This window comes from Manis javanica, chromosome 10 (assembly GCF_040802235.1).
Source record: "Manis javanica isolate MJ-LG chromosome 10, MJ_LKY, whole genome shotgun sequence".
NCBI classification, from domain to species: Eukaryota; Metazoa; Chordata; class Mammalia; order Pholidota; family Manidae; genus Manis; species Manis javanica.
The window spans coordinates 82,133,043-82,202,945 of record NC_133165.1 but is presented as its reverse complement, the minus strand read 5'-3'; the positions used below and the strand labels follow the sequence as shown (position 1 = coordinate 82,202,945).

The window sequence follows — 69,903 nt, the reverse complement described above, 5'->3', positions numbered from 1 at the left end:
GAGCACAGAAGGAAATACAGTCTACTACTGAAAGAAGAGGCTCAAAGGGCCCCATGAGGGTATTGAGGACCCAGATGTAGATTGATTTGGTAAAGGTGGGGGAAGTGAAAGAAAAATGTGATGGACTGCCCAATAGATTCTTGCTAAAGTTGTGGCATCAATTAAAGCTGGAGCAGCAGTTCCAGCCACTGAAGTCCAAGATACAGAAGCTGGAGGCAAAGTCCTATGTCAAGCCTGTGTGTCTGCAGGACTTTCTGTGGAGAGTACTCAGACCCCATCTGGGTTCCTACTCCAATAGGAAGGTATTTGGCATTGCACTTTGATTGAGTGGGGTTCAAGGCCCCCACCTTGGGGGATATGGTGGGGACTGGAGGCAATATGTAGAATTAAGACATTCATTGGTTCCCAATGAATGCACATGTTCTGGCACTGGTGGACACAGGAGATGAATGCTGTCTGACTATGGCAACCCTGGGTGGTTTCCTAGGACCACATCTGTGAGAGATGGCTGTGGGGTTAAGGAAATTAGAGTGAAGAACAACAAAATCCCATTGAGAATAGGGTATTTACCCCAAAAAGGGTATGCTGTGTATGTTTTTGCATCCCTGATTATATTTCGGGGGTGGGTATCCTAGACTGCTGCAACATCTACAGAAGAAAGGATGGGCTGTGAACAGCACCAAGGTTCAGGGACCTGGTTTGTCAGTAAAGTTCTTAGGGGTTGTCTGGTCAGGTAAAACTAAAGTTATCCTGGAAACAGTCATAGATAAACTCCAAGATTTCCCTCTGCATACAACTGTGGCTGATTTGTAATAGTTTTTGGGTTTGGGGCTACTGGAGAGTGTTTATCCCACACTTGGCACAAATTCTGAGGTGCTAATACCAGTTGGTATGAAAGGGCATCAGGTGGGACTTAGATGAAACATGTGCATCTGCCTTTACCACTGATAAGAAATCAGTCAAGGCTGTACAGGCCTTGAGTGTAATGGACCCATCAAGGCTAGATGTTCATGTAACCAAAGGTGATTATGGATGGGGCCTGTGGCAGCAGCTTGAATGGACCTGACAATATATTAGATTCTGGCTGCAACTCTGGAAAGGCACTGAGGTCTGGTGCTCATTGATATAGAAGCAACTGGCTTCTGTGTATCACGCCTTGCTGGCTCTGGAGCCCATCACTGGAACAGCTTCACCCAAAGTAATAACCATCTATCTCACTGCACTTTGGGTGTGAACCTGAACCCAAAATCTATGGAGTGGCGTGGCACAGACACCCATATTGGCTAAATAGGGCACATATTTACATCAATGTAACACCCCCTCTACTAGCCCCTTATGTGGCAAACTCCAGCACTTATTGGTGCCAGTGACATACACCAGTGAAAAGCAGTAAGAACTTGCTTTGGATCCATTGGTAACAAAGAGCCCCTGTCAGTATGAAAGGGACCCTATAATTGAAGATGCTTGGTATACCTCTGCTCCAAGCATAGGCAGCCCCCAAAGTGGAGGTCTGTGTCTTTCCATCCTAAGACTGAGACAATAACAATATGGATGGAGGATGGGGAAAAGGGCAGCCAATGGGCTGAATTGTGCTCAGTATGGCTCATGATCACCCAGGAGCCCTCCCCAATAGTTGTCTGCACTGACAGCTGGGCAGTCTGTTGGGGCTTGACTCTGTGACTACCAACATGGTATGATGTCAACTGGATGGTTGGTCCCCGGCCCCCTTGGGGCCAAGAGTGATGGCAAGATTTAAACAGTTACCATAAATCATGTGACTGGATATTTGCCTTTGGCACCCCCAGGGAATGAGGAAGCAGACACATTGGCCCAGGTGTGTTGGCCAGAAGGAAAGCCTGCCTCTGATGCAGCCCAGTGGTTACGTCAGCATATGTTCCACACAGGACAAAAGACAGTGTGGGCTGGAGCCCATCGGTGGGGCTTGCCGTTGACCTTTGAAGAAGTCAGCAGAGCCCAGAGGAGTGCCTTGTGTCTCTAAGAGGGACTTACATTGACTCCCAAAGCAACATGGGACAATAGTAAAGTGGCCAATGCCCCTTGTCAGGTGGCAGATAGACTATCTTGGGCCTCTGCACATATCAGAAGGATAGCAGTATGCAATGACTTGTGTGGACACAGCTACTCAACTATTGGTTGCTCTCCTGGAGATCAGCAAACCACCAACAGGAGCCTAGACAATCTCTTTGCAGTCTATGGCCAGCCACAGGTGATTGAGAGCAATCAAGGCACCCACTTTACTGGACATGTGTTACAAGAATGGGTGCAGTAATTAGGAATAAAGTGGAAGTTTCATGTACCATATAACCCTACCTGGGCAGGCATGATAGAGAGGTACAATGGTTTGTTGAAATCTGTTCTGAAGTTGAACACCAAAAGTCTGTGGGGCTGGTGAGATCATTTATGGACAGTGCTATGGTGTTTGAATGAGAAGGCCTGCAAAGGAGCCTTGAGCCCTTTGGACATGCTAACACACATTGCTGCCTCTCCTATACAAGTGTATGTGGAAACCAAAGAGGAGTTATTGAACCCAGGATATGGCTAACAGAGCAATATTCTGCTACCAACCCCAACTGCATTAAACACTGGAGACTTTGTTACATGGATGTGGCCCTGGATATTTTGACACATGTATCAGCGATTGCTGGCCCTCTGGCACCTTGAGGAAAAGGCCTGGAAGCTGGCCTCCTGTGTATTCCTGGAATGAAGCAGAGTGGCCGCCAACGATCACAGGAGTATATCTAAAATATCCAGGAGGTAAGAGCATCTTACAGGGATGTTTTGTTTGTATTTATGGTCAGTGCATGTACGTCCTGTAGCTCTATATATTGCCCCATCTGTAAATCGCCTGGAGGGGGTGAAAGTCTGGTATACTAGACCAGTTGCATTGCTTATTAAAGACACAAGCTCAAAAACAAAAAATAGAAATAGTAAACTATCCATTTATTCACGATTCAGAGGCCAACAGTAGCAGTACTAACAGGCATCCCTAAGACTAACATCAGAAAATCTATGGAGTCAAAAATAATTTTTATTAATTATCATTGCCTGTATTGATACTTCAGATTAGTTCACAAAGGTTTCTACAATTTGTCCCTGGTTTATCACCATGTACAAACTATTTCCAAAATAACACTACATTTTGTGTCACTTTCAACATTCTAAAGATATCCTTCCCACTCTGGCTTTAAAAATGTCCTCAATTTTGGAATTATTAGCCATAGCAACTCTGTTAATGCATTTCTCAAAATTGTGTAAACATACAATCATCTCTATCAAGTTTCTGTAGATATCATCAATTAAGAGACACTTTTCTTCCTCATTTGTTATTGAGGGTTTTTTTGCGTCTTTCAAATATTGATACCTATCTGTCACTTACTTTTTCTATTTATGAGTATGTCATCAGTTATAACAAACTCGAAACTTGAACAACTGGGAATATTCTCTTTTAATTTAAATTCTGAAACATATTCACAACTATACTAATACACATTTAAATGATAATAATAATTACTATTTATTGATAGCTCATTATGTTATGTGCTGAAATGACTTTGTTCCCACTTTCTAGAAATTTAAGATGTCTTGTAGGTTTTATAAATGAGGAATTATTCACTCAGAGGACACAGAAACCTCAGATTTTCAACCATTTTTCTTCTTTAGCACCCAAATTTTAAATCTGTAAGGAGGAAATGAAGTTTCCTGTCTTCCATCTAACATTTTGAATTCATTTCAATTTTCTGATACTTCTTTCTCAATAAATGTTGTGCCAAGTCTCCCAGTTGGAGATATTGCAGGAGGATCAGTAAGAATTTGGCCCTACTAATCAAATTAATTTATTTCCTATTACTGCAAATTATAGTTGATGAAATTTAGGATATTTTTTAGTATCATAAATCCTTGCTTCAACTTTTGACTTCATGAGACAATACACAAACACATATACTGCCAAAACATTTAGATATTTCATGTGCTAGATGGACTGGATAAAACAGAAATTTTCACCAAAAAATTCATAGTTCCATATATTTTGGAAAATTTTTGCTTTGTAGTGAACTACTTATTTTCTATGAAGCTTAACCTGAAATGATTTTGTTCAGGTATAAAATAATTGCTATTTTCAAAGTAGTCTAAACCTTCAGAATTTGATAGACAGAAAATAGTTTATTTTCTGCCCAATTACAGAAAAAGAATTTATCTGAAATGTCTAACATACACCTACCTCTTCACTATTCTATGATAACATTTATGTATGTATACATACAGGTATATATTCATTCATGTACGCATATATGCTATCTATTTGTCTACATATATGTCGTCTATCAGCTATCTTGATGAGTTGATTACACTCAAGGCCTGTACAGCCTTGACTGCTCACTTAGCACCAGTAAAAGCAGCGGCACATGCATCATCCCAGTCCCACCTGATGCCCTTTCATACATAGTGATACAAGGGCTTCAGAATTTGTGCCAAGTGTGGGATAAACACTCTCCAGTAGCCCAAAAGGCCCCAAATCTCTTGTAAAACTGCCACAGTGGTAGGAGTAGGGAAAGCCTGGATCTGGTCTATGACTGCTTTTGGGAAAACTTTACTTTGCCAGGTTGGGCAGAAACCCACCAAGAATTTACTGACAAACCAGGTGCTTGAACCTTGGTGATGCTCGCAGTCCATCCTTTCTCATCTAGATGATGCAGCAGTCTAGGTACCGGCAATTCGAAATCTGCAAAAAAATCAGACATGAGCATGATATCATCACTGTACTGATATAGCTGCACCATTTGCAGTTTCTTCCATGTGGCCAAGTCCTGGGCTACAAGTCAGTGACAACTGATGAGACTGTGGAGTTATCCCTGTGGAAGGACAGTGAATGTGCACTGCCAGCCTTCCCCCATGAAGGCAACCTGTTCCTGACTTTCCTGTGCTATGTCAATAGAGAAGAAAGCATTAACAAGCTCCACAACATAATGGTATGTCCCTAGATCATGACTGAGGGTGTCCATAAGGGCTGCTACAGAGGGACAGCACTGTGCAAGGGGGATGTGACTTTTTCAGTTCCCTGTATTCCATGGTCATATGCCAAGAATCATCAGGCTTTTGCACTGGCCACACTGGGGAATTAAAAAGACTATGAGTGGGCTTTTTGATGCCCACCTTTTCCAACCTATAGAGTTTCTCCAATTTCCTTGTTTCACCAGGCAATTTATAATGCTCAGTATTTGTCACCTGGTAAGGTACAGTCAGAGCTACAGGTGGGTGTTGAGCATGTCCCCTCAGAACTGCCTTTACCACATGTTTTTCAGTCTGAACTCACCTGTAATGGTTTGTAACCGCAGGCCCTGCAGGATATCTACCCTCAAAATATATTCAGGGATGGGAGAAATGTACACAGTGTATTCCTTGTGGATTTTACACTATTCCCAATGGGATTTGGGCTTTCTTCACTCTAACTGCCTTACCCCTATAGCCATCTATCACAGCAAGGGTCTCAGGAAAATGCTCAGGGTTGTCATAAATCAGAGAATATTCAGCTCCTGTGTCCACCAGTGCCAGGACACATTATACATTCACAGTGGACCAATGAATTGCTAATTCTCCAGGTGGCCTCCAGTCCCCACCATGTCCCCAAAGTGGGGGCCTTGACCCACCCTCAGTAAAACTGTGATGCCCGATCATCCTCCTGTGGATGTTAGATCCCAGGCAGAGCCTGAGTACTATCCCCCAGGAAGTCTTGCAGGGACACAGGTCGGACATGGGGTTTTGCTCTCTGGTTCTGTGTCCTGGACCTCAGTGGCTCGAACTGCTGCTCTGGCTTTAATTGATGCCACAGTTCAAACAAGATCCTATTGGGCTGCTCATCAAGTGTTTCTTTTACTACCACAGTCTTTATCAAATCAACCCACATCTGGGTCCTCAAGACCTTCATGGGGCCCTTTGCACCTCTCTTTTCAGTTGTAGCCTGTACTTCCTTCCAAGCTCTTATTGTTTCAAACTCCCCAGATCTGCTAAACTACAAGTAGCCTCACCTATGGGTTGCCCTATGTGAGGGACAAGAATAGTCACTAGGGGCCCAAAGATAGATGAGGGAGATGTATGGAGCACCAGAAATCTCATTTCTTCAGTGAACAACTCCTCACTGGGGCATTCTGGTCCATATTATAGATGATATTCTTTATGCCCAACTCTCAAAACACCTGCTGGAGCTCGGCATACATTTTTCAACTAGCGGATACGTATAGTAAATCACCCTGATTAGGCCAAACAGCCCTGATGGGCTGTCAGCCAATGCAGAAGAGCTTGATTCCCTGAAGTGTGATGGGCACTTTGCAACCACTGCCACAGGGAAGAGTGAGTCATAAGGGAAACCAGTCTACCCATTTCAGAACACAACATAACAATCTTTTCCATCCCCATATCCCAAAGATACAAAAGCCACGTAGGCAGACGTTCTAAAGACTTCTGCAAACCTGGATGCCTATGGACACCAGCTTCCCCTGGTTATAGGGGTGGAGCATGGAGTGCTCTTCCGCCGAAGGAGCCCATGGTCTTTGCATTTTTATTTTCTTAATTACAACAGGGCAGGCCTTTAACATGGGAGAGGCTGGTTCCTTGGGTGGTGGCCTTAGCAACATATTCACCCTCAGCCCTATATCCTCATCCTCTCCCGACATCTCCTCCACCATCTCCAGGATTGAAGGCACCGCTCTTTCCTCGCCCTCCCCTAGGCCTCTTGCTGGCTCCTCCCTTGCTGCTAATGTATCTCCCAAGATCATGACCTCTCTTCTCTATAACTGTCTGTCTTTCTTAAGGCCATCCCATAGGTCATCTCCCAGCTCCTCCAAGTGACACTAAGTGTGTCTCTTCTTGATAACTCCTTCCACTATCTCGATTAACAGACATCCCACAATCCTGGTTGCTATGCAGTCACTCAGTACCTCTAAGCAACCTTCTATCTCCCAAGGGGCTAATTCCACAGCTTCTGCTCTACCCCTCTAGGAGGTGCTTTACACTAGACCAATTCCCCTCTAGGGGCTCCCAAGTTGGAAGCCCCACAGAAAGGGAGCTCCCTGGTGACCCTGCACCCTCCACCACTGCAGCCACCAGGGCCACCCCACCATCCACAGTGGGTTTTCCAGGTATCTCCCCACCCTTTCTAGGGTCAGCCCACCCAAGGGTTGCTTGCACCCATGAAGACAGATTTGAGGTTCAGAGGTCCCACCGACTATCACCAGATGTAACTCCAGGGAAAAATATTTTCCCAGCCAGGAGCAGAATACCTTTGAAACCAAAATCAGTTAAAGGGAGAAATAAAGTGGGAGACATCTGTTTATTGTATACAAGCACTTGTCCACTTCAGCTCAACTGTGTCTCTAAACCCAGCTGCAAAAAGGGGACCCACCCAATCTCTCTGGTCCATATATGCCTTTGTTCCCTCATGTAATCAATCACCTTTTGGTATGGAAATGGACTACTTCTCTCCACCCCTTGAAAACACCTATTGATATGGAAATGAATTAAGGGTAGGTAAGAGATTCTGGAAATTTTGCAGTATTACCCACAATAGATTTCCTGGATTTGGACATTCATATTGGCCAGAAAATCCAATAGTATCCTATTGAATGGGAAGAAATTGAACAAGAATTCATAAAACATATCTCCTCTTGAAATGTGGGATTCACATACAAATCAAGTATAAAAATCAAACGAATATTCATATTTGACCTGATTGTTTATAGTTCATAATGCGTGATCAAAACCAAAAGTTTCTGTGATGACTACCCTTGTACTGTTCATCATGTAAGAACTTATTCACTATGTAAGAATTTGTACACCATCTAAGAATTTGTTCGTTGTGCTTCAGAAGATCTTAGATTGATGAGAATTAGGCTTGGGGTGGATTAATGATTGTGCATTGAGTCCCCTGTACAGAATTTTATTGTTGTTAACTGTTAATAACCATTTGATCAATAAATATGAGAGATGCCCTCTCAAAAAAAAAAAAAAAAGAAAAAAAGCAAAGAGTTGATGATGAGGAAACTGTCTTTAAACTATTAAATTCTTTGAGTTTTCATAAGTAAAAAATAAAACAAAACATATCTCCTCTTGCCTATCCTGCCTTCAACATTGGTAACATTTTTTGGGCAGAGCCACTGAGAGAGCCAGTAATTTGCAACTCCTGAGACTATGACTTTGGTTATAATCAAAGAATCTGCTTTAAATTGTCTGTTACCAATTCGGCATCACATATGACCTTTTCTTTTTTCTCTTAAGTGCACAGGAAAAACTGGGATCCCGTTTCCCAGAGTGCCCTCTTCCTCACATGGTTTTAATTTACAATTTGCTGGTAAGATGACCTTGTTCAAAATTTGGAAATCAGAATAGAATCAGAGGCTAATATTCTCCAGAGGTGTGTTTAGTCAGATTTGTGAACACGGTAAGATCCACAGTGGCCTCTCAATAAATGAGACTCACCAGCTTTACTGCCAAGGCAACTGGAAGAACTGTTCTCAGGAACTACAGAGGGTCACTGCCATTTAGCAGTAAAAGCGTTCCTGTGTTTCACAGTGAAATCTCAATGTAAGTCTCTTCAGCGTTCTGTCCCGTATTCACACTTCTCCTCAACTTCCATCATAACCTTCTACCCAAACTTCGGATTCTGCTGTCCTGAACTTCTACTACCCCAGCTCTTGCAACATTCTTAGAAGCTGTAGTAGTGTAGAGCAGAGAACTATTCCCTTCTTCCCTTTTAGGGGCTGGTCCAGTAATTAAATTAACATAAGACAGATTACCAGGAAAAAATTAATTTATTTCCTACAGATGGAGCCACATAAAAATGTGAGATTCAAAGAGCTAAACAAAAAACCCAGCTTTTATACCTTTAGACAAAGAAACAATGGATTTGTGAAGAATTGACATACATGAATGAAATTTAGAATGAGGAAAATCATAGCTAAACACATCTAAGTTAATAAAATCACAGCACAGCAGGCAAAGAATGACAAAATTTGCATTAAATATTAATATAGTTTTCTAATACACTTTCCTTTCAATTTTTTACTGTATTGTTTCATGATATCTCAATAGTTTTCCCTTTTTAATTAGCTTTTTTATACTGCGTAGTTCAATGCCATGTAGTACATGGACCACATTTGCCACTAACACCTATATTTTTCCAAAACATATAATCACTTCAAAAAAAAAAAAAAACCCATGCCCATTAAACAGTAATTCCCTATCTCCCCTTAGCTTCTAGGAAACACGAGTCTGCTTTCTGTTTCCATGGAGTTACCAATTTTGGGTTCCCTATGTAAGTGGAATCACACAGCATGTGAGATTTTGTGTCTGACTTATTCACACACAAATGATGTTATTGAAGTTTGTACATGATGCATGTATCAGTAATCCAATTTTTCTCTGGATAAATAATATCCCATTGTATGTAACTGTCACAATTTTTTCATCCATTAATTCACTGATGGACGTTTGGATTGTTTCCACATTTTGGCTATTGTGAATAAGGTGACTAATAACAATAGTGTACAAATATTTGAGTATCTTTTTTCAGTTATTTGGATAAAAACTGAGGAATGGAGTTACTGGGCATATGGGAATTTTATGTTCATTTTCCTTAAAATCACTGTCAAACTGTTTTCCATAGTGACTCCACAATTTTTTATATTCCTACCAAGAATATATGAGGGTTCCAATCACTCTAAATCCACATTTTTAAAATAAGTATAGCCATCTTAGTGGGTTTGAAGTGGTTTTGATTTGCATTTCCATAATGGCTAGTGAAGCATGTGTTTGTTGGCCATTTCAAGAAATGTTGCACATTTTTAATTGGATTATTTGTTTATGTTTTTGTTATTGCTGATGTGTAATAGTTTTGGATTTTCTCTTTCAAGTCAGTAGTAATTGGTGGGATTCTACAAATTTGGGCTTTTGACTATGCCATCTGCTTTGTTGGTACAAAATTCTTCATAGCATACATTTATATTCCTTTCTATTTCTATAAGGTCATTTAGTAGTAAATTGAGTTTCATTTCTGATCTAAGTAATGTTGAGCCTTCTGTCTTCAGTTCTTGGTCATTGCAGCTAAAGTTAAATTTGCCGATCTTTTCAAAGCTACATCGTTTGGCCTTTTAATTAAACACATACAGGCTTCTGCGGTTTATTCTTACGTGAATATTGACAAAATATGTCTCTCAAGGATTGTCCATTTCATCTAGGTTATCAAATTTGTGGTTATAGACTCATTCATGGTGTTAGTTAATTTTTCTTTAATCCATATTCTTTAATCCATATTCTATGTTGGAAATTTAGATTATCAATTATTAAGCTTTCTTCTTTTCCAATGGATGCATTCAATACTATGAATTTCCCTGTAGGCACTACTTTCACTGCATCCCATAAATTTTAATAAGTCATTTAATCTTCATTCATTTCAAAAATGTTCAATTTCTCTTGAGATTTCTTTGATACATGTGTTTTTTAAATATCCACATAATTTAAGGTTTTTCAGTGTTTTCTTTTCATTTATTTCTAGTTTAATACCATTGTTGTCTGAGAGCAGATATTGCATGATTTATATGCTTCAAAAATTTTTTAATGTGTTTTATGGCCCAGAATGTGTTATATCTTGGTGAGTTTGAGAAGAATGTGTTTATAGCTATTGCTGGTTGACATATTCTACAGATGTCTCAATTATATCCATTGATGTTGTTATTTAATTCAAAGAACTGTCCTCATTGATTTTGTTTTGGCCAGATCTGTTTTGGACAGAGTTGTTGAACTTTCAACTATGACAGTAGGTTCATCTATTTCTCTTTGAAATTGTATTATTTTTTCCTCAAATTGTTTGTTACTCTATTGGTAGGTATGTGAATGTTACGAATTCAAACAATGTGCTTTCTAATGGTACCTGTGCAAGGAATTTTTTGAAATAAATCCCACTTGGTCATGGTATACTATCATTTTTACGTATTATTGGATTGAATGTTTTATATATTCTTTATAATTTCTGTATCTGTTATTCATAAGGAATGTTTTATGAAGTTTGCTTTCTTCTAATGTCTTGCCCTTTTTAGTGTCATAATACTGATGACTTAAAACTGAATTGAGAGGTATTGCCTTCTCTTCTGTTTTTTTTTGGAAGGATGTGTAAAATTGGTAGACTTTTAACCATTCTTTTTTTAAAAAACTACAGAGTTAGTAGTTTTTTAAAAAGAATGGGCAAGTTCACAATTAAAGCTATCTAGACCCTGATATTTTTCTGTGGGAAAATTTCTAACTACAAATCATTTACTTTAACAGTTACAGGATATTCAGCTTATACATTTCTTCTGCATGTTTCAGAAGTTTATATTTTACAAGCATTTTGTCTGTTTTATATAAATCACTTATTTTTGGCACAAACTTTTTCATAATATCTCATTATTCTTCTAATATCTCCAGGATCTATAGTGAGATCACTACTCAATCAGTAATGTGTGCCTTGTCATTTTCCACTGATGATTCTAACTAGAGATATCTCAATTGTATTTATCTTCTAAAAACTGCCTTTGGTCTTTCCTGGGTTTTGCTATTTTCCATTTTCTGTCTCATAGAGATCTTCTCTGGTGATCCAGTAGATCTAACATAATATTCAGCCACTACTGCTGAAACATTTTGATATCTAAATACCATTAAATGAACTTTTATCTGTTCCTCAACTGTATTAGAAGATTAGTCTAGCTACCCAATTCCCATGAGTTGAGTACAAGTCGGTACAAGATAGTAGCATATTTTACCATGCATCATAGAGGTGATTAAGTGGTTTCTATATTACAACACAGTAGTCATAGGACATAGGAACATAACACGCTCCCAAAAAGATGAAACAAAAGTTAAGTTGTACCAATGCTACAGGAAAATGTTTAGTTTTTAGTCATTGAGGTTATCATGAATTTAGGAATAGGAATATAGACCAGCGTTAATGGGATTTCTAAGAAGGAGAATTTTTAGAGGAAAAAAACCCATGAAAATTTTTAGAAAGGGACTCAGCAGGGTAAGGAGGATAAGTTCTCCATCATGTTCAACATTGCATTTGAGAAACAGACACCAGAAAATGACAATTTGCAGCAAAGATTCACTTTTCAGTCCAAGTCAAATGAACTCTATCTCCACTGATTTATTCTTATTTCCCTTTTATGAATCTTATCAAAACTACATTATAAAATGGTTAAACTATAATAACACATTGAGGTTTTTTTCAGTTTTTAAAAATGTTGAAAACCAAGGAAGGAAAGACACCTTTGTAGAATTCTATCCATGAACACATATTTTTTTCTGTATTAGTTGTTATGTGATAGTTAAAATCATGTAACAGATCAAATTAGACTTATCGTATCCTGACAAATATCTCCTCTTTATGGACTTGAATAGTTTCTATTTGGCAAAATGCAATTTACCTGATTGTTTTCAATCTGACTCCTTACTACATGAATGCTTTAAAGAATCAGGGCATTGTAAGTTATTTGAATTACACTGTCTATTGAAAGCGAAGAAAAATTCTAAATATCAGTGTTAATTATAACCCACGTTCCAAAAGCTTCTCCTCAGTAGTGGCTTTTAAGTCCACATTATGTCTACCAATACTATACTTTTCACATTTCATTTTCATTCAGTTTCTGAATTTAATTTATAACCTCTGAATATTATTGCATACTTTATTTGTCACAGAAAAACCTCAGCTTTTATCATTATCCTAATTTTTGCTGTATTTATCAATTTACTTACTTATCCTTTGATATTATGTCTAAGAAATGGGTTGATGCTTTCCTGCATCTATGTGACATATGGAACAAAACATAAATACAGGAAAGTGAAATAAAAGCAATAAAAAATGCTTTCCTTAACTTCATTTTCCTTAATGATACATGAAGAGATATGTATCATTTCTAATTTAAAATTTCTTGAATCATTTGTTGTACAAACCGTAAGAAGTTGATCTATATAACTGAGTGGTTTTTCCAAACCAGGATTCAGTACTTGGTGCAGTCACCATGCTAGTCCATTCCTCAGGAGGCAATAGTCTTCCGCAGTTTCTTGTGATCCTCACCATATTATTTTTACAAACATCTTCATTACTTTGAACTCTTTCAGTTCTGCGTTTTCTTTACACTCAAATATTTATTTTACCATTTACAAATTGGCTGGGTTTACACAGACAAATGATTTTAGTACATCCTAACAAAATTGTATTGGAAGTTAAAATTGTTGAAAACTGTTTAACTTATCCATTTTATTCTCCATATTATTATGTAACTCTTCCTATTCTACTACAGGTACTTTATACCAAGCATTTCTATGATGTACTTATTCAATTGCTTTATCTAAATTCACAATTTAAGCATCTGTTAGGAAGATCATTAATTTTATTAATTACTGCATTTTTCTTGATCGGTGTTCATGTATTATTTTCCTCCTCTTTTACAAATCATTACTACTAGTAATCTTTCACTAATCATTATATAATTCATTACTCCTTAGTTGGAGTAATGAAAGATAAATCTACCTGAGTTTAAATTTTTATGATCTATTTTTTTTACTCTTTGGTTTTCAAAATGATTTTGTACTGAGCAATCTTTTGCTCCTATGCATAACGCTAATAGTAATCATTATATCTTATCACATATCCAGAATTACATATAAAATACTCAACAGGCATGCAATCCAGTAGAAATTTTGTTTTTATATCATATTTGTTGTTCAGCTTTTCTCAAGGAAAGAAATGTTGAAAGAATTTTAAAGTGAATATTTTAGCCTTTCTGGTGGAGGTTCCCTTAAGAAACAAGTTGTACCTCTATTTTAAGAGTTGTGTTACTTTTTCAAGACCATATTTTAAAAATACAGCACTATTAAGCTAACTGGGAATTCAGAACTCAGAGGCCAGTGATAGTGGTTCCATTAGACTTAATGAGATGATAATGTCAGAGACTGACTGAAGTAAAGAGAAGCCAGGTGATGCATCTTTAACAGGCCTGCAAGTGGGAAGTGGTGAGAATGGGGAGTCTTAGCTTGGAAGAGCTTGACCCTTACAAGGAGTTGCAGAAATCTCTATGGTAAATAACTAGTAGATGACAGACATTTGAAAGTATATAAACAAAGCATTTCAGAAAAGCTCAATGACAAAAAGGTGGTTTAACTTGGGCAGTTTAAGCAAAGTAATTCTGGATGACACATTGCTACATTTATCAGTCTTCCTACTTATAATCTGATACACAGTCTATGAAATGGGTTGATGCTTTCCTACATCTATATGATGTATGGAATGAAACAAATATCGGAAAGTGAAGTAAAAGCAATAAAAAATGCTTTCCTTAACCTCATCTTCCTTAATGATACATAAAGGGATATGTATGATTTCTAATTTAAAACTTCTTAAATCATTTGTTGTACAAACCGTAAGAAGTTGATAATATAAATCTTGTCATTTTTTCTGAAATGCTTTATTTATATACTTTCAAATACCTGTTATTTACTAGTTATTTACCACAGATAGCAGAATACAAACTAAAGAGAATATTGAAAGACCCTTAACTTTTGGTTTTATTATATTGCCTCATTATATTATATGTATTTTTTTCATTTTCTATGCTCTTAAAATTTCTGAAAGTTAGATAATGCTATGGGATAACTAGATCAATTTTCTTAAAATGGAAAATGCATGCATATAAATGATTAAGGGACAATATAATCAATTGTTTAAATAACCACTATTCCTGAAATTGTATTTATGACTCACATGTCTTTTTAAGATCTAGTTTATTAACAAGTTATACAAAAACATAAAATACTTCCCAGTCCATTACACGTTATATAGATTTTTTTTCCCTGGATGTGTTTTATTGTTTTATTATGCTTTTCTAGATGGTATTTTCAAAATACATTTTCTTCAAATCAAGGTCAAAAGTTAAAAAGGAAATGAAATTGCCTAATTCATAAACTTTTCTGGAAAAGAAATCATGTACCATGATGTGTTTCTGTGAAAACATTCTTTATTATATTTAATATCTTAAAATTCTGGTCATGACAAAGAAGTCGAGTCCCTGAAATTCCAGATTATTACTGGGAATTCAAAAATCCTAAAGAAAAAGTTTAGTTTATTCTGCTATTTTGCTGTCACTGGTAGAAAGTTGCTGGGAGCGAGCCTATGGACTTTTAAGCAATACTAGTTATGTAAGTCTTAAGACAACAGCAATCATTTCTGCAGTAAGGCAGAGCTGCTTTCCTAGCCAAATCAATATAGATCTTGCAGTCAGATTGCTAAGCAATGTTTCCTCCTCTGTTCTTTCCACTGGCCTTCTAACCCTGCCAAACTCCTGCTTCTCAAGAACACCCGCTGCCCCAGGGGAAAGCCCCACCCTTAAACCTCCCTCCCAACGGCCCCCACCCACAAGGTGGCGAACTTCCTGCTTCTCTTCTGGGTCCTCGGTTCCCGCTGGCGACACCTGAAGCCCAATCACCTCTCTACACGTTCCCGCTGGTGCCAACTGAAGACCACAATCACCTCTTTACATATATTTTCACCACAACCTATATAAATTGAGCCTGAGAAAAATAAAATTGGTCAGCTTGATCAGACATCCTGTCTTGCTGTCCGTTCTTTGTGTCTCTTGCCCCTTCATTCTCTCCTCCAGGTCGTCGACCCCCGTTGATAGTCCTGCGGGTCGGGACAGAAAGTATAGCTATAAATGTATATATGTGTATCAGTGACAAATGGAAAGAATAAATACACTGAGATAGCATTGTCCTCCTTATTTATCAGTCATTTATAAGCAGTTTCCAGATAGCTTCAGAAGTATCCCGAGTTTTCAAAGGGAGTTTTTTGAGAATGGAAACACCTAATAAGCATGGTATTTCATTGTTATTTTTTTAAGTACGGTAGTAAGAAAAACCATTTTTCATCTACAATTGAAATACTGCTAAATGTTAACAATGCAGTAATAGAAAACAACCAGATTCTTTGGATGTATTTTAACACAATGATCTTTTGTTTTTAATAGACAAACACTTTCTAAGTTGAACATCAACACTAATGGTTAACTCGGCCACAATTTTCTTTTTATTCATTCAGTACAGTACACACAAAAATTGGTAGTATTTAAAAAATATAAATGAATATTATTTTATGTAGGTTGCAATTAAGTGTAAGTAAACAATGATAATAACCTTTACATGGCATGCTACACTCAATATATTTTAATTAAATATATTTATATTCTTGACTAACTAGAATTCAAATATAAAAGAGACAGGCTGAAGAACTTGGCTCAGTTTTTCCAGATATCAACAGGAAAAGAAGTAAAGTGAAAATAATCTATACTGAAGACTATAAAGAAAATAAAATTCTTTGAAACCAAGCTTTTTGAAAATACAACTTGAAATGAGGTAAAGATAAATAACAAAGCAAAGAAACCAAAATAAATGAGGAACTATGTGTTGGAAGCTACTATTGGATACACTGGTATTGCCAGGGTCCTTTTGTTTGTTTCTTTACATGTGATGCAATAGGATATTCATTTGTTTGGGAGAGAAATAACCCTGTGTATCATATTAATGAAGGCTTGTTTCACCTGTTGGTTCCATAAGGTTTAGATGAAAGGGTTCAAAAATGGTGCAACAGAGGTATTGGGCACAACAATTCCGTTGGAAAAAGATACTTTTTGTTTCACTGGAGGTTTAACATATATGAAGATGCAGCTGCCATAAGAAAGGGAGATCACAATCATGTGAGAAGAACGTGTTGAAAAAGCTTTTTTCCTCTGGTTAGCGGAAGGGAGTTTTAGAATTGTTAATGCAATGTACGTATATGATATTATCGCCATTTTTTCATTGAAAGCTACTATTGGATGTGGGGGCCCGGCCTACGGCTGTGGCTGAGCCCCACTCTAGCTGGACAATGCCCTAAAGATGGCGCCTGCTTCCTAGACACCACCCTTCCTGGCCCTACAGCTCAGCGCATAAGGAAGTCTCCATGATTGGCTTGTCCCCATTTCCTTGCTCATGCTCATAGCATGCTTTTCACATGTTTCCAATAAGACTGAACCTGGCGTGTGATCAGTCAGCTGATTGGCTGGGATATGCTATATAAGCTGCTGTCCTGGAGGAGGTGGTTGTGGTTGTTGTTTTTTGCTTTTGCCTTTCACTAGATGGATACTCGGATGCCCATAATAAAGATTCCTAACGAACCAGGCCTTCGGTGATCGTTCTCCTGCCGTTGTCCTAGGTGGCGGGACATGATAGCTGGTGCCGAAACCCGGGACCAAAACCTGGCGTCCGAGGACGGAGTGGAACTTCTCACCCTGCGGCGATTGGAGTGGACACCCTTTGGAAGAGTTACACGAGTGACTGACATTTTAGAGAGTGGTGAGTATGGTCAGGGACAAAGTGAAAGCAACATCAGGTCATGCGAATGCAAGCAATTATGGTGTGTGTGTTTAGCCTTTGTGTTCCTTGTCTTTTTCTGTCTTAGTCTGTATATGTTTCTGCGTTTCCTTACGAAAGAATAAGAGCACTGTGGAAAGTTCGCAGGTAAAGCGACATAGACTAAAGTTCGCGGGAAGCGATGAAAACCAGTTAGCGAGGACTCTCAAGCTGTAAGGAGACTCAATTCAGGGGTACGAGGGCGGGCGCATGTAACCTCAACTTAGAATAGAGTCAACCTCCTTTCCTCCGCACTATGGGTTCAGAGGTGTCTAGGATGCGGGCGGAGGAACCACTCTGGGCACTCCTAAGGGCTAATGGAACTCCATTAAAGGCTAAAACCGCGAGGGCTTTCTTACATACTGTTGAGAAGCATGTGCAGTGGTTTTTGGATGAGGGAAGGATCACTGCCCCCTTGTGGGAAAGACTAGGGAACGACCTGCGCAAAGCAGATCAAGTGGAACCGCTCCCGGTAGGGATGATTCCTATATGGAGTCTAGTCAGGGGGTGCCTTAAGGAGGATAAGCCAAGCTGCAGAGAGGCTATAAGAGAGGGGGACGAAGTCTTGGAAGATGTCCGGGAGGAAAGATCCTCCGCTAGGACCTCAGAGAGGGGGTCCGAGTGAGGAGGATCTACAGATGAGGAATGGGAGCTATCGGAGGAGGAATTAGAAAAGCATATAAGGAGACTTAGAATCGCCCAGAGGAAGGAACACCCTATCCCCTGCAGTTATCCCTCCCTAACGCAGCTGAGGCAACAGAAAGAGGAAGAGGAATCAGAGGACACCCCCCTCTCAACAACCCTGAAACCGTCCTTGAAAATGGTGCCCGTCAGCGCCCCCCCTTCCTCTGGCTTCATTTGCAGAACCACCCCCATATCATGTACAGCCCTGTCGTTGTACCTGTGATTGCAATCAAGGACTAGAAAGAGGGGGGTGGAGGGAGTGGCTGAGAGAACAAGGAAGTGTCGCTTTCCCTGTATTTGAAGACCCTAATACACAACAGAGGTATCATCAAGCCCTAGATTTCAAGGTCATTAAAAGTCTGAAGGAAGCATCCACAACGTATGGCCCCCAGGCAGCTTTCACTGTTTCTTTAGTGGAGTCAGTAGCTTCTCTTAACCTGATGCCAGATGATTGGGCCAATGTAGCAAGAGCAGCCCTCTCTGGAGGTCAGTACCTGACATTTAAGACAGCCTGGCAAGAATTTTCACAGGACACGGCTCGGCGTAATGCCTCAGCAGGTAATCATCAATGGAACTTAGACATGTTGATGGGCACGGGTCCATATTTGGGTCAACAGAATCAGGTAGGATTCCCCCCAGCGGTATATATGCAAATAGCCGTGGCAGCAGTGAGGGCCTGGAAGACGCTGCAAGGCACAGGTGACCTACAGGGTCAGCTGTCAAAGGTGTTGCAAGGATCTAATGAGCCATATGCAGACTTTCTAGCCAGACTGATGCAAACAGCTGGTTGCATATTTGGTGATGTTGATACTGCTATGCCCCTTGTGAAGCAACTGGCCTATGAGCAGGCCAACAAATGGTGTAGGGAGGCCATAAGACCCTGGAAGAACAAAGATCTGAGTACTTATATTAAGGTTTGTAGGGACATTAATGACAGTGTGGTGCAAGGACAGGTTATGGCTGCAGCCATAACTCAGGGATTGAGAGATGCTCGTGGCAGGTCAACCCCTCCTGGGGCCTGTTTCTACTGCAAACAAATGGGTCATTTGAAAAGAGATTGTCCCAAGTTGAAGGAAGCCAATGAACCTGCTAGCAGGCCAAACCAAGATTAAGCCCGAGATGTAGAAAAGGAAATCACTGGGCCAGTGAGTGTAGGTCAGTGGTGGATGTGGAAGGCGGACCGCTGCCCCCTCAAGAGCCAAAAAACGGGAGGAGGGGCCCTCCACCTCAGGTCCCGCAAATGTATGGGGTGGTTCAACAGATACCCAGAACTCACCACCCTCTGGCAGATCAGGGAGTTCACCCAGCACCGAGAGATCACGGAGAGCAACAGCAGGAAGTGCAGGAGTGGACATCTGTGCCGCCACCAGACTCGTATTGACCCCCGAGATGGGAGTTCAAGTTGTAGAGTCAGATTTTAAGGGACCTTTGGCAAAAGGAGTAGTGGGTCTCTTATTGGAATAGTTAAAATTATGGTCTCCTCCCCACGAGGAATCATGGCTATTAGCCCAGGAGATCGCATTGCTCAAATTCTTATGCTTCCTAGCAAACATGATTTGTATGCTCATAAAAATGCGTTCGAGGACAGCAAGGGTTTGGGTCTTCTGGGGCTCCGCTGGCTTGTCTTACATTGGATTTGGGAACCAGGCCCATGCACACCTTAGAGATCAGAGGTAGGCATTTCTCAGGATTGCTGGACACAGGAGCAGACCGTAGTATCATAAAGGAAGATGAATGGCCGAAGGAATGGCCTTTAAATCAAGCTACACAAACCTTAAGAGGACTCGGGATAGCCCAAGTGCCCCTATGAAGTGCTGCTTCACTGTCTTGGATGACCAAGAAGGGCACAAGGGGATAATTCAACCCTTCATGCTAAACATACCCGTGTCCCTCTGGGAAAGAGATGTACTAGATGAAAAGACAGGGCTACCCCAGGACAGGTGGACTTGGGAAGAACTTGTCGGGTCAAGAAAAGCCCATTCCTTTGTCTAACATTACGCCCAGTCGATTTGGAGGGCCCGGGCTGGGTTTTTCCTTGGGGCCACTGAAGGAGAACAGCAAATAAAGATTCAGTGGCGATCTGAGAATCCTGTGTGGGTTCCTCAGTGGCCCCTTACTAAAGAGAAGAGGGAAGCAGCCCACACTTTAGTACAGGAGCAGCTTGCTGCCAAGCATATTCAGGCCTCTACCTCCCCCTGGAACACACCTATTTTTGTGATAAGAAAGAAAACAGGGAAGTGGAGGCTTTTACATGACCTTAGAGCTGTAAATAAGCAGATGGTGCTTATGGGCTCAATACAACTGGGTTTGCCACTGCCCATGGCCCTGCCTAAGGATTGGGAAATGATAGTTGTGGATATCAAAGACTGTTTCTTTTCTATCCCCCTTCACCCTGAAGATTGTGCCAAATTTGCCTTTACCATACCTGCCATTAACCATGACCGCCCAGATGAGCGCTATGAATGGAGAGTATTACCGCAGGGAATGGCCAATAGCCCCACTATGTGTCAACTATATGTGAGTAAGGCTTTGTCAGTTGTCAGAGGAAAGTTTCCTAACATGATCATCTATCATTATATGGATGACATCCTTTTGTGTCATGAGAGCAGCAGGGAGCTAGAGCAAGGTCTCTGTTTCTTGCAGTCGCACTTCCAAAAATGGGGCCTGGCTATAGCCCCAGAAAAAATCCAGAAGACTAGTGCCAAGAGTTATTTAGGAATGAGATTAGAAAGCACCCTGGCCAGACCCTTGAAAATAGTTATAAGGACAGATCACCTAAAAAATCTTAATGATTTCCAGAAACTGCTTGGTGATATAAATTGGGTGTGACCCTACCTAAAGCTTACTGATGAAGAGCTCCGACCTCTCTATGCTATACTGAGAGGTGACCCAGATCTAACATCACCCCGCTAACTCACTGATCAGGCAATAAGGGCATTGGAACTCATCCAATCCCGTTTAGAACTTGCTCAAGTGGATAGAATAAATTATCAGAAACCTCTTTCCTTTATTACGCTTCCCAGCAATCATAGCCCCACAGGCATGCTCTGGCAAGAGGGACCCCTTCTGTGGGTGTATTTAGCTCATTCACCAGGAAAGACGTTGATTTGGTACCCACAGTCTATAGCGGACTTAATCCTCAAGGGAATCAAGGCGGCAGTCAAAACCTTTGGAATAGCGCCCTCTATTATCATAACTCCATACTCAGTGACACAGTTAGAGTGCCTTGCCTCTTGTTGTGACACATGGGCCATTGTACACACCGTCTCTCAAGCCTCCTTTGCCCGAGAAACACCAGACATAAACCCATACCTAAAGTAAGAGTACTGTTCACTGATGGTTCTAAAACTGGCATTGTGGCCATAGTCACTGATGGTGGCTCGTGGACCTTCAAGTTCGCGACTACCTTTGCCCAACAGACAGAACTATTAGCAGTGATGCAAGCATTTGAGCTCTTTCCAAAGGAACCCTTTAACCTTCTATCAGACAGCCAGTATGTAGTGAATGCCATCTCTGCAATAGAGTGCGCAGGTCACATTAACCCCTCCTCATCCATCTTAAATATTCTTAGATGCCTACAGCAGATAATTTGGGACCGTTCAGACCCCTTCTTCATTGGACATATAAGAGCTCATACCTCCCTTCCGGGGCCCCTCGCCGAGGGAAACCATCGCGCAGATTCCCTGACTAGGGAATCTACTATGTTTGTGGTAACAGACCCTGCGGAACAGGCCAATCTATTTCACAAGAAATTTCACGCTAATGCCACCACCCTCTGCCTGAAGTTCCAGATCACTAGAGAACAGGCGAGAGCCATAGTGGTCAGCAGCAAAGTGGTGTGTATCGCTTCTTCCCCCTACCCCCATAGGGGTTAACCCAAAAGGATTGCTTCCCAACCACATTTGGCAAATGGATGTCACTCACATCCCCAAATTTGGCAGGATGAAATATGTTCATGTGTCTGTGGACACCTGCTCAGGTGTTATCTTTGCATCCTGCCACACGGGAGAGAAATCTTGGGATGTCATTTCCCATTGTTTGCAAGCATTTTCGGCCTGGGGAAAGCCCAAGCATCTGAAAACGGACAATGGGCCAGCGTATTCATCCAAACCATTCCTTACCTTTGTCAAAACTCTAGACATCAAACATACTACTGGCATTCCCTAATCCTCAGGGTCAGGGTATGGTGGAACGCACCCACCTCACCCTCAAGAATGCCTTATATAAACAAAAAGGGGGAGTAGGAGAAGACTTTAGATCCCCCAGAGACAAATTAAACATCATATTATTCATTTTAAACTTTTTAACACTGGACAAAAATGGCCGCAGTGCAGCAGAGCGGCACGTCCAACAATCCAATCCAAAACACATGCCTAAAGTTTTGTGGAAGGATGTGTTGGAAGGAACATGGAAAGGCCCGGACCCAGTGATAATCTGGACCCGAGGCTTGGTTTGTGTTTTTCCACAGGACCAGCAGAACCCCGTATGGGTGCCTGAACGTCTGATACACAGAGTGGAAAACCCCGGAGCGGAGGTACAAGATGATCGCACTGCTTCTGCTCCTGCCGTGGATCCTACAGCAGGCAATGGTGGAGCCGAGAATGCTGTGGGGAGTGGTGAAGGCGTGGCCTCTGCCACTCCCGGTACAAGAGAGACTTTGGCATCTCTGCAGCCATTGCCTTGGCCATTGCCACCTCGGTGGCCGCTGCAGCTGCATCCACCGCCGCTGCGCTATCACCATTCCTACGGCAGAGATGCTGAATGGTCTGTCCCAGGCCACTGCCTCTGCAATGACAACGCAGAATGTCATCAATGGCCATTTTAAGAATGGGATGGCCTTGGTCAACCAATGCATGAACCTTCTTCAAGAACAATTGGACCTCTTGGGGGAGGTTTTGTCTGTGGGCTGCATCCATTCTTATACGGGGGTGTATTACTGGTATTCCTTTTCATAATTATTCTAAAGCTGCCAACTTGTCCAGACACTTAGGCAAGATGTTAACCACAAATTGGTCCAGTGAACTTGATGAGCTCACCACTCAGCTACAGTTAGAAATTTTGAATGTTAGCTCCAAGAAGGTAGAGATGCTCTCCATAGCTCAAATAGCTGAAGCTGTGTTAAATGCCACCAAAGCCTGGTCAGGTGTAGGTGTCATAGGAATATTGGCAATTGTGGGCCTCCTCCTGCTTGGGAGGAAAGTCTGTTCCATACAAAAACAGCAACAGGGAGAACGGAAGGTCCTGTTGCAGGCCATGCCAGTGCTAGAGGAAGGCATCTCCCCTAGAGTATGGCTTAATATGCTGGATCAGTAGTCAAGGACGGGTAAGATCGGGAGCTGCGCATATCAACCTAAGACAGGGCGCAGACCTAAGTTGTCTGTTGCCTGAGGATGGGTAAGAATGCCGCAGACTCCAGACGACCTAAGACAGGCATGATCCCGACAGCCCTTTGGTTATAAAACAATAAATGGGGAGATGTGGAGGCCCGGCCTATGGCCGAGGCTGAGCCCCACTCTAGCAGGACAACGCCCTAAAGATGGCACCTGCTTCCTAGACACCACCCTTCCTGGCCCTACAGCTCAGTGCATAAGGAAGTCTCCATGACTGGCTTGTCCCCATTTCCATGCTTGTGCTCATAGCATGCTTTTCACATGTTTCCAATAAGACTGAACCTGGAGTGTGATCAGTCAGCTGATTGGCTGGGATATGCTATATAAGCTGCTGCCCTGGAGGAGGTGGTTGTGGTTGTTGTTTTTGCTTTTGCCTTTCGCTAGATGGATGCTCGGACGCCCATAATAAAGGTTCCTAATGAACCAGGCCTTCGGTGATCGTTCTCCTGCTATCGCCCTAGGTGGCGGGACGCGATAATTGGATACACTGGTATTGCCAGGATCCCTTTGTTTGTTTCTTTACATGTGATGCAATAGGATATTCATTTGTTTGGGAGAGAAACAACCCTGTGTATCATATTAATGAAGGCGTGTTTCACCTTTTGGTTCCATAAGGTGTAGATAAAAGGGTTCAAAAATGGTGCAACAGAGGTATTGAGAACTGCAATTCCCTTGGAAAAAGATACTTTTTGTTTCACTGGAGGTTTAACATATATGAAGATGCAGTTGCCATAAGAAAGGGAGATCAAAATCATGTGAGAAGAACATGTTGAAAAAGCTTTTTTCCTCTGGTTAGCGGAAGGGAGTTTTAGAATTGTTAATACAATATACGTATATGATATTATCACCATTACCAGGGTGAACAGGAGTGCCATCACAGCAGAAATGAAACCCATTGTCTCGGTGAGCTTTGTGTCTGAGCAGGAGATCTGCAGGAGGGAAGTTGAGTCACAGTAGAAATGATCAACAATGTTGGAGTCACAGAAATCAAGGTTTAGGCCCAAGAGGAGAGGTATAAAGATGGTAAAGAACCCAGCAAGCCAACAACAGGAGACAAGCTGTGTGCAGATTTTGGTGCTCATGATGGCTGTGTAACACAGGGGCTTACAGATGGCAACATAGCGGTCATAGGACATGGCTGCCAGCAGGTAAAATTCACATGCTGCAAGAAGGAAGGCAAAAAACACTTGAGCTGCACAACTGTTATAGGAAATGGTTTTGTCCCGGTTGCCATCATCACCAGCAATTTAGGGATGCATGTAGTTGTGAAGGAAATTTCTAGGAAGGAAAAATTCCAAAGGAAGAAGTACATGGGGGTCTTGAGGTGAGGATCCAGCAGGGTGAGTGTGATGATGATCAGATTGCCGGTGATGCTGAGCAGGTAGGTGAGCAGCAGGAAGGTAAACAACACCGCCTCCAGCTGTGGATCATCAGTCAGCCCTGCTAGGATGAGCACGGTCACTCTCGTGTGGTTCCCCGTTACTGTCCTCTACTTGTCCAGGTCTAAATGAAAAAGAAAAAAAAGAATAAGAAAATGACGATCCCAAAGGGAAAGTTACATGATAATAGTGGTTACGGTGATGTTTCAGCTGGAGCAACACAAGTCTCATTCATGTTCTAGAGATGGTCATGGCAGGAAGAACAGTAGTTTGCCTTTCGAGGGTATCGGGACAGAGTTCAATCTTTAGTTTGTGACAGAGAATAACCAATGTGATGGCAGTAAAATTTCTCCATTTTTATTTGAATAAATTATAGGGAAATTAAAGGGACTTCTAAAACATAGAATGAAATTTTCTTCTCTCTTGCATTTATGCAAGAGTTTGGGATGGAGCTATTTCTGTTTAATATAAGAAGTTTGCATATTAGGAGACAATCTATACCTGTTATTATAAGTATTTTAGCGCATGTTTGCATTTACCTCATCCACTTCACCTGCCCACACACATACACACACATTTCACTTATCTCTGTTATGATCACTACCCTACCTACATTGTACCCTGAGAATATCAGTAACCACAGTGGTAATTTCAGTTTTCTAATGCATGTTGTGGAGATGAGAATATACCAGTTAAAATGAAGTGAAAAATGAGAGGAAGGATATAGAAGCAGATAGAAATATAAAACTATGTGTTCAGGACATTGTATTAGGTGTGAGAGGAAAAGAAAAATAAGATAAAAACAAAACTTGTGGAAACCTAGAGAAGTAAGAAGGGTTTTTTAGAGATAGGAGAGTGAGTCTGATGAAAAATTCAAAATAATATTAAAAATATGTTAATGAGTGAGTAAAATTTTGAAAAATTTAAAAAATGTAAATTAGTAAGTAAATCTGTAACTTAGTAAGTTAAAATTTTGTAAGTAAATATTTATAAGAAGAAAATATTTACCAATGATATTTCCCTCCACCTATTTCTTTTCTTTGTGTTTATTTTATTTTGTTCTTTGTATTAAGCATGGCCTAAAAGAGATGAAGAATGAGTGTTTGGTAACTATTGAACACATAATATCAGAATAGTGGTGACACAACTTTTTGGGGTGACACAAACTTTTCCCTATGATAGGATATTCAAATGTTTGGCTAACACATACTTAAAATGTTCATTATAGAATACTGTTCTCAATGCCAGGTACATATTGAGACAGTTGTATTGTTTGGTTTGCACAGCTAGTGAATTGAAGTTCAGGATTAATTCGAAAGAGTGTGTTTTCCAAGTGTCCTTTCAAGAGTACATTTTCTGTAAATAATTGTAGGACAGATTTTAGTGTGTTTCTTTAAAAAAAGGATTAATAATATCTCTAAAGAAAATTGTATTCCTTGGTATCTAAATCATCAAACACAGAAAAAGGTTAAAGTTTAGTGATGGACCCTAGATAACATAATGTTTTCTGTCTTGACAATATCAAGGTCATTGTTTCCAACCTATAAGCATGCATTAATTTAGAAAAGGCCATACATAAAATAAACATACAAGGTAAAATAAAAGTTTTTTCCTGTATCATCTAGAGGAGTTCATAGGAGGATACTAAGATACAAAAAATGAGAACTTCTCTCAAAGTTATGTTAATCGTGTACACAGTTTGGATGAGAAGGGATGAGGGTCATTTTTCCCTTTACATTCACACTCCTTGTACATTCACGTAACTGTGAAGCAATTACTACACATCTTCCCTCATTTACACAAATCACACCTATGGCAATATTGCAGGAATGCATATATCTAAAACACTTAATTAGAATTGTTCTATGTCAATTATAGAAACTACTACTAAAACACACTGTAAAAATTAACAAAGGTCACATAAGCAAAGCATTAGGAGGCAGGCCTGTGAATACGATACATTTAGTTGTGTTGCATATTGTGACTATCAGATAAATTAAAAGGAACAGTTTTTCAATACTAAATTATCACTGTATTCCATTTGTCTTCTTTCACCATTTTCCCTAAATCAAAATTTTAAAGGTTAGAAAAAATAACATTAATGAGGTAAAGATAAAATGAGACAAAAATTGGTTAAAATATATCTGACAGGAAATATGGATTTCAAATTTTAAACATACCGATTCTTTTCATCTTCTTGAGTCCTAAAGCGGTCTGCCAAAAACACTTAGAAGATGAAACACCATTTTTAAAAAGATGTAATATGCACAGATGTCTTTTTTCAAACGAAATTTAACTTCTGCTTCCATATTTAGCTATTTCATCATCCTGCCCTACAGAGCACACCGGCATTCCACTCCTCTCTGGTGGATCTCACGCTAACCACCCTCTGTGTCTGTTTTTCTTGTTATAAGTGGCAGCTTTATACAGGTTTTGTTGTTGTTTTCTACAGATTTCAGACTAGTGTATTAAATTTCCCCATTACTTCCATTTACTTAGTCATGTTTTAAGTACTTTTCTAAGTATTATTCACAGTGCCATATAAATTAACCAGCACTAATCCCATGGAGTAATTGTGCTGTCTGTACCCTGAAGGAAAACAACCAAAGATTATGAAGAATTCTCAGCGGGATATGAGATGCAAGTATACCAATCCCATAGGATCAAAAATTTATATGTGTACCAGGGCTTTCCCCACGCATTAAATATTTTTTAAAATAACCACTGACAAAGAAAACACTTATTTAAACTGTTGCCAGAGAATTCAATAGAGATTTCCTTAATATATGCTTACCTTCCCACACACTGATGTTTTGTGATTCTATGTTTAGAAATAAGGATTTGGAAGCAAAATGAAAATATTTTAATCCATAATAAAGAGTAACAATATAAATTGGAAAATTTATCCTGTCACTGAAAAAATTGTACCTCAGGCTAAATGCACCATGATTAATTCTCCAGATACACCTTGCATCTCCGGTCCTGTATGCCATTCCATTCCTATTCTGAAAGCTGTCTTTCCTCCAAATAGTGGTTTGTGATATTATGTAGTGGATCTTAAAGATTTCATAATTTCAAAGCATTCTCCACTTCTGTATTAATAGGCTATTTACATATGGCTATAGTTAGCCTTCCTTGCAACTTATTGTAGCCATGTTACTAAATTCTGTTAAAAAATGTAAACAGAGATAACATGCAGTTTCCTGGGATTATTACTTGATTGGTCGGGCTTGCTCTCCTTTCCTTCTTTACCCTCTCATTCTTGCAATGAAGACAGGTGAGAAGCCCCTGGGAGCCATGAGTATGAGCAATCACCCTACGGATGGGGAATCAATAAGAAAAAACACACCCAGGTTCTGGACACCATTGCAGGCCACACCAGATCAGAAACACAACGACTTCATGGAAGAGTTTCAACATACCAGACTGACCATTTAAATAAGATAAAAATATTTTTGTTGTTGTTAAACCTTTGGGGTATTTGTTTTACTCATATCCTACCAAATCTTTGTTATTATCAAAACCTGTTTCCTAGGACTTATATTTCATATTTGTTTAATTTCTTTACTGTGTCCCATAGTAAAGAACATATGTTCATATATTTTTTGTAAGAATAATTTTGAATATTTCTAATTAATTTTCCAGTACAAGAACTCCTGTTCTCTACTTCCAAATATTGGGTAGAGTTTCTTGAGAACATCAGTACTAATCATTTAAAATAATTTATCCTGACACACAGGTAGAAGCAGACAACCTCGACCAAACCATGTGAAATGATGTGAGATGATGAATTAATTGTGCATATTGTTAGGGTATAAGATGTCAGTGGCTCTACTAAAGGCCTAGGTACTTACCCAGGCTCTTCCACTTTGGCAAATCATAGCTTCAAGCTTTTGTCTACAGAGACTAGAAGATTGCAGGAGTTTCCTTTTAGATTCTAGGATTCTTCCTCAGTGTGGAGAAAATCGCAATTATTTCCAGAATCCCTTGCCTGGCTTTAGCACATCTCCATATCAGCAGGCATTTCCAAGGGGTGGAGAGCAGTTCATCTCCCTATCAATGGTTAATTACCTGCGCGAGGAAGGGCTTGTCTGGACTTGAGAGATTGAGGGGAGTATTCGCTCACTTTTGCCACAGGAGGAGAGAGAGAGAGACACCGGATGGCTGTTTGTAAGCAATAACTGGGTTTTAAACTTTAGTTCTCCCGTTGACTGATTTCGGTTTCAGCTAGGTATTTTGCCACGGGATTTCCCCTCCCCAGACAGAGGCTAGGAGACTGCAGGAGTTTCCTCTTAGATTCTCAGCTTCTCCATCAGTCAGATGTTACTCTGTACTGGTGGCCTCAGTCTTCCATTGCTTGCCACTAAGGATTCATCAAATGAGTTTAGGGAAGTAACATTGCAAAATGCCAGGCTCTTGAGTCATTAATTCCCTTTTATAGGGTTTTTATTGTCTCTAAGAAAGGTCTTGTTTGCACTGACAGATGCATTCACAGAATTCCGTTGGTTTCTCCCCAGCCCCATGTGAGAGGGGAAAGCAGGGGCCCACCATTTCCTGCTGGGACATGTTCTACATACTGCATACAAAAGAGCGAGAGGCTCTAAGAGAAAGTTACAGAATAGGGGGCATCCACTTAGTCAGTGCCCTGCACTCCTAGGCCCTGGCCTCTCAAGTCCTCACTGATTTTTTTGCACTAATGACACAGCAGTTTGGGTTGATGTTTTAGAGGGCAGCTTGTTTTTCAACTGTTTTATTTGGGAAAAATCTACCCAGTTCCTGTGAATGTACATATATTGTATTATCAGTATACTATTGTCAAAATAAAAGACATACTGAAAAAGAAGCATTGGTACATTACTATTAACTAGAGACCTAAATTTATTTCTATTTCAATAGTGTTCTCACTAATTTCCTTTTTTTATTATAGCATCTAGTCCAGGATACTACACAGCACTTACTCATGTAGTGTCCTTATTGTCATCTGGACTTTGATTGCTTTTCAGTCTTTTCTTGTTCATTTACTTGTCAGTTTGGAGGAAACTTGTTGTAACTCTGGTGGGAAAATATTTTACAAGCCTGGGGCACATTACCTTTGAAACTGAAAGCAGTCAGGGAGAAATAAGATGGGATACACCCATTAATTGCTTATAGTCAGTCATCCACTTCTGCTCACCCGTGTCTCTCATGACCCGGCTACAAAAAAGGGATGCTGATGTTACCATCCAGCTACATCAGAGGCAGGCTTTCCTTCAAGCCAATGTTCCTGGGCCAGTGTGTCTGCTTCATCAGTCCCTGGGGATGCCAAAGGCAAATGGCCAGTCACATGATATACAGTAACAGTTTTAGTCTGACCAGAGGCCCATAGGTCTTGGCACAACTCGTGCCCCCAATGGGGCCAGTGACCAACCATCCAGTTGACATGGTACCATGTTGGTAACCACAGGGTCAAGCCCTGATAGACGGCCCAGCCGTCGGTGCAGACAACTATAGGGGAGGGCTCCTGTGTGATCATGAGCCATACTGACCACAGCTCAGCCCCTTGACTGCTCTTCCTTCTTCATCTTTCGTCCATATTGTCTCAGTCTTAGGATGGAAAGACACAGCTCTCCACTTTGGGGGCTGCCCATGACTGGAGGCATCTGTGTACCAAGCATCTTCAGGTATGTGGCATTCCCTCCTAATAAGGACTCTTGGCTACCAATGACTCAAAAGCAAGTTCCTCCTGTTTTCCACTAGTATACATCACTGGCCCAATAAGTGTTGGAGTTGTCCACTTAAGGTGCCATTGGAGAGGGCACCACACTACTTTAAGTATGCACCCCATTTGGCCAGTGCAGGTATCTGTGCCATGCCACTCCATGCCTTTGGGTCCAGTCTCACACCCACCCCACAGTGGAACAGGTGGTTACTACCTTGGTCAGAGCCTTTTGTGTGGAGAGGCTGGTGCCCCTGGAGGTGGCCTTGACAGCAATTCTGCCCTCAGCTCCGCCCCCTCATCTTCCTCTGACATCTCCTCGACCACATGGAGGGCTCAGGGCCCTGCTCCTACCCCCCCCACCCACAGCCTCCTGTAACACAAATCATCTTGCCCCCTCCTTCCTCACTCTAACACATCTTCCAGGAGCAGGACCTGTTCTCAGTAACTGTCTTTCTTTCTTAAGGGCATCCCATAGGTAATCACCCAGCATCCCCAGGTGAAGCCAAAGTGTGTCTCTCTCCTCAGTAAGCCTTTCTGCTATCTCAAGAAACAAATATCCCACAATCCCAGCTTCTACACGGCCACTCAGGGCCTCTAAGCAGTCTTCTATGTCACGGAGGGTTAATTCCATAGCTTCCAGTGTTTCCACCCTTTGCCAATTCTGGGGAAGAGAGCACCCACCTAGGATGTGCTTTACCATAGACCAATTTCCCACTGGGGTTTCCCCAGGAGGAAGCCCCATGAATAGAGTGTTCCCGGGTTAAGCTGTACCCTCCAACGCTGCCAGAGGTAAGGGTGAGTCATCACCCCTACTGCAGAAGCCACTGAGGCCTCACCACCATCCACTTGGGCATTTCTGCTATCTCCTTACCTTTTCTAGGGGCAGTCCACCTAAGCATCTCACATATGAAGACAAATTTTGGGTTCAGAGGTCTTGCTGACTATCACCAGGTGTAACTCTTGGGGGGAAATATTTTCCCAGCTGGGAGCAAATTACCTCTGAAACCAAAATCAGTCAAATGGAGAAATAAAGTGGGAGAACCCCATTTACTGCTTACAAGCAATTGTCCACTTCTGCTTGCCCATATCTGTCACAACCCAGCTACAAAAAGGGACCCCACCCAACCTCTTGGGTCCAGATATGTCCTCACTTCCCATTGCAATCACCTATCTATGTCTGGATGGACTACTTCTCTCCACCCCTTGGAAACACCTCTTGATATGTAGATGCACTAAGGCCAAAAGAGATTCTGGAAATATCACAATTTTACCCACAATTATCAAGCAATTTTAAAAGTGCTCCTCAATTTGGAGTTCTCTCTTTTTTTACTAAGTAATAGATTAGTGTTCTGTATTTAGGTAAAGAACATAAGAATGACCAAAAATGCTTATCATCCCATCATATCAGAGGGCAAATGACATCACCATGACTTATCACTGTTAATATTTTCCTTGACAACTTGTTTAAGGTATAGTTTTCCAGTTAAAAAAAATGCTATTTTTCTCCTATCTATAATATTTTCTTGGCAACTAATTACTAAATAGCCCACATCAAAGGAGGGGAGAAGGATTAATAAGCTTCACTTCCTGGAAGGGGTAACTGTCTGTCTGTCTATTTACCTGCCTACCTGTATTTGGATTCTTCCATAAGGAAGATCAGTTCCTTCTCCCACACTTATTTGTGTTACTGCTCACTCATGTCAAATTTCTGCAATTTTCCTTTAGACTTTCTCCTTAATAGATTATTTAAAAGTATATTTTCTAACTTAAAAATACTTGAGTACTTTTAAAACCTTTTGTCATTTTCCCACTGGTTTAGAACATACATTTCAAAATGGTCTACCTCAATTTATACCACTTCCCTTGAAGTGTAAGCAAGTTATGATCACATGTTCTTAAAACATCTCTCTCATCTCTGTTGTATTTTTGCCATTAACTTCATTTCACTAAGTAGCCAAAGCATTATTACCATCAGTGTTTTGCCCACTTAAATTGTAGAGCAATCAAAATGAGAAAATACATCATATTGTATCCTCCTTTGCTCCATTTTTGAAACTCGCTATTCTTTGAAGAAATTCAGTTTTTTGACATATCATTTTGATTTTCCTGGAAGGAAATCCTTTAACATCTCTTGTAAGGTAGGTTTGCTCGCAATATATTCCTGCTGTTTTGGTTTATCTAAGAAAATTTTAATTTCACTTTCATTTATTTATGTACAATTGTAGGTCATCACTCGTCTTTCTGCTCTCAGTGCTTCTGAACAGAAGTCAGGGCTAATTGTTATTCCTGTTATTATGTAGGGAATGTGTATTTTCCCTTGTTAGCCTTCAAGAGTTTCTTTTTGTCTTGGGTTTTCATCAGTTTGTAGATTCATATTCCTAATTATATATTTTTTATTTTCTGTTTGTATTCTCTGAGCTTCCTCAATCTACTCTTTCAAATTTGTCAACAATTGTGAAATGTTTTTAGCCACTTTACATAAACACACATACACACACAGACACGAACACACACACACATAATTTGGAATCAGAAGAGCTCTATCATTAAGGTGAGTGACTTGACAATAAGGACTATAAAGAAGGGCTTCAGATGTAGTCTTAGAATTTTAGGGATTATAATATCAAGGAATGAGTCACAAGAGAAGCCAGCAAAACAAATGAGAAATTATAGCCAAAATAGTCAGAAAAACCAACATAATAAGGTGTCATCTAACCAGGGCAAATAAACTATATGAATAAAAGGTAGTGGTCAACTACACTAAATATTACTTAAATTCCTGCCAATGACAATAAGAGTACTAATGAATTTGGAAAGGTGGAGTTTGAAAGAGCAGAGTAAATGAATTGGTAGATTATAGACCAAACAAAAGAGGGTTCAGGAGAAAATGTGAGATGAAAAAGTAGAGAGGTAATAATAGCTAAATGTAGACAAGCTGATGCTTTTTAAATTCAAATTACAAATAAAGCAAGGAGACATTTATTAGAAATAGAATATTTCAAGTATTTTGGTCGCAGTAGGAAATCTAATTCAGCTTTCAGTAAATAATATCATAATGAGATATCAAAATAAAGTAAAAAAATTTTTTAAATTTATTTGTAGGATAAGGAATTTTATATTATTGTTTAATTGACCCAAATTGGAGCTATGTTTCTTGAGACAAAGGAAGGATGATTCCCTAGATTTCTTTTGAATAATAAATTAGGGTCTTCCAGTCATAAGTTTTTATTTAGGAAGACTTTATCTTTATTTTATCATAGGAAGAGATTCATTTGATGAAAGAGCAAAAGAAAGTCTCTGTCCATATTCAGACACAGAAGTACATATCTGTCAGAATTTATTTTGGAAAAATTAATTCAAAACAGTTAATCTTATGAGCAAATCAATTGGCAGGCTAGAATTACTTATGTGGGACAGTTGCCAATGGTTTACTTGCAAAAGTTGTATTAAGGGTGAAGTTACGAAAGGATAGACAATGTTCTTAAGCATGGTGATACTGGAATTGGGGACTTAGGGGACTCAGGACAGCTTATCAATTTTGAGACAGGAAGGTATTTGAAAGCACAGAGTGTGGGAGTTCAAGGTAAGGATGACTGCAAGCAAGGCAAAGTGATACTATTAATGCACTTGTCTTCATTCAGAGCTCTGGACATGTAAAGAAGATCAATGTCCCCTACTAGACAACTCAGGAATGTGTGAAGAGATCTAATGTAAATGTTTAAAAAACTTTAAGATCTTCAATTGAAAAGATGAAAACTAAGTCTTCCTGACTAAGTTTTCACTAATCATTAGAGCTTTGTTTCTCACAAAATGACCTTATCTTTACTGAGCTATCTTTTGTTCTTATATATAATGCTAATAATGATTATGATATACAATGTTATTTTCAGAATTATATGATTTATATAAAATGCATAGCAGTGCCTCTATTTAGTAGGTGGTCAACAAAGTATCTCCTATCTTAGTATCCCATTTGTTGTGTCGTCTGCCTCACTAGAGCAGAAAAGCTGAAAGCATTTCAGGGAAGCATTTCAGTATTTCTGTGGAAGTTCTCTTAAGTAATATGTTGTTCCTGTATCTAAAAATTTATTAAAGGTCCAATACTTGTTTAAATATCTTTTAAATAAGATTCAACTTAAAAAGAAAAAACAAAAACAAAGAACAGCAGTAGTAAATTATCTGTGGATTCAGGATTCAGACCAACAGTAGCTGTTCTAATAGAAACAGTATCAGGTGATTCGTCACAGACAAACTGAAATAAAGATAAGACAGATTATGTAACTTTAATCTGCCAGCCAGCGGGAAGCAGCAGCAATAGGGATACCTTAATTTAGAAATACTAGACCCTTATTAAGAGTTACAGAACATCCTCTATGATAAATAACTAATAGGTAATAAACATTTAATAGTATATAGATAAGTGTTTTTGGAAGAGCTAATGGTAAATTAATGGCTTAACTGAAGTAGTATGTTTAAACCAATCTTACCCTAATTGGAACATGAACAAAATCAAAGTAGTAGGAATACTGACAGAGGCTTATACAATTTAATAATATACTATAATAATAAATATATATATTATATATACATATAATTTGTTCATTTTCATTCTGTGTTCTTAACATTTCTAAAAGTTAGACAATACTCAGGATCACTAGATCTACTTTCTGAAAACAAATTAGACCAGAATTATCAAGGATAAAAGTAATAATCAATTGTTTAGATACCCATATTCCTGAAATCATGTTTGTGACCCAAATATCCTTTTTTTTTGTAGACAATTATTTTTTATTGAAGGGTAGTTGACACACAGTATTACATTAGTTTCAGGTGAGGTGTACAACACAGTGATTCAACATTTATGTACATGATAATTCTAGCTACCAGCTATCACCATACAAAATTGTTAACAATATTTTGACTATATTCCTTATGCTATACATTATATCCCGGTTACTTATTTATTTTACAATTGGGAGTCTGTACTTTTTTTTTTTGAGAGGGCATCTCTCATATTTATTGATCAAATGGTCGTTAACAACAATAAAATTCTGTATAGGGGACTCAATGCACAATCATTAATCCACCCCAAGCCTAATTTTCATCAGTCTCCAATCTTCTGAAGCATAACGAACAAGTTCTTACATGGAGAACAAATTCTTACATAGTGAATAAGTTACATGGTGAAGAGTACAAGGGCAGTCATCACAGAAACTTTCGGTTTTGCTCATGCATTATGAACTATAAATTATCAGTTCAAATATGAATATTCGTTTGATTTTTATACTTGATTTATATGTGGATACCACATTTCTCTCTTTATTATTATTATTTTTAATAAAATGCTGCAGTGGTCGGTAGATGCAAGATAAAGGTAGAAAACATAGTTTAGTGTTTTAAGAGAGCAAATGTAGATTGATCAGGTGTGTGCCTGTAGACTAAGTGTTAATCCAAGCTAGACAAGGGCAACAAAACATCCACGGATGCAGCAGATTTCTCTCAGAACAGGGAGGGTGAGGTTCTAAGGCTCACCTCTGTTGATCCCCAATTTCTCACCTGATGGCCCCCCTGCGACTGTGCCTGTCTTAGGTTGTTCCTCCCTTGAGGAATCTTACCCGTCTCTGGCTAACTAGTCATCTTCCGGGGCCATACAGGGAATGTAAAGTTGGTAAGTGAGAGAGAAGCCATATTGTTTGAAAAGGTTAGCTTTTTACTTCTTTGCAGATTTATGCCCTGTGGCTTCTATGCCCAACATTTTTCTTGAGGTATCTTTACCACTTGGAAGAATTATGATACTCGGTAAATTCGATATAAGGCACGAATTCTATTTAAGGGTTGTAATTAGGAAGGAAGAAGAAAAGCTATAGAAGTAGCAAGCGGAAGAAAACATGGGAAGATTGATTATTTCTTTGACATATCTTCTTGTAGAGTAACCCCAAATATCTTTTAAGATCCAGGTCATCCTACAAATTGTATAGAAACATGTAAAATTATTCAGCCAATTATATTTTATGTGTGGTTTTCTTCCTTTTCATGTTTTATGCTGTTCTTTGAGACAGTATTTTTCAAACATATTTTCTTCTAAAGAGTTTCTATGGAATATACTAGACAGAACAATCAAATTTTTAACAGACAAATATCTTCAAACATTAGCAATTACATAGATGGCTAATCTTTGTTTACATTTTCTTTCAATTACTTAATAATTAATTATTAATTATATTATTAATTATATATATTATAAAATTATATATAAAAATATAATTATATATAATATATACATAATTATACATATATTATATATAAATATATATACTATATATATTAATTATTAATTATAATTAATTATTAATTATTAAGCAATTTAAAATTAATTTAAAATGAAATTAAATTGTAATTAATTGATTAAAAGAAATTAAAATAAAAATTACTTAATAATTTGATGACCTTTGAATTGTGTGCTACATAAAATATAGTTAAAATTAATGTTTTATAGTTTTGAATAAGTAGAAATCAAAGACAAAAGAGATTGAAAACTTTAGCTCAATTTCTTTCAGATATACACAGGAAAAGGAACTACTATGACAAGAAAAATCTAAAGAAATATACAGAGAAATTTCATTTTTGTGGAACAGAGATTTTTCTGAGTAAAGAAATTATGATGAATATTATAGAAATCAAAGGGAAAAAGGGAGGAAACTATGTATTGGAAGGTACTATCGGATACACTGGTATTACTAGAGATTATTTATAGTACTTACATTATTGTATTTACTTTTACTATTTGGGATCCTTTGTTCGTTTCCTTTACATATAATGCAATACTACACTCATTTTTTTGAGAGAGAAACAACCCAGTGAGTCATATTCACGGAGGCTTGTTTCACCTTTGTTTCACCAGTTGGTTCCGTAAGGGGTAGATGAAAGGGTTCAGAAGTGGTTCAACGGAGGTACTGAGCACCGCAATCCACTTAGAAAAAGATACTCTTTGTTTCACTGATGGCTTAACATAGATGAAGATGCAGCTGCCATAAGAAAGGGGGATCACAATCATGTGAGAAGAACATGTTGAAAAAGCTTTTTCCTGTGATTAGCTGAAGGGATTTTTACAATTATTAATACAATATACGTATATGATATTATCACCAATACTAATGTGACCACAAGGGTCACCAAAGCTGAAATGAATCCCATTGTCTTGAACAGCTGTGTGTCTGAGCAGGAGATCTGCAGGAGGGGAGTTGTGTCACAGTAGAAATGATCAACAGTGTGGGAGTCACAGAAATCAAGGTTTGGCCTAAGAGGAGAGGTGGAAAGATGACAAAAAAACCTGCAAGCCAACAATAGGAGACAAGCTGGGTGCAGATTTTGGTGCTCATAATGGCTGTGTAACACAGGAGCTTACAGATGGCAACATAGCAGTCATAGGACATGGCTGCCAGCAGGTAAAATTCAGATGCTCCGAGAAGGAAGACAAAAAACACTTGAGCTGCACAACTGTTATAGGAAATGGTTTTGTCCCCGGTTGCCATCATCACCAACAATTTAGGAATGCATGTAGTTGTGAAGGAAATTTCTAAAAAGGAAAAATTCCGAAGGAAGAAGTACATGGGGGTCTTGAGGTGAGGATCCAGCAGGGTGAGTGTGATGATGATCAGATTGCCGGTGATGCTGAGCAGGTAGGTGAGCAGCAGGAAGGTAAATAACACCGCCTCCAGCTGTGGATCATCAGTCAGACCCGCTAGGATGAGCACTGTCACTCTCGTGTGGTTCCCCATTACTGTCCTCTACTTGTCCAGGTCTAAATGGAAAAAAAAGAAGTAAAAGAAAGTGAGGATCCAAATGGGAAAGTAACAGTGATAACTAGTGGTGAAGATCATGTTTCAGCTGGAGCGACACAAGGCTCATTCACGTTCTAAAGATGGTCACTGCAGGAAGAACAGTAGTTCGCCTTCCAGGGTATCTGGACAGAGAGTTCAATCTTTAGTTTGCAGTTCTACCAGAGGATAACCTATATGATGAGAATAATTGTTCAGTGTTTTAATATGAATAAATTGGTGGGACTTTTAAAACATAGAATAAAACATTTTTCGTCTCTTGGTTTTATACAAGAGTTTGGGATAGATGCCATTTTCTGTTCAATATAAGAAGTTTGCATACCTGATGCAAAATGGTATGTGCAATTCCAAGTGCATCAGCATATGTTTTGTATTTAACACACACACACGAGCACACACACACACACACACACACACACACACACACACACACACACACACACTGTATCCATCATCATTAATTCAATTAGTACACCTGTACGGGTTTACTTATCTAATCAAACTCAAATGCCTGAATCTTGCTGTTATTTATTTTTATGACTAAGGAGATACAATTTCAAATAAGTTAAGGCACTGGGATGTATTTATTTGCTGTGTTTACTAGTATTTACATCACATGTATCTGTATTATCATCCCCACCCTATCTGTATTGTACTCCAAAACAAACTCGGTAGGAGCATTCTTTTAATTTCAGTTTTATTATGCCTTTTATGATTCTCAGAACAAACCAAGAAAAATAAAGTGAAAAATGAGAAAAAAGGATATAGAAGCCGATAGAAATATAAAAATATGTGTCTAGGAGATTGATGTGTGTGAGAGGGAAAACAAAAAGAATGATTACAATAAAGCTTATGGAAACATGGAGTGTTAAGAAGGCATTTTAGAGATAAAGTGAGTTTGATGGAAGAATGAAAAGAAGTTTAAAAATATGTTAATATAAGTAAAATTGAAAAATTGATTATGTACATTAGTAAGTAAAATATGTATCTTAGTTAAAATGTATTGAAAAATGAGAAAATATTTAACAATGAAATTTCTTCTCCATCTGCTTCTATTCTTTCACTTACCTTTTTATTCTCCATCTAAAACACACACTGAAATGAACAATTTTAGGATCAGGATGGCCTAAAATAGGTGAGGAATGAATATTTGGTAATTATTAAACACATAATGAATCTCAGAACATTAGTGACATGAATTCTAGGGGGCATACTTTCCCTATGATAAGATTTTCAAATGTTTGGCTAACACATAATGAAGAAAAATGGTTGTTATAGGCTACTGTTCTCACCACCATGTACATATATATTGCTTAGATTTGTGCAACTAGTAAATTGAAATTCAGGACTATCTTGAAAGAATGTTTTTTCTAAGTTGTCCTTTCGAAAGTATATTTTGTGTAAGTAATTACAGTACAGATTTTAGTGTATTTCTTCAAAGAAATTAATATCTCTAAAGAAAATTGCCTTCATTGGTATATTTTCATCATCAAACAGAAAAAGGTTAAAGTATATTGATGGACACAAGATAACACAATGTTTTGTCTTGACAATATCAAGATAATTGTTTCCAACCTCTAAAACGTCCATTATTTTTGAAAAGGCATATATAAATTAAAATAAACATATAAGGTAAAATGAAAGTTATTTCTAGTAATATCTAGAGGAGTTTATTGGTGGATACAAGATAAGAAAATGAGATCTGCTGTCAAAATCATGGTAATAATGTATACCCTTTGGGTTAAAAAAATGACTTTTATTTCCTGTACATTCCTTTACATTCACATATTTGTGAAGCAATTCATTGTACATTTTCCTTCATTTATACAAATCACTTACATGACAATGTTGTAGGAATGCATATATCTAAAACCCTTAAATCAGAATTCTACTATGTCAGATTATTTCTTTTCCCAGTTTCAACAATTGCATACACCAACTATCCCCAAACATCTGTGGTTGATGATGAAGATACCAAGGAAGGCAATTTAGTAAAAAATTAACACAGGTCACATTAGCAAACCATCAGAAGGTAGGCCTCAGAAAGCAATGAGGTTTATTTGTGTTACACATTGTGACTATCGATAAAAGTTAAGAAAGAACATCTTTTTCAATACTAAATTGTCATTGTATTCCATTTGCCTTTTTTCACCATTTTCCCTAAATCAAAACTTGAAAGGTTAGAAACAGTAACATAAATACAGTAATGATAAAATTACAAAAAATAGGTTAAAATATATCTGACAGAAAATGTGGTAAATTCATACAAATGGATATTTTTAGGTTTAACAGAAAGGAAATCCTGGCATGTGTGACAACATGGATGAACCTTGAGGACATTATGCTACACAAAATAAGCAGTTGTAGAGCGCTGCTACATAATGTTGTGCCCACAGTTAACTACTCTATTGTGCCTTTAAAAATATAAGTGGGTAGATCACACACTGTGTTCTAACTACCAATAAAAACATAATCTGTACATATTCACAAGTATAGCAGTTAGACATAGAGAACAAGATTAATAATAATTTATTGATAGCTAATTATGCTATATGCTGTACAGAATTATTTTCATCCCTATACTAAGTTATATATACTTGATTAATCTGACATTTCTACTGACTTACTGATGGGGAAATACATACTTAGAGGTTATAAAACCTCAAGTTTATTAACTCTTTGCTGTATTTAACATGCAAATTGTACTTTAGATAGGATGGAATAAATTTGAGAAGCCATTAATAACTTTCCTCTAACCTTTTGAATCCCTTCAATTTTCTATCACTTTTTTTTTCTTTTTCCACAAACTTTTTAATTTTTTTCTGTATCTTCCAACTGACTCTATCACATAATGATCATTAGGAATACTACACCACAATTAGGATTATAGTATTTTTCTATTACTAAAAAGTGTTTATTTAATTTACAATACTTTTTAGTATTCATACTTATTTCAGCTTTACACACACACACACACACACACCTTTCTAAAATACTTCAGAAACTTAATGCTTTAAATAGAATAGAAGTGTATTTTAGCAGATTAAATTCTAGTTTTTACATAAAATGGAAAATTTTACTTTGTTATAAAGCTTTTGTTTTCTACACATGATTTTGCTTAGGTATAAAATAATTTGGATACATGCTCTGTTTCAATGTAATACAAAACTTGAGAAATGCTATGTGTGTGTGAGTGTATATATATATTTCAGCAGAGCTAGAAAGTGGAACTTGCCTTCTATGGAATTAGAGAAAGTGATTTAATTCTACGTTTCTAAAATAGCATTTCTTCACTATTTTCTACAGTGTGTGTGTGTGTGTGTGTGTGTGTGTGTGTGTGTGTGTATACATCTACTTATTTATTTGTACCTATGAATTATTATGGGATTTGGAAATGTGAACATCTATTTAGCACTATACCTATAAAAGTACATATTGTTAAAGATCTATGGTTTTTTCATTAATAGATAAATTATGTGGTCATACACTATTAAATTGAGCAACGAATAATGTTGCTTGGTTTTTAAGTAGAAGCATTCACATGGTCAATAAGTGATAGATGTTTAAATAATTCTTTTCCTAAAGAAATTACAAGATCATAAAGGCAATTCCTGTCAAATACAAATGAAAATCACAAAATTGTATTTTCTGCATAAAGTAGGTACAATATATCAATATTTACAGTGTCTCCTCCATTCTTGGTGATGATTTTCCTAAACAATACTCAAAATACAATTTTACTTCTTAAAATAATTTTTAAGAATTTGCAACTAACAAAGTGTTCGCAAGAACAGGAACTGGATGACACACAAAAGTTATTTAAACTGAATGAGAAAGCTATAAAATAATGTGCTTGGAAACTGCTGGAAGAAAAGAAAGAGAATGAAAAGGATAACAGGGAGGCCATTGTGATTTGAAGAAACTATGGAAATTTCATGATTGTATTTTTTAAATTGCCCTGCAATGTGTCCCTAATTCATACACCACAGCTTTTCAGTTGTGTGTGAAAAACAGTCTTCCTTGCCATGTCCACAAAGGCTCGCTTGACTTGCTGATTCCTCAGGCTATAAATGAAGGGGGTTCAGCATGGGGGCTACCGAGGTGTTTAGCACAGCAACTCCCTTGCTCAGAGACATTCTGTCTTTTGCTGAGAATTTAATATACATAAATATGCAGCTGCCATAAGAGATGGAAATGACAATCATATGGGATGAACATGTGGAAAAGGCCTTTGTCCTCTGACTACTAGAAGGAATCCTCAAAATTGTTCGGATGATATACATGTAGGACACAACTATTAATGCCAAAGTGAACATGAGAGTAAACACAGCACAGGAAAACCCCATTATCTCTAGGAATTTTGTGTCTGAACAAGAAAGTTGCAGCAAGGGAAAATAATCACAGGTAAAATGGTCACTAATATTAGATCTACAGTAATCAAGGTTCAAGAGCAACAAGAGGGCAGGGAATATGATTAGGAATGAAAGTAGCCATGAAGAAAAGACAAGGAGAGTGCAGACTCTGCGATTCATGATGGTCCTGTAATGCAGGGGTTTGCAGATGGCAATATAACAGTCATAGGACATGGCAGCTAGAAGGTAAAATTCAGTGACTCCCAAGAGAATAAAAAAAAATAATTGAGCAATGCAATCATTAAAGGGAATGGTTTTATCTCCTGTAATGATGGTGCCAAGGAACTTGGGTATACTGACTGTTGTGAATGAAACCTCTAACAAGGAGAAATTTCTGAGGAAAAAGTACATGGGGGTGTGGAGGTGGGAGTCCAGAAGGGTGAGGGTGATAATGGTCAGGTTCCCCGTGATGCTGAGCATGTAGGTGATTAACAAGAAGACAAAGATCACCACTTGAAGGTTGGGGTCATCTGAAAGTCCCAGGAGGATAAACTCTCTTATTTTTGTGGAGTTTCTCATTCTTCAGATGTTTTTTCAGTTTTCTCCCACCAGACATGTATAACAAATCACAAAGAACTATTCTGAAGAGTGGATTAACAAATATGCAAGTTTAGAGCTGAAATTTGGCTGAAGTAGCATGTCATCTCACCTTCAGGGGAAATTTAAAGCAAACTAACATTTGATACTAACAACCTTAGTTGATACTAAAGAATGATCATTGATACTAACAACAGTCCTTTAATTTCCTTTTTGTTACAGGTGAAATCTCTAGTTAAAAGAAATTAAAACTCAGTACCACAAAGCTTGAAGTAGTAGGGCAGCGATTTGTTCTCAGACTTTCGTGACTCTTAATCCTACCTGCTATCTTTCAGAGACATGCCCATGAGTTTTCCTCCCAATGAGAATCACTTTTGGGCTATTTCTTATTTCTCCAGTCCCTCTCCATGTTATCCATTCTGTGTAATTAAAACATTGAGAATTCTCAAACCCTGGAAAGATACTTTTTAAAAAAATAAAAAGTGACTGTTTTGTCCTCAGCCATCTGTCAATTTTTTGCTAACACTCAGCTTTTTCCAACTCCTGTTATTTCCTCACTGGGAGCCTTAAATATTAAAGTCGTTGCCACCAGCAACCTTTGATGGTAGGGACAGAGAGAAGAAAGGGAAAGTAATTTAAGCTGGAAGTGCTTAAAACTAAGGTTGATTACATTTGGATCCCTGAGAACATTTTATGATGTGTCCTTTTTATGACCTTTATTCCTGTACAACCGATTTCCCTTTCTATTTCTATTAACTATTAATATCATTATTATATTGAAGAATGTCCCTCAGAAGTAATAGTAAAGACACCCAAAATCATATCCTTCCTTATTCTCACAACACTAGGTTCCATGCCCGTTGTATGAGTTCCATCGGGATCCTAATACACATTCTTCCCACCCACCCAATATACTGTGCTAAACTCTCTCATGATCTCCTCTACTACTTGTGCATATCGGCAAGTTAGGACAGTCTTACTTTAAAATCTATTGCAACATAATCCAGTGCTAGTATCACCACAATAGGTTTAAAACATTTGCCTCAATAATTAATATATTGATGTTGAGTTTTTTGTGAAATCGCTTGTTACCATCAGGCATGGTTCTCTGTTTTACACCAAATTCTAGGCTGTCTGTTACATAGGTTATGTCTTTGTTTTATAAATTCCTACTTTACCTACTTGTCAAGATGTATTTACCCACTTGACTTAAATTCCCTGCTGAGTAAATTTATAAAAGAAGACATGTAAAGGAACCCAATTTTTGGGTATGTAATTTGAAATAAACTACATAAACCTTACTTCAAAACTGCTTTCCTTAAATTTCTTTACAATTCATCCTTTTAATTAACTTTCCTCCTGCTCAGTGACATCACTGTTCCTTCATTGGACTTTGTCACTGAAAACACTAGTTTTGCATAACAGCATGAAATAAAAAAAACTGCATTCTTATGAAACAGTATTTCCTTTCAATTTCAAGATTGAAATTACTGTAATAACTTACTGGCATTGGAAACTAAGGTTTAAAAAACATTGTATCTTTCCTCTTCCATCGTGAATAGAATAATGTCTCATTGCACTCACTATATTTTCAACCTTCAACTTTTTTGCATGTTTGTTTTCTCTCTTATGTTTCCTATTAATTTTAATACTTTTCTGAAGAATAATCACATGACTTACACTTTTTGGCTACTGATTAAACCTGTGAAGGAACGTAGGAGGAGCTGTGAAGAAAGGTACTAACAGGTATTGGAAGGGTTCGGGGGCATCACTGAGTATGAAGTTTAAACAGCCAGTCTTTAGGGCCACAGGAAACAGGCTTATGGGGACTAGCAGCACACGATACAGTATTACAGAATTGTGGGTGATATGCTTTACTTTTTACATAAAAATGTTGATGCAAGTTCAATTCAATGGACTATATTCACCTACCAACATTAAATAATCCTGATGAGAATGATCAGGATTCATTCATTTTTCAGCCTTTTGAGAGAAGTAATATTCAATGTTTAACAAGGTGCGTTTGATTCCTGGAGTCCTCAGTCATCTCGCGGGTCTTCATGCAGAGTGTGAAGGCTAGCTCTAAGCCTTTACCTCATCCTTTCAGCTTTTTATTTCTGAAAGCTGATCTATATGTCCCCCTGGAGAAACAGGGTTAAGATTATTAAGCTTTATAATTCCTTCCACCCATTTAATCAAGTTCACTTCCTGCCTGAGAACCCTGCGACAGACCTTTGAGCTGTTCAAAATGACAATTAGCAATAATGCTTCGTATTTATTAAATAAGATGACTACAACACATCTTTGAAACATCTTTCTGAAAACACTCCTCTATGCTGCGTTTCAGAATCCTCACCATCAAGTTAATATGAACAATGATTCTTTAGATATAGATAAACCAGATATTGATGAATATGGCTTGCGATCACCCAGGAGCCCTACACTAAAGTTGTCTGCACTGACAGCTAGGCCATCTATCAGGGATTGCCCCTGTGGCTACTAACATGGTACCATGCCATCTGGATGGTTGGTCACCAGCCCCACTGGGAGCAAGAGTTCTGGCAAGACCTATGGGCCTCTGGTCAGACTAGGACAGTTCCTGTACAGCACATGATTGGCCATTTGCCTTTTGTATCCCCAGGGAATGATGAAGCAGACTTATTATAACAGGTCTGCTGGCTTGAAGGAAAGCCTACCTCGGAGGTAGTTCACTGGTTATATCAGAATCTGTTGCACACAGGGCAGAATACAATGTTAGTGTAGTCTGTCTTTGGGGTGTGCTGCTGACCTTTTAGGAAGTCAGCAGAGCCCACAAGAAATGCCTTGTGTGTTCTAAGAGGGACTTACACTGAGTCCTGCAGCAACATGGGACAGCAGTAAAGGGGCTGATACCCCTTGTCAGGTGACAGTAGATTATATTGGGACCCTGCCAATATCAGAAGGATATTGGTATACCGTGACTTGTGTTGACACAGCTACTGGACTATTCTTTTCTTTTCCTGCACATCTTGCAGATAAGAAGTGACCAAAACGTACCTAGAATGTCTCTTTGCAGCCTGTGTCCGACTGCAGGTGATTGAGAGTGATCAAGGCATCCACTGTACTGGACGTGCAGTACAAGAATGGGTTCAGCAATTCGGAATAAAATAAAAGTTTCATGTACCATATAACCCTATTGGGGAAGGCATGATAGAGAGGTCCAATGGTTTGTAGAAATGTGGTCTGAATTCAGACACCAATAGTCTTTCAACAGGGCTTGTCATCTTGCTTATGGACAGAAGGTGCTACAGCATTTGGATGAGAACCCCTGAAAGAGAGCCTTGAGTCCTGTGGACATACTAACACACATTGTTGTCCGTGCTATACAATTGTATATGAGAACCAAAAAGGAGTTATTGCAGCCAGGATATGGCCAGAGGGGCAAAATCCTCCTGCCAGGCCCATCTGCTTTTAACCCTGGAGGCTCTGTCGAGTGGGCACGATCCTGGAGAGTTTGACTCGTGGACCAGTGATGGCTGGCCCTTCTGCTACCTTTGGAAAAAGGTCTGGAAGCTGTACTTCTCTGTGTTCGTGTAGTAAAAGCAGAGTGGTCCCCAATGATCACAGTAGTGTTCCCAGAACGACTGGGAGGTAAGAGCATCTTATGGGGAAGTTTCCTTTTTATGTAAATGGCCAGTACATGTAGATCCTGCAGCAATATATACTGACCCACCTGTAACTCCCACAGTGATGGGGTAGAAGTTCTGGTAAACCAGACCGGGATGAGATCCCATTCCTCCCACTGTCCCATCACAGGACCACTCTCTTGCATGCATAATACCTAATGGATAAGATTTGCATATTCTGGTGTTATTGAAACATGTATTTTATTGCCCTTAATGTTATTTTCTTCTATAATCTCTGTGGCTTTGACCCTCCCCATTTCTCCAGACGCCACCTTATGTCAGCTCTGAACTCCCCAACTACTGGCTTCCCATGGAATGGGCAAGCTAAGGACTTAATCTGCATAGGACTTTGAACCTTGGTAAATTCTCTGGATTGAGGATCATCATGATTTTTTTGCTGTTGTTGTTGTATGTTTTTAGTCTTGTTACAGTGCTCCTGTTTTCTTGAACAGAACCCATCGCAGAAGATGGGTAGTGAGTAGATTGTGAGGTGACGTTTCTGAAGGGTGGTATGTGGATAAAAGTGCAGTACTTTCAGAATCTCCCTCCAGTCCTTAGTGTGCCTCCATGTCAACAGGCAATTACAAGGAGCTGTTGGTGGCTAGAGCCTATCTGGACTGGAAAGGTTTGGTTGGGTCCTTTTACAGTGGGGTTGGGATAGATAGAAGAGAGCAGGGGTAGACAAATGCTTGAAAGCAATAAATGGGTTTCTCCCACTTTATTTCTCCCTTTGATTGATTTTGGCTTCAAAGGTTATTTGCCCTGGTCTGGGAGCATATTTTTCTCCCCAGAGTTACCAGGGGACACAGAGATAGACAGGCTTGGAGAAACAGAGTCAGGGGCACATTCACATGGGTTTGTTTCCATGCTTCCTGTCTTATCCTTTGGTCTATTTTTCATACTACAGCCAAAAAATTTTGTTCTTTTTTAGGAGTGTTTTTCTAGACTTAGTCTTCTGCATTGCCAAACAAATTTTAGAATCAGACTTTTACTTTACAGAAAAATAGTTTGCTAGTATTTTGATAGACTTTTTGAAATGGATGGATTGATTGACCAAATCAATGCAACAATTGGTCAGTGTACAATTTACATTTGTAAAGTATAGAGCCTTCCAATCTATTAACATGGTATCCCTGTTCACTCATTTAGTTATTCTTTAACTTCTTTCAATATCTTATAGTTTTGCTTTTGAGTGCATATTTGTCTGTGCACTTAGAATTATTGCAATGACAAATTAAATTTATTCATAAGAATTCATTGGTTTTTAATGATATTATAAAGGAAATGATTGCAAATACTTATCTTCTAATATCTCACCTATAGTACATAGGTGCAAAATTGATTATTGTGTATTGACTTGTCCATGAAGTTTAAGTTGCCTAATAAATTTTAAAACTTTTTCTTGGATTATTTTGGATTTTCAACATAGACATTAATTCTTTTCTAAATTAACAACTTTATGCATTTAAAAAAAAATTCTTATATTTATTATCCTTTTCTGTTAATTGTTCTATCTAGAGTCTCCAATATAATGTTGAGCAAAAATGATGTATCAAATATCATTTTCTTATTACAGACTCAGAAGTATGCTACAACATTCAACATTGAGCATGATGTTTGCTAAGCATGTGTGGGTATATAAACAGTTTATCAGATTAGAGAAGTTCCCTTTTTTGATGGGTTATCAAAAATAGATATGGAATTTTATACATTTTAAAATCAACTGAGAGACTCATAGGTTTTTATTCATATTCTATGAATGTGATAAAACTGTATTAATTATTTTCAAATATCAAACCAGCCTATGATCTCAGGAAGTAATAGAAGTGTATGTTGGTTTACCATCCTTTCTGTATTGCACTAGACCTATGTTGTCAACATTTGTTTGGGACATTTGTATGTTTAATCACAAGAAAGATTATTCTGAAATATTCCTTTCCTGTAATGTGTGACAGGGTATTATTGAAAAACAGCATCATTGAGATATAATTCATACACCATACATTTATCCAGTTAAAGTGTATGATTTAAAGGTTTTTAGTATATTCATATATATATGCCACCATTACCATAGTCCATTTTAGGATATTTCCATCACTTCCAAAGAGGCCCCCATTTTAGCTTTTATGCCCAACCCATGTCCCCTTCTCATCCTTAAGCAATCACTAATCTGATTTCTGTCTTTATATATTTCCCTATTCTGAGGTTTCATATGAATGAAATCATATGATATTTGGTCTTTGTGACAGGCTGCTATCACTCAGCACAATGTTTCCCAAATTCATCCAAGTCATAGCTTATATTAGTTCTTCATTTTCATGGCCTATATCATTCATCAGAGTATTAAATATAACCAGTCATGCAGAGATTGCCATATTGACTATAGTACAGGCACAGGCATATGCTGGAATAGGACCCCTTTGAAATATAAATGTATATGAATATAGCACATTTAATTTATTCATTCATCCACTGATAGTCATTTGGTTCTTTTCTATATTTTCGTTTTTGTGGATAATGCTTCCATAAACATTTGTATATGGGTTTTTGTGTGGATATATGTTTTCATTTCTCTTGGGTATATGTTTAGGAATGGAATTGTGGTGAATAGAGTCATATTATACTCTACATTTAATCTTTTGTGTAAATGCAAGACTTTTCCAGCATGGCTGCACCATTCTACATTCCCATCAGCACTGTATGAGCATTTGTATTTCCCCACAACTCTGTCAGTACTTGTTAATAACTGACTTTTTTATTCTATTCATCCTATTGGCTGTGAAGAGGTATCTCGTTCCATTGATTTATATTTCCATGATGATTAGTAATATTCAACACTTTTTTTGTGTTTACTGGTCATTTGGATATCTTTTTTGGATGAAGGATAACATTAATAGCTATAATGTACATTAAACCACATATAAATATATATACAAGTATATATATCATGTATACAGATCAATGTATGCTTCGTGAATTTTCACCAAGTGAATGCATCCTTGTAACCATAGTCAGAATAAAGATAAATTATTATCAAAGAATCCCCTTCCATACCAAAGAATACTTATCTATTCAAAGGTGACAAGAGTCTTGACCTTAACAGTTGCAATAATTATTTTTAACTTTTCTTGAGTTTATAAAAGTCAAATCACAAGGTTTATGTTTTTTTGCATCCAAAATTATATTTGTGAGCTTATACATATTGTTTTATTAAGTCATTGACCATTTTCATTGCATAAATATATAACAATTCAATCTTTAACTACTCAAGATCAGTAGGGTGATTCCAGTTTGGTGGCATTTATAAGGAATGTTGCTATGCACATTTTTCATACTTCATTTGTTGGTGGTATTTATTAACAATGTTGCTATGCACACAATGTTGCTATGCACATTTTTATTCTTCATTTGAGGGACATTTAATATTTCTTTTGCTTCAATATTATATACTTAGGAGTGTTATTATTGTATCAAGGGTGTATTTTGTGATAATAGGCTCCAGAAACAGATCTCCAACATCATGGTACTAAGTAGTGCTCTCACACTAGTAGTACATGAAAATTCTAGCACCAAATCCACAGCAGCGTGTGATATTTTATTTTAATTTCAGATATTGTAGTGATTTTGGAACAATGAAAAATAGGAAACAAGCAAAAAGATGATAAATGTAAATCTAAATGTGCAGAGATTGTAATATTAGATGAAGTACAGAGCCAAACTATATGCTATACTAGGCATCCTTTGGAAATACAAATATACAGATATTTTAAAAGCGGGAGGTTGGAAAATAAACAAATACATAATTACACAGAATATTTCCAAACCCTTTTTTCAAGCATTGATAGAGCATGTCCAGAGAAATGGATAAGATATAGAAGTCTGCAATAATACTAACAATTGCCTTGTCCAAAATGACCTTTAGGGATAACACCCCCAAAGTGAAGGTGAACACACATTCCTCTTAAGTGCTTATGGGCAATTTACCAACATAATCAATATTCTGGAGCATAACAATATCTTAACAAATCTGGAGATTTGAAATGCAAGAATATTCATTCTCCAAAAAGGAATTCAGTAAGACCTAGAAATAATTAATGTTTGCTATGCTTCCATATTATGTATACTTTTGGTTTATTTATTTTTAACTCTATAAAAAAGCTTTTAGTGGCTAACCTATTGCTTAGAATATTGGTTGTTCAGGAGCATTCTGTTTAATTTCCACATATTTTGGATTTTCCAATTTTTTTCTTGTATTAATTTCTAGTTTCATGCTCTTGTCGGGCAGAAAAGATACTTGATATGGTTTCAGTCTTCTTAAATTTAAGACTTATAGCCTAACATGTGATCTATGTTGGAGAAATGAGCTGCAGATGCATGAGAGGATTGTGTACATGGCTGCCATTTGGTAGGATGTTCTGTGTATGCCTTTTAGATCCATTTGTCCATAGTCTTTTTCAAGTCGTTTTTCAAGTCGTGTTTCCTTATTGGATTTCTGCCTGGATGTTTTATCACTGATGAAATTGGTGTACTGATGTCTCCTAATGTGTTGGTACTTCTGTTTTTCCTTTTAGGTCTGTTAATTATTGTTTTATATATTTAGGTGCTGTGATGTTGAGTGCATATATATTTATAATGGCTATATCTTCGTGGTGAATTTTTTACCAAGATGTAATTTATACCGAACATTGTGTAAATTTCAGGTCTACAATGTGTTAATAGGTACATTGTATATGGCAATATGACTGCCAAATAGCTTTAACATCTCTATCACATCACATAATTATCACTTCTTTTGTGGTGAGAACTTTTCAGAATACTCTCTCAGCAGTTTTGAAGTATATAATACAATATTGTTGATTTTAACCACTATGCTGTGCATTAGAGCTCCAGAACTTATTCATCTTCTAATTGCAAGGTTATACCCTTTAACGACATCTCTCCATTCCCCACCCCCCTATCTTCTGGTAACCACCATTTTTCTCTCAGTTTCTATGAAAACAGATTGTCATAGAAACTTTTTGATTGCACACATCAGTTATATCAGTCAATATTTGTCTTTCATTCCCTGAGTTATCTCCCTTAGCATATTGGCCTCAAGGCATATCCATGTTCCCACAAATGGCAGAATTTCCTTCTTTCTTGAGGATGAATAGTACTCCATTGTATATGTGTACCACCTCTTCGTCTTTCCTTCATCTGTTCACAGAGAATTAGGTTGATTCCTTTCCTGGCTATTATGAATAATGCTGCAGTAAACATGGGTGTACGTGTGTCGCTTCAGCACCTGTTTTCATTCCCTTTGTCTATATTCCCAAAGTGGATTGATGGATCAGAAGGCACTCTGTTTTTAGTTTTCTGAGGACAATCCACACTGTTTTCCAAAAGGGTTGACCAATTTACTTTCCACACACAATGTAGGAGGGTTCCTATTATTTGGCATCCACACCAACAGTTATTACCTACTGTTTTCTTGATGATAGGCATTCTAACAGGTGGTAACTGATAGTTCATTGTGGTTTTGATTTGCATTTTTCTGGTTATTTATGATGATCATATTTTCATATACCTGTTCTCCACATGGATTTCTTCTTTTAAAAATGCCAGGTTAGTTCAACTGTCTATTTTTAAAATCAGGTTTTCATTTTGTTGTTGCTATTAAGTTGTATGTGTCTCCTAAATGTTTTGGATTTTTTGAGGGCCCTAAATACAGTTTATCTGGTATGGTTTGCAAAAATTTTCTCCTGTTTGGTAGTTTGCCTTATCAGTTTGTTAATGGTGTCCTTCTGAGCAAAATTTTCTTAGTTTGATGTTTTCCTACTTATTGATTTTTGCTTTTGTCACTTGTAGTTTTGTGTCATATCCAAAATATTATGCCCAAGACTAATGTAAAGGAGATTCTTCCCTATACTGTCTTCTAGGAGCTTTATAATTTCAAATCTTATGTTCACATCTTTATTTCATTTCCAGTTAATTTTCATGAGCTGTGTAAGAGTGGAGTCCAATTCCATTTTCCTGTATGTGGTCATTGAGTTTTCCCAACACCATTATTGTAAATATTCCTTTCTCCACTAAGTGTTCTTGGCTTGCTTGTCAAATAATATATGTGGAGGTTTATTTCTGGGCCATCTTTTCTCCTGCATTGGTATATGTGCCTGGTTTTATGCCAGAACCATAGTGTTTCAACTGTAGCTTTGTAGTATAGCTTGAAATCAAGAAGTGTGATACCTTCAGATTTGTTCTTTTATCTAGTTATTACTCTGGTTCATAGAAAGGTATGAAAATCAACATTAAAATATTTAACTTTTTATTCAATATTAATATATATTAAACAAAAATTGTATAAATATTAAGTATTTATTAAATAAATATTTATTTGGTATTAATAAATTTAATAAATATTAAACAAAAATAATTTCAAATATAATTAACAGGACTCATTTAAAAAGTATGAAGTGGGGGGGAGTCGAGATGGCAACGTGAGTGGAGCAGTGAAAATCTCCTCCCAAAACCACATATATTTATGAAAATATAACTAAGACAACTCTTCCTAGAATAGAGACCAGAGGACACAGGATAACATCCAGACCACATCCACACCTGCAAGAACCCAGTGCCTCACGAAGGGGGTAAGATACAAGCCCCAGTTCCACGGGAACCGAGCGCCCCTCCCCCCAGCTCCCGGTGGAAGGAGAGGAGTCTCAGCGGGGAAGGAGAGGGAGCCCAGGACTGCTGAACACCCAGCCCCAGCCAGCTGGACCAGAGCGCAGACACAGTGCATGCGTGGGGTCCTGGATACTAGGGAAACAGGGCAGCAAGACCGGTGAGCAGATCTCTGAGGCCGGCGCCGGACAACAACGAAAAGTGAGCATCTTTTTTTTTTTTTTGGCGAGTGCTTTTTGGAATTCTTAAAGGGACAGGGCGGGACACTTTGTAAAGAGGCAGGGAATCTGGGGATCTCTGGGCACTCTAACCCCCTGAGCAGCAAGGAGCACAGAGGCCCCTCACAGAGATAAATAGCCTCCAGGCTGCTCCCCCTCCAACGTGGCTCCACCATTTTGGAGAAGCAACCCGAGCCAAGCTATGTCCACAGCAACAGCAGAAATAAACTCCACAGCAGCCAGGCAGGAATCAGAAGCCCTGTCTGTGCTCAGCTGCCCAGCACAAGCCACTTGAGGCCGCTGTTCTCCCAGGAGAGGAAAGCCACAAACCAACAAGAAGGGAAGTTCTTCCAGTCTTCACTTGTCCCAGCTCTGCAAACTATTTCTATCACCACGAAAAGGCAAAATTACGGACAAACCAAGATCACAGAGACAACACCGGAGGACACAGAAGTAACCAGTCTTCCTGAAAAAGAACTCAAAATAAAAATCATAAACATGTTGCAGGAGATGTAGAGGAATATGCAAGTGCAAAGGGATAAAGTCTGGAGGGAGACCACAGATGCCAGGAAGGAGATTAGATAAGTGAAACACACTCTGGAAGGATTAATAAGCAGAATGGATAAGATGCAAGAGGCCATTGATGGAATAGTAACCAGAGAACAGAAATGCATAGAAGCTGACATAGAGAGAGATAAAAGGATCTCCAGGAATGAAACAATATTAAAAGAACTGTGTGACCAATCCAAAAGGAAAAATATCCATATTATAGGGGTACCAGAAGAAGAAGAGAGAGAAAAAGGGATAGAAAGTTTCTTTGAAGAAATAATTGCTGAAAACTTCCCCAAACAGGGGGAGGAAATAATCTAACAGACCACGGAAATACACAGAACTCCCAACAGAAAGGATCCAAGGAACACAACACCAAGACACATAATAATTAAAATGGCAAAGGTCAAGGACAAGGAAAGAATTTTAAAGGCAGCTAGAGAGAAAAAGTTCACCTATAAAGGAAAAGCCATCAGTCTATCATCAGACTTCTCGATAGAAACCTTACAGGCCAGAAGAGAATGGCATGATATATTTAATGCAATGAAACAGAAGGGCCTTGAACTAAGGATACTGTACCCAGCATGATTATCATTTAAATATGATGGAGGGATTAAACAATTCCCAGACAAGCAAAAGCTGAGGGAATTTGCCTCACACAAACCACCTCTACAGGGCATCTTACAGGGACTGCTCTATGGGAGCACTCCTAAAAAGAGCACAGAACAAAACACACAACATATGAAGAAGGGAGGAGGAGGAATAAGAAGGGAGAGAAGAAAAGAATCTCCAGACAGTGTATATAACAGCTCAATAAGCGAGCTAAGTTAGGCAGTAAGATACTAAAGAAGCTAACCTTGAACCTTTGGTAACCACGAATCTAAAGCCTGCAATGGCAATAAGTACATATCTTTCAATAGTCACCCTAAATGTAAATGGACTTAAAGCATCAATCAAAAGACACAGAGTAATAGAATGGATAAAAAAGCAAGACCCATCTATATGCTGCTTACAAGAAACTCACCTTAAACCCAAAGATAAGCATAGACTAAAAGTCCAGGGATGGAAAAACATATTTCAGGTAAACAACAGTGAGAAGAAAGCAGGGGGTGCAGTACTAATATCAGACAAAATAGACTTCAAAACAAAGAAAGTAACAAGAGATAAAGAAGGATACTACATAATGATAAAGGGCTCAGTCCAACAAGAGGATATAACCATTCAAAATATATATGCACCCAATACAGGAGCACCAGCATATGTGAAGCAAATACTAACAAAACTAAAGAGGGAAATAGACTGCAATGCAATCATTCTAAGAGACTTCAACACACCACTCACCCCAAAGGATAGATCCACCGGGCAGAAAATAAGTAAGGACACAGAGGCACTGAACAACACACTAGAACAGATGGACCAAGTAGACATCTATAGAACTCTACATCCAAAAGCAACAGGATATACATTCTTCTCAAGTGCACATGGAACATTCTCCAGATTAGGCCACATACTAGCCCACAAAAAGAGCCTCAGTAAATTCCAAAATATTGAAATTCTACCAACCAATTTTTCATACCACAAACGGATAAAGCTAGAAATAAATCCTACAAAGAAAGCAAAAAGGCTCACAAACACATGGAGGCTTAACAACATGCTCCTAAATAATCAATGGATAAACAAACAAATTAAAATAGAGATCAAGGAATATAAGGAAACAAATAACAACAACAACACAAAGCCCCAACTTCTGTGGGACGCAGCGAAAGCAGTCTTAAGAGGAAAGTATATAGCAATAAGGGCATATTTAAAGAAGGAAGAACAAACACAAATGAATAGTCTAACGTCACAATTATCAAAATTGGAAAAAGAAGAAGAAATGAGGCCTAAGGTCAGCAGAAGGAGGGACATAATAAAGATCAGAGAAGAAATAAATAAAATTGAGAAGCATAAAACAATAGCAAAAATCAATGAAACCAAGAGGTGGCTCTTCGAGAAAATAAACGAAATAGATAAGCCTCTAGTCAGACTTATTAAGAGGAAAAGAGAGTCAACACACAGCAGCAGAATCAGAAATGAGAAAGGAAGAATCACGACGGACCCCACAGAAATACAAAGAATAATTAGAGACTACTATGAAAACCTATGTGCTAAGAAGCTGGTAAACCTAGAAGAAATGGACAACTTCCTAGAAAAATACAACCTTCCAAGACTGACCCAGAAAGAAACAGAAAATCTAAACAGACCAATTACCAGCAATGAAATTGAAGTGGTAATCAAAAAACTACCAAAGAACAAAACCCCTGGGCCAGATGGATTTCCCTTGGAATTTTAACAGAAATACAGAGAAGACATAATACCCATTCTCCTTAAAGTTTTCCAAAAAAATAGAAGAGGAGGGAATACTTCCAAACTCGTTCTATGAAGCCAAAATCACCCTAATACCAAAACCAGGCAAAAACCCCACTAAAAAAGAAAACTACAGAGCAATATTCCTCGTGAATGTAGATGCAAAAATACTCAACAAAATATTAGCAAAATGAATTCAAAAACACATCAAAAGGATCATACACCATGACCAAGTGGGATTCATCCCAGAGATGCAAGGATGGTACAACATTCAAAAATCCATCAACATCATCTGCCACATCAACAAAAAGAAAGACAAAACTACATGATCATCTCCATAGATGCTGAAAAAGCATTCGACAAAATTCAACATCCATTCATGATAAAAACTCTCAACAAAAAGAGTATAGAGGGCAAGTACCTCAACATAATAAAGGCCATATATGACAAACCCACAGCCAACATCATATGTAACAGAGAGAAGCTGAAAGCTTTCCCTCTGAGATCGGGGACAAGACTGGGATGCCCACTCTCCCCACTGCTATTTAACATAGTACTGGAGGTCCTAGCCACGGCAATTAGACAAAACAAAGAAATACAAGGAATCCAGATTGGTAAAGAAGAAGTTAAACTGTCACTATTTGCAGATGACATGATATTGTACATAAAAACCCCAAAGATTCCACTCCAAAACTACTAGAACTGATATTGGAATACAGCAAAGTTGCAGGATACAAAATTAACACACAGAAATCTGTGGCTTTCCTATACACTAACAATGAAGTGGTAGAAAGAGAAATCAGGAAAACAATTCCATTCACAATTGCATGAAAAAGAATAAACTACCTAGGAATAAACCTAACCAAAGAAGTGAAAGACCTATACCCTGAAAACTACAAATCACTCTTAAGAGAAATTAAAGGGGACACTAACAAATGGAAACTCATCCCATGCTCCTGGCTAGGAAGAATTAATATCGTCAAAATGGCCATCCTGCCCAAAGCAATATACAGATTTGATGCAATCCCTATCCAATTACCAGCAACATTCTTCAACGATCTGGAACAAATAATTCAAAAATTCATATGGAAACACCAAAGACCCTGAAAAGACAAAGCAATCCTGAGAAAGAAGAATAAAGTAGGGGGATCTCACTCCCCAACTTCAAGCTCTACTACAAAACCATAGTAATCAAGACAATTTGGTACTGGCATAAGAACAGAGCCACAGACCATTGGAACAGATTGGAGACTCCAGACATTAACCCAAACATATATGGTCAATTAATATTTGATAAAGGAGCCATGAACATACAATGGCGAAATGACAGTCTCTTCAACAGATGGTGCTGGCAAAACTGGACAGCTACATGTAGGAGAACGAAACTGGCCCATTGTCTAACCCCATACACAAAAGTAAATTCAAAATAGATCAAAGACCTGAATGTAAGTCATGAAACCATTAATCTCTTGGAAAAAAACATAGGCAAAAATCTCTTAGACATAAACATGAGTGACCTCTTCTTGAACATATCTCCCCGGGCAAGGAAAACAACAGCAAAAGTGAGCAAGTGGGACTACATTATGCTGAAAAGCTTCTGTACAGCGAAGGACACCATCAATAGAACAAAAAGGAACCCTACAGTATGGGAGAATATATTTGAAAATGACACATCTGATAAAGGCTTGACGTCCAGAATATATAAAGCACTCACACACCTCAACAAACCAAAAACAAATAACCCAATTAAAAAAAAAGGGCAGAGGAACTGAACAGACAGTTCTCTAAAAAAGAAATACAGATGGCCAACAGACACATGAAAAGATGCTCCACATCACTAATTATCAGAGAAATGCAAATTAAAATCTCAAGGAGGTATCACCTCACACCAGTAAGGATGGCTGCCATCCAAAAGACAAACAACAACAAATGTTGGCGAGGTTGTGGAGAAAGGGGAACCCTCCTACACTGCTGGTGGGAATGTACATTAGTTCAACCATTGTTGAAAGCAGTGTGGAGGTTCCTCAAAATGCTCAAAATAGACTTACCATTTGACCCAGGAATACCACTCCTAGGAATTACCCTAAGAATGCAGCACTCAAGTTTGAAAAAGACAGATGCACCCCATGTTTATCGCAGCACTTTTTACAATAGCCAAGAATTGGAAGCAACCTGTGTCCATCAGTGGATGAATGGATAAAGAAGATGTGGTACATATACACAATGGAATATTACTCAGCCATAAGAAGAAAACAAATCCTACCATTTGCAGCAACATGGATGGAGCTGGAGGGTATTATGCTCAGTGAAATAAGCCAAGCAGAGAAAGAGAAATACCAAATGATTTCACTCATCTGAGGAGTATAAGAACAAAGGAAAAACTGAAGGAACAAAACAGCAGCAGAATCACAGAACCCAAGAATGGACTAACAGGTACCAAAGGGAAAGGAACTGGGGAGGATGGGTGGGTAGGGAGGGATAAGGGGTGGAAGAATAAACGGGGTATTATGATTAGCATGCATAATGGGGGGGAGAAAGGGGAGGGCTGTATAACACAGAGAAGACAAGTGATTCTACAACATTTTGCTAGGCTGATGGACAGTGACTGTAAAGGGGTTTTTGGGGGTACCTGATATAGGGGAGAGCCTAGTAAACATAATATTCTTCATGTAATGGTAGATTAATGATAATAAAAAAAAGGAAAGAAAAGTAGAATTACTCCCTATAGGATAAAACTAACTGTAAATCAATGATTAAAGCATGCTTTAAATATCCTTAATTTTGATCATTTAAAGGGTGTCAGATGATCAGCTATGGAAGTACATTTTTCTCATAATATTATTTTCTCTTAAAAAAAAAAAGCAGTTGCTGTGTGGTGATCTCCAATAAGTTCTTTGCAATGATATAAAGGGCATATCAAAGTGTGGGCAAAGGGTTTGTTTGTGTTTATACAGAGGATCAAAGCCTAATTTGGCTACCCAGAAAATGAATTAAGACATGATATGAAGAAGAACTTCCAACATGAACATTCTCTGGAAGAGTCATTCCAGAAGATGAACATCAAAAAACTTAAACAAAGACCCTGGCACTGTTGCAGTTGTAGCTGCATTCATCCCACCGGTTCCTGGACTTGCCATTGGAATGAAGAAGGAAATATCTAAGTTGGCCTGTGCATACAGTAAAACAACAAATTTGACTGTATCTATACTGTCGGAACTCAACCAAGAATTAGGAGAAGTGCAAGTTGCAGTGCTCCAAAATCTTGTGACTACAGACTATCTACTGTTAAAAGAACATATGGGATGTGAACAGTCCCCAGGAATGTGTTGTTTTAATTTGTCTGATTTTTCTCAAACTATTCAAATTCAGTTAGGCAATATCCATCATATCATTGATAAGTTTTCACAAATGCCTAGGGTGCCTAACTGGTTTTCTTGGTTTCACTGGAGATGGCTGGTAATTGTAGGTCTGCTTTGGTTATGTAGCAGTATTCCTACTATGTTAATGTGTGTATGCAAATTAATTAGTAGTTTAAAACCTATACATACTGAAGTTACTCTACAAGAAGATATGTCAAAGAAATAATCAATCTTCCCATGTTTTCTTCCGTCTGCTACTTCTATAGCTTTTCTTCTTCCTTCCTAATTACAACCCTTAAGTAGAATTTGTGCCTCATAACGAAATTACCGAGTATCATAATTCATCCAAGTGGTGAAGATACCTCAAGACAAATGCTGAACATAAAAGCCACAGGGCATAAATCTGCAAAGAAGTGAAAAGCTAACCTTTTCAAAGAATATTGCTTCTCTCTCACTTACCAACTTTACATTTCCCTGTATGGCCCCAGAAGATGACTGGTTAGCCAGAGACAGGTAAGATTCCTCAAGGGAGGAACAACCTAAGACAGGCACAGTTGCAGGGGTGCCATCAGGTGAGAAATTGGGGGCCAAGAGAGGTGACATATAGAACCCCACCCCCCTGTTTCGAGAGAAATCTGAATCTGTGTATGTTTTGTTGCCCTTGTCTAGCTTGGATTAATACTTAATCTATAGGCACACACCTGATCATCTACATCTGCCCTCTTACAGCACTAAACTATGTTTTCTACCTTTATCTTGCATCTACCTACCACTTCAGCATTTTATTAAAAAAAATAATAATAATAACAATAATAATAAGGGAGAAATGTGGGATTCACATATAAATCAAGTATAAAAATCAAACAAATATTCATATTTGACCTGATTGTTTGTAGTTCATAATGTGTGATCAAAACTGAAAGTTTCTGTGATGACTGCCCTTGCACTGTTCACCATGTAAGAACTTATTCACCATGTAAGAATTTGTTCACCATGTAAGAACTTGTTCGTTATGCTTCCGAAGATTGGAGACTGACGAGAATTAGGCTTGAGATGGATTAATGATTGTACATTGAGCATTGACCCCCCTATACTGAATTTTATTGTTGTTAACAACCATTTGATCAATAAATATGAGAGATGCCCTCTCAAAATAAAAAAATACAGTTGAATGTGAAAAAAAATAAAATAAAATAAAAAGTATGAAGCATGAAGGATATGAAAAATGTATGAGGCCTATTCAGAAAAAAATATTTTTTTTCTGAAAGGTAACATGAAATCTATGTATATAAAATAGCATAAATAAAGACCAACTTAAAAGTGGTCATGTATTTGCAACATATATCACAAATTGTTAATAAAGAATAAGTAATAAGGCTCAGTTCTAGGAAATATTATGAAAAGGAAAAGATATTTATAGTAAAATGACTGCAACACACCTGAATGTTGATATATAAAAAAACATGCTTATAATAAAAATAATAGAATCATATAATAAGCTCCAGGTAGTCATTCTTTATAATAGTGAATTTTTTCTTTAAGTAGTCACAAAGTTTCAGCTGTTAGTATTGATTTCAAATCACAATGGAATGAAGCAAAAAGAAATATTATTTATTCTCCAAATGACGACACAAATCAAAACCATTGAGTAAAAAAAAAAGTTTGTTTTTAATTATCAAAGTGTTTTGAAAACCACCAGTAATCTCCTAAATTAGAGTTAAGATACGGCAAAAGTAAGAGTTGTCAGAGTAGTTTTAAGATTGAGTCCACATAATAAATATTATAACTTATCTAGGTCTGGGGATAAATATTTTCTTGAATTAACTCTATATCTTAGTCTCCTACAGCTCTGAGGTTATTGCACTAAACAAGATGAAAATGCTGTTTCCTACAAATTTTTTACATCCTCTATTAAGCATAAATTCACAAACATTTCATATTTGTGAATATGCCGATTAATAAGAATATATACATGGAATTTTATGGAAGCGTGTAATAGAGACATTAAGTGTCATTATTACTTTTAAGCTTAATTTTTCTATTTTTGTTATGTTAATGTTTTAATAATACATAGCAATTACACAAGGTGAAAATATGTTGCCAAAGTGCAAAAGTAATTGTATTCTGTCATGGTAATTAGCAGTTAAAGATGTTATTGAATAAAAGGATATAAAGGTAGGATTGTTCTTTCTCATTTGATTTTTATTTTCTGTGAAGTCCTCTGTTGCATATCACTGTGGAATCTTCAATTCTCTGAGGACATTGTCCCCACTGCTGCCTGTTTCAGGGTGTTTGCCAAAAGATTACACAAAAGATTCATAAATAAGTCTGGATCCTAATTCATCTGGGACTTGGGTCCACATACGAGCCATGCAAACCGTTCCTCATCCTTCTAACCCTCCGGATGTTCCGGGATAAACAAGCAACTGAAACCAGTATGTCTGTGGCCTTTGAGAGACTAAGAAAATTATTTTCTTTAAGAAACAGTTTGATATATTTTACCAAGATCAATGGATAGTTAATAGAATTGTGCTAAAAAAAAACAAGAGTTTACAATTTTGAGTTAATTGAAGATTTTGATAGGGCTGGATCTGTATGTCGACAAATGTTAGGTCACTTAAAAATAGGTGAAACAAAGGACTTCTGGAAGCAACCTTGAATTGGAAATCATCAGCTGACATAACTTAGATTCCTGCAGTTTTTTAAAAGACAAAATAAGGAAACTTATATTAGTGAAACAATAGTGTCTAATTTTTTTCAAGATATTTAGGAGCAAGGACATGGCTCAAATTTACAGACTTGTGTAAAGCACAGTGTTGTTAAGACTGAAGAACAGAGAGGTAGGTGGGTGTAATGTTTCTTTTTCTATGTCTCAAGTCTCTTATTCTACTTAATTATTTTAATTGCTTAATCTATTGCAACTATTCATTTAATTTATTGTTAGTTGTGTGATATTCATACTCAGGGGAGTGCCCAGCTCATCCTAAAATATCAAACCAGGGTTATCCCTGCATCTCTTTACCAAAACCTGAAAACTCTTAGGTATTTACTATGGGAAATGGGCAGATGGTGAGTACAGATTATCTCCTACTTCTGAAGGAAAGGATATTTTAAACTTATTAAGTGAAACCGTTTCATAACCAGTTAATTAGAATTTGCATAATGATTGATGTGGTTTTCATTAAATTATTTATGGCCTTTAAGAAGTGTTGGAGATTGAAGTCATTTTAGAAGGAGTTAGTGCAGTTATTTGTTATTAACTAAGGATCAACCACAGAGCAGGCGATGGTCCGAAAGCGGAATGTAAAAGTTTTATTCTGTGGTGTTAATATATTTCTGGCAAGAGTATTGAGTAAATATGGATAGAATCCAAAAAAGGAAAGCTATTTCTCTGCCAAACACAGTGGTAAGTTAGGTAACAATTTTTGCCTCAATGTAGGTATTATATATATGCTGAGTATGTAGTCAGGTCATGGTGTGACTTAGGAGCCACCCAGAACATATCCTACACCAAACATAAAAGCCACTAGTAATCTCCTAAATTAGAGTTAAGATATGGCAAAAGTAAGAGTTGTCAGAGTAGTTTTAAGATTGAGTCCACATAATAAATATTATAATTTATCTAGGTCTGGGGATAAATATTACCTTGAATTAACTCTATATCTTAGTCTCCTACAGCTCTGAGGTTAATGCACTAAACAAGATGAAAATGCTGTTTCCAACAAATTTTTACATCCGCTATTAAGCATAAAGTGTGACAAAAACACAGAGAAAGTTCTTAATGTGGCTTGGTAGATTTGGAAGGACTTCTCTGAAGAGTTAAATAGAAACAGAGGAATGAATCACAAAGACCCAGGTATAGGTCAGAATCCACATACTGGATGTAGTAAGGGGGAGGGAAAAAACATAAATGATTACACAAAATTTTTTCCAGACAGGTAGTACATATAAGATGACTTGTGCAGTGGAACAGTCTTTGACAGCATTGGTAGAGGAAACTAGGAATATGTTGTGTCACATACAACTGTTGTGTTTTTAGTTCATTCAGGAAAAAAATGCTGCAAGCAGAAAGTGACAATGAGGAAAACCTTGGTTATTGATAAGGGAAATATTCTTAAGGGAAGTAGTATACCATAAGCTAATCTATTCCAAAGTGCAAATTAAAATAATAGTGCACATTTAAAAAAAACTCATAGAAGATTCTATTTTCCTTGGACTACATTATTCAAAGAATTCCATAAAAACATTACTTTTTTCCTGAAACACAGTCATGACCATTTAATAGGATATAAAATCAACTTGATGATACATGTATTTATTTCTAAGGAGATATATTAGAACATAAACATCAGAGAGTAGAGTACAGAACCTAAGGGTTAGTTTTTTGTTTTCAATATATGTGTTTAAGTATTTGTGTAGGTGTGAGCAGGTACACTGGGCTGCAATATAAAATGTCTACCTTACCATGTGTTGTAGTAAAAAACATTTGAAAGCCAGGTTTATGATCCTTGTAATGATATGCTATCAACAGAGCCAAGAGCATGAATTATTTTTAAAACTCATTATCAAGAAAAACAAAATACACATAAAATACATTGCTTAGCTTTTTTGAACAAAACCCATTGTAAGACAATTTTTCCACTATCTACTCAGATCTTACTTCCATTGCTTTTACATGCAGACTGGGAAAAAGACAGGACCCAGGAATGAGAAACCACACATCTCTCACCAGTTTCATCCTTCTGGGATTGACAGATGACCCTCAGCTACAGATTCTGATTTTTATATTTCTACTGATCACCTACATGTTGAGTGTAACTGGAAACCTGAGCATCATCATCCTCACGTTAGTGGATTCTCACCTTAAAACTGCGATGTACTTTTTTCTCCAAAATTTTTCATTGTTAGAAATCTCATTCAATTCTGCCTGCATTCCTAGATTCTTGTACAGTATATCAACAGGTGACAGGACTGTTACATATAATGCTTGTGTATGCCAACTATTTTTTACATATGTTTTTGGAATAACAGAATTTTTTCTCCTGGCTACCATTTCCTTTGATCGATATGTAGCCATCTGCAAACCCCTGCATTTCATGACTATTATGAACTACAGGGTCTGCAAACGGCTTGTTTTCTGCTGTTGGGTGACTACTCTACTGATCATATTGCCACCACTTAGCTTGGGACTGGATCTGGAATTCTGTGCCTCTAATGCCATTGACCACTTTGTCTGTGATGCTAACCCAATATTGAACATCTCATGCTCAGATACATGGTTCATAGAGCAGATGGTGATTATCTGCTCGGTGATGATTTTTATTGTGACTCTGGTGTGTGTGGTTCTGTCCTACATGTACATCATCAGAACAATTCTAAGACTCCCCTCTGCCCAGCAGAGGACAAAAGCCTTTTCCACCTGTTCTTCCCACATTATTGTGGTTTCTATCACCTATGGCAGCTGCATCTTTGTTTATATCAAACCTTCAGCAAAAGATGAAATGGCCATTAATAAGGGAGTAACCATACTCACTACTTCCATTTCCCCCATGTTGAACCCATTCATTTACACTCTGAGGAACAAACAAGTAAAACAAGCCTTTAATGACTTGGTCAAAAGATTTATATTACTGTTAAAGAATTAGGGGAATATTGATGTCCAGATCCCTAAGCACTTTTTCTTCTGTTTCTATCTAACTTTGTCTTTTCCTCATCTATATTTGGCCTTCCATTCAGTACTGACCCTTGTCAATTTACCACTTTCATCTCTGTATAAAAAAGCTTCTTTCAGATGATAATTGTAATGAAGAAAAATGATATTAGGTGTTTCAGGAAATCTAAACTGGACTTCCCTCCTAAGATTTCCTTACCATTGCTGAAAGGATTGGGAAATTTATCTTAAAATATTAGTAGAATAGTGAACATCGTCACTCAAAAGAAAGCACACACACACAGAAAAACAGAAACAAAACAAAAACCTTACTCAAATGAGACGGGACTTAATATTGAAAAGAATCAATACTTTTCTAAGTGTAATGAGGTAAAATTTCATACATGCAAAATATTTTTCATGTAGGGAATGTGTATAAGATTTATGATTTGAAAGAAGCATTTAATAATGGAGTATCTTTAAAATCACTTGATTCACATATTATTTTATTGACTGGATCCTGTCCAATATAAAAGTTATTTAAAATTTGCCAAAGGGACATGATTTAAGTTACAAGGAAGAGAGAAATGCACTGGCAATTCCTGTTTAAGATAAATCCTTCACTGAAGTTACATAAAACAGATTAACATTGATATTCCAATTAAAATATTAAATCTTGAATGTAGAGCATTTAAAAAACAGATGGCAGCAAGCACAAGGTAACTAATGTAGGGCTAGAAGAGTGATAAATAAGCAGTAAGTCAAATATACTGGGAATGAAAAAAAAAGAATAAAATGTGAATACAAATATCATTGAGATGATTTTCTATTTTAAAAAGAAAAACGACTGTTGAAGAATCTAAATTATACACCTAACAATAATTCCTTTAAGGAAGACTAGCATTTCATTACTGAATGCATTATGCACCAACTTCCACTTCTATAGCTGAACATAGCAAAATTTCCTTTGATTCTTGTTCTCGTACTTCAGGCCACTTCTCATACTGTCACTTACGCAGGCAGGAATTGTCCCCTCATTTTTCGACTTCCAAACCCAAAGGGCCCTCCAGTTAAAATGAGATTCCCACAGGAATTTTTTGGTGACCTTGTCTTATGATTGCACCAACAGTACCACCAGGCCTTGGTCAGTCTGACTCATTCACACTAGTGTCATCACTTTCCCAGTACTTTCATTCCTTACCAAACTGCATTTCATCTTTACTTGTCCTTCTACTCTCAGTGGCAAATGCCTTGGAGAATGTTTGCTTCATATGTCAAATTCTAGAATGCTTTATGCATGGTGCCTAGAGAAATATTAGTTACATAAGGGATAAGTTACCAACATGATGATTTGAAGCTTCAGAAGATGCAAATGAGAACTATCATATAAAGAGAAAAAACACTGAAGTAACAATGACTTGAATCTGTGAATAACAGATAAAGAATGGCATGACTGTAAGAAAGAATCCTGTTAAATTATTTATTTTTAAATATCTAAAGGAAATAAAATGTAAGCCACAATTTGTAGAAAATGTATATTGATAAACCTGAAAATAATCCTACAACATATATGTGTATTCATAATTTACACTGGAGAAATGTGGAGAAATCAAAGTTTAAAAGCATGAATTATTGAAAGGGGATTAAACATGATGGCATGAGAAGTGAGACAGAAACCTTCTCTCAAAACCACATATAATATGAAAATACAGTAAATACAACTTATCCTATAAGAGCAACAGGAAAGAAGGCTGCACCAGAGTGCATACACCTAGAGAAAAGAACAGACCTCATGGAACAGGGCAACGTATCATAGCTGTGATCCAGTTGGTTGCAAGCCCTTCCCTAACCCCAGGTCACTGGCATGAGGAAGAGAAATGGAGTGGGGTGGGGGTTCAGACCTAGGATTGCTGAAGACCCAGCCCTGGAGATCTGCTCTGGTAGTACAAACCTACATTATATGGTGCTCTGGAGATTAGTGGGGTTGGAAAACTGAAACAGGCGGAATACTTGGAGAGACTGAGATTCCAGCTCCTTGTGGAAAGCAGGGATCCACATCTGGCTTCTCTGGGACAAAAGAGCAGTCTGAGAGACTTCCTAACAGCAAGAGGGCTGCTAACGGGGCAAGGAATGCAGAGAGCTTGCTGCTCAGGAGAAAGCACAGGTGGACAAAATCAGGCACACTCTGCCCAGCAAATTAGGAACTTTCAAGAGCTATAGGTGCTCCATTACCCTGCCGGGTTACCCAGCTTCAAGCCTCCCACCATAGTATGCAGCCCACTGCACCTTCCTCCTGGCTGGCAACAGCTGGCAAACTGGCTACCCCTGCTCTTGTACCAGACCAGCCAGGGGGAATCCCAGCCTATTGCAACTACAAGCACAAACCATAGAGGATTCTACCTGCATGCTTGGCCCAACGGCCTTGGCAATGGAGACAGGTGCTGCACTGAGAAGCAGAAAACAGGTCTTTCTTCCTGACAAGCAGCAGTGCCACTCACCTGCGACCCCTGCCATTGCTCCAGGGACTGAGTAGGTCCAGAGAGCAGAGCTTCTGGCACTAGAGGGCACCATATACAAATATGAAATGCCAAAGGAAACTGGTTCAAACCAAAATCCCACAAACACCGTAAAAGCGCCAAGTGAAACTGAATTTATCAATCTTCCAGAATGAGATTTCAAAATAGATATCATAAACATGCTCATGGAGGTATAGAAAAATATTCAGGATCACAGGGAAGAATGAGATTCAATCATTAAAGAATACAGTATCTGAAATGAAACACACAATGGGGGGATTTTAAAGCAGATTAGAAAAAGCAGAGGAGACAGTAAATGAAGTAGAAATCAGAGAAGAGGAATACAAAGATACTGAGACACAGAGAGATAAAAGGATCTCTAGAAATAAAAGAACATTGATAGAACTATGAGACCAATCAAAACAGAATAAAACATTTGCATTATAGGGATACCAGAAGAAGAAGATAGAGAAAAAGGATAGAAAGTGACTTTAAGGAGATAATTGATGGAAACTTCCACAATCTAGGGAAGGAGTTATTCTCTCAGGCCATGGAGGGGCACAGATCTCCCAACACAAGGGACCCAAGGAAGACAACACCAAGACATATAATAATTAAAATGTCAAACATCAGGGATAAGGACAGAATATTGGAAGCAACCAGCGAGAGAATAAACATAACATAGAAAGGAAAATCCACCAGGCTATCATCAGACTTCTCAGCAGAAACCTTATAGGTCAGAAGGGAGTGGCATGATATATTTAATACAATGAAGCAGAAGGGCCTCGAACCAAAAATACTCTACTCCACAAGATTATCATTTAATTTGAAGAAAGGATTAAACAATTTTCAGATAAAAAGCTGAATTTAGCTCCCACAAACCATCTGTCCAGTGTATTTTGGAGGGACTGCTATAGATGGAAGTGTTCCTAAGGCTAAATAGCTGTCACCAGAGAAAATAAAACCACACTAAGAAACTAGAACAATTAATTACTAAACAGATGCAAAATCAAATCAACTATCCCCAAAGTCAATCAAAGGGATAGATAAAGAGTCCAGAATATAATATCTAATATATTAAGAATTGCGGAGGAAGAAAAAGGAGGAAGAAAAAACAGAACCATTATATTCTGTTTATAATAGCATATTAAGTGAGTTAAATTAGACCATATGATAATGAGGAAGTTACCCTTGAACTCTGATAACAACAAAACTAAAGCCTGCAATGGCAATAAGTACATACCTATCGATAATCACTCTAAATGTAAGTGGTCTGAATGCACCAATCAAAAGACATAGAGTCACTGAATGGATAAAAAAACAAGACCCAACTATATGCTGCCCACAACCGCTCACTTCAAATCCAAAGTCATACAAGGACTAAAAGTGAAGGGTTGGAGGAAGATATTTCATGCAACTAATAGGGAGAAAAAAAACAGGAATTGAAGTACTTGTACCAGACAAAATAAACTTCAAAACAAAGAAGTAACAAGAGACAAAGAAGGAGAACATATAGTG

At 37.9% G+C, this 69,903-nt stretch overlaps 2 protein-coding genes and 2 pseudogenes across 2 annotated transcripts; 1 reads left to right on the top strand and 3 right to left on the bottom strand.

The window, feature by feature from the left end:
• Nucleotides 1-24,100: 24,100 nt before the first annotated feature.
• Nucleotides 24,101-31,439, bottom strand: LOC140843875 (olfactory receptor 6C74-like; annotated as a pseudogene).
• A 6,026-nt stretch (nt 31,440-37,465) lies between these two features.
• On the bottom strand, nt 37,466-38,413 carry LOC140843771 (olfactory receptor 6C74-like; annotated as a pseudogene).
• Nucleotides 38,414-42,537: 4,124 nt separating this feature from the next.
• LOC140843770 (olfactory receptor 6C1-like) lies at nt 42,538-43,404 on the bottom strand. The gene has a single exon (XM_073214195.1). The coding sequence runs from the start codon at nt 43,402-43,404 to the stop codon at nt 42,538-42,540; it is 867 nt and encodes a 288-aa protein (XP_073070296.1).
• A 21,521-nt stretch (nt 43,405-64,925) lies between these two features.
• Nucleotides 64,926-65,864, top strand: LOC140843769 (olfactory receptor 6C2-like). Its single transcript, XM_073214194.1, has one exon. The coding sequence runs from the start codon at nt 64,926-64,928 to the stop codon at nt 65,862-65,864; it is 939 nt and encodes a 312-aa protein (XP_073070295.1).
• The last annotated feature ends 4,039 nt before the right edge of the window (nt 65,865-69,903 follow it).

Bases quoted from the DNA above. Each gene is read 5' to 3' on its own strand.
- LOC140843769 (XM_073214194.1), top strand. From the start codon at position 64,926: ATGAGAAACCACACATCTCTCACCAGTTTCATCCTTCTGGGATTGACA.
- LOC140843770 (XM_073214195.1), bottom strand. From the start codon at position 43,404: ATGAGAAACTCCACAAAAATAAGAGAGTTTATCCTCCTGGGACTTTCA.